Genomic DNA, 72,089 nt, shown 5'->3' on the forward strand with positions numbered 1-72,089 from the left:
GGATATATCTCCTGATTACTTACGTGTGAGGCGGGGAGAAGACCGGGGTAGTCGGCGGTGATGGCCACTTTCGTGCCGTCATAGCTCGCCTGGTAGAACACCCCACCCTCGAGCTCCACATATATGTCCGGATCCTCTTCGACTCCGGGGTCAAGGTCCTGGTTATGGTTCTCTGGCTGTGGGGCGGGGCAGTGTAGCCCCTTGGTGATTTTTCGCCATTCCTGTTACAAATGGACGGAGTAATGTTCATTAAAAGTGACTCAGGGAGTAGATTGAATGGAATAATGGGATTGGAGCTCACCCAGCTAGGAGGGTTGTACATGGAAAATCCATCCCGGCGCTTAATGCGAAGGAATTCCTCTTCCTCCCCTTTGAAAAGTTCGGCCAATATCTTGGCCAAAGCGGCGGGGGTGTCCAAACCTTTTCGACCGCAACGGGAGGCGTCATCTTCCCCATTGTAGTGCCACATAGGAAGCCCTATGTATTGGAGTGGCTGAACCCCTCGCACTATGGAAGTCGCCATTACCTCGACAATTGATAATCCGGACTGGGCAAGCGTCTTTATCTTGCCCATCAGTTGACAAACTTCCGTGCTATCTTCCTCCTCGAGGCTCCGAGGGCGCCAGCTGTGGCGTTTCTTCAACGGAACCCTTGTAAATTCGGGAAGACCCATTCGAACTGGGTCAGGAAGGGCGACGTCCTCGATATAGAACCATTCAGAAGGCCACTCTTCGGATGCCTTCTTCGGCGTGCCGGACAGGTATCCGGTCCCGGCGATGCGCCATACTTCGTCTCCGCCCACTTCAAATATTGATCCATCTTGGTTGCGGGGGACGAGGCAGAATAGCTCCGTCCACAAATCAAAATGGGCCTCACAGCCCAGAAATAGCTCGCAAAGAGCGACGTAATCAGCGATGTGCAGGATGGAGGCCGGAGTGAAGTTGTGCAGTTGGAGGCCATTATACTCCAGAAGCCCTCGGAGGAACGGATGAATTGGAAATCCGACGCCTCTTAGCAGGTAGGGAACGAAACACACTCGTTCCCCCCAGATGGATTGGGGAAATTCTCCGCATGGGCCCCGGCATTGAAGGTGCCCAACCCTGCCCGAACAGGGACCAGATCCGTAGGAGGAAGAAATCCCTGTATTTGCAGCTTCACCAGCTGACTATGGGATATGGAGCACCTCTCCCACTCGCCTTTTTCTGGGCCGCAGGGATGGGAGGAGGAGCTGGGAGCACTAGCCATGTTGGAGTGGTCTTTCCTGGCAATCTCTGAGGATTTTTCCCGCGTGGTGTCGAATGGATCTGAGATCTAATCTCTTTAAATAGACACTCTTTCTTACATGGCCGGGGTGTTATGTGCAAAAATACCGTGACCTCTCGCATTCGCTTGACACGTGGAAGCTGAAGTTGTTGATACACAGAAGCCGAGGGATACAACATTAAATGGAAGGCCGAATACAACACTTTGAAGTCGGGAGGAACCCGCCTTGCAATGCCGAAGACAATCTGCGCGCCGGACACCTTGTCATTGAAGCCTGGTTCGGGGGCTACTGAGGGAGCCCCGGACTAAGGGGTCCTCGGGTGTCCGACATGTTATGCATGGGCCGGACTGATGGGCCATGAAGATACGAAGACCGAAGACTTTCTCCCGTGTCCGGATGGGACTCTCCTTGGCGTGGAAGGCAAGCTTGGCGACCAAATATGAAGATTCCTTTCTTCGTAACCGACCTTATGTAACCCTAGGCCCCTCCGGTGTCTATATAAACCGGAGGGCTAGGTCCATAGAGGCCAATTTATCATAATCATAGTCATATAGGCTAGACTTCTAGGGTTTTAGCCATCACGATCTCGTGGTAGATCAACTCTTGTAACACTCTTATTCATCAAGATCAATCAAGCAGGAAGTAGGGTATTACCACCATAGAGAGTGCCCGAACCTGGTTAAACATTGTGTCCCCTGTCTCCTGTTACCATCGACCTTAGACGTACAGTTCGGGACCCCCTACCCGAGATCCGCCGGTTTTGACACCGACAGCTGCCGGCCTCCCGGGCAAGCTCCGCTTCCGCCGCCCTGGCGGCAATATAATCCAGCTTCTCCTTGGTGGTATCTCGGATGAGCGCTGGCTCGTCATGAACGTACCTCTACGACAAGCTGTCAAAAAAGTCCTGCACCTGCTCTGCTTCCGGCTCGACCCAGCTCGGGTCAAGGCCGTGTGCATTGAAGTCCGACATCATAGCAATGATGTCGGTCTAGCGAGAATTGTTGCTCAGCGGGAGCACTCCCGCCGGCAACCCAAACAAGGGCCCCTTGACGGGCTTGCCGGCCTTCGCGGCTTTGCCGGTCCTCTTGGCCCTGAACTCGCGGTTCATGTCGAGCTGGAAGAGCCTCCGGCAAAAGTGGGCATGCCCCATCACCGTGAAGTTGTGGTTCAAGCCATGACGGAGCCTCATGATGTCGGCCGCGGTTCCTGTAATCCCAGGCCGGCCTCCCCTTGTTATGCAATGGGGCGATCCGGCGGTGGATGAAATCAGCCCCAAACATTTCAAGGGTGAGCTCGGCCACGGTTAGGCGATGGATCCTGGTGGTGGCGACCGAGAGCTTCTTATCATTGGCATCAACGTCGCCCCAGTCAACTCTACGGACCGGCGGCGCCTGACGGACCCGACAGAACTCCTGCGGATCTTCCTCTTTAATCCAGCACCATCGGCCCCGCCACTCTTCCCACCTCTCCTTCTGGGCGCCCTCCGGATACGTACCCTTCTCCTGGCTCCTTGGGATCCAGGCGACATAGCCAGAGATAGCGCGTCCTTTCTGGATACGAGGGTAAAAATAGTGGTGGAAGAGCGTCGTGCTGGGATACACTCCGGCGAAGCCCTCAGAGAGATGGGCAAAAATGGCCATGCACGCCACCGCATTCGGGGTGAAATCCAGAAGGTGGAAGCCATAGGTGTGCATGATGTCATTGAAGAAATCAGAGAAAGGGGGGCAGAGACCACAGGAGAAGTAGTCGACAAAGAAAGGATACCGATTCGGGCCGGCCTCAGCAAAATCGGCGGGGATGATGTGCGTGGCCGGATGCCTCGTCGTCTTCACCCCCATAGAGGCTTGAAGTACTCCCTGAGATGGACGGCGTCGACCGTAGAGGGGAAGTAGGCGAGCTGCGTCCGAAGCGCCGCCAACTCGCTCTCCGGCGCCTCCCTCTCCCTGGCGTCCTTGGCCACTCCCTTGCCCCTGCTGGTTTTGGGCGCCATGCCAGCTGGAGGGGGGCGAAGAATCAAGAGCAATGGGGGCGGCGGCGGCGAGCAGAGCCAAGAGAGTTTTTCACTTTGGGGAAGGAGAGGGGGACAGCGGTTTCGAGATTGAAGAAGCGCAGAGGGTAAATGAGCAGCGCGCCTGCAGTTTTTCCTTTTTTATGGGGAAGGCGTGGGCCGCCTCTTTACCATTCACTGCGATGTGACACCTGAGGGCAGCAACCGCCCCACGCATGACCCCCACGTCACGCACGACCCCATGTCGCGCATTCAACGCGGGTCGTGGGGAAGCGCGACGGGCGAGGGAATTACCGTAGTAAAACTCCACCCCGCATGCCCGCGCACCGTTCTGGGCCCGGCCCAACAATGCGTTGCGCTTATGTGTGGCCCAGGCCCGGGGGCTCCTGTTGGTGTACAAAAGTGGGGGCTCCCCTTTCGTACCCCTCTACTTGTGCACGGGCAGTCAGAGCCGCACCTGCGGCCACACTTAGCAGGGCAGAGGAGGGAAGCCAAAGGCACAAGACGGGCAAAGCAACGCCAAGACTGAAACACAAGGAGCAGAAGGGCGAGGTGGACTTCCCCGGCAAGGCCTTTGCTGGGGTAGCCTCCGCAGCCCCAGCAGGAGCCTTGCCGGGGCAACTTGCCCAACACCAGCGGAGCATGCCACCCTTAAGCCCAAGGGTTCCAACACCATCAACCACATTGGAACCAAGGCTTGGGAGGCACCTCCATGGTGGCATGCAGATCTTTGTGAAGATCATAAGCACACAAGATCAGGTGAGGACCAGAAGACGATGATCCTCGGCAAGATCCTTGCCAAGGAAATCCACGAGGCCCCCGGCAAGATCCTTGCCGGGGACGACCGCGATGCCACGGCAAGACCCTTGCCGGGGCCCCGGCAGGACCCTTGCCGAGGGCACCTACGGGGCCATAGCCAAGCCCACGTCTGCCAAGACTCCACCGCTGTTCCCGTACAGCTGCCAGCCCAACCAGCTAGGCAGGCACCTGCGTGGCAACACGCGGCCCCCAGTCCAACTCAGCAAGCACCTACGTGGTGGCATGCAGATCTTCGTGAGGACCCTACCACCATGCCATCTCAGCAGCCAGCCAGCCTACGTGGTGCTGCACGCCTCGATGGCCTGGACGCGTGTCGGAGCGAGACGGAGCGGCGACGGACGGGACGGGCCTCATTCCGTCCCCAATAAAGCAACGGGACACCTAAGGGGCACATTTAATGTGCCTTGTCCCGTAATGACAGTTGATAAGCTTGTACACTGTATACCTTTCCACCTCCTGTGTGCCACTGTGGCGACCCCTTTCGTCCATAAAAGGAGGCCGAGGCATACTGGAGAGGGATTAAGATCTTTTGGACTACGCACGCACCGCAGCTAGTTCGAGAGCTCAAGAACACTCAAATATACACCAACGCGGGACTAGGGTATTATGCATCCTTGCGGCCCGAACCTGGGTAAACAATCTTTTTGCTGACTACCAGACCCGCACTTCGCACAATCCCGCGCCCACCAACCATAGAAGGGATCCCAGTGGTTCCATAGGTGTCGTTTCCCCCGACAACAAGGCCGGGAAGGAGAACGTCGGCGTCTGGCCAGCATGCCCCGATGGCAGCATGTGAGAAGTAGTTAGTGCATGTGTCGCCCGTAGTCTTAGAGCAAATTACCAGTAGTACTTTAAGTTTGTACTATCTAGTATTAACGCACAATGTCGGTAAGATCATCCTTTGAGGGCTTTGAGCGTTGATTAGCATGTGTTCACTGAAGTTTTTTAGCCGCACCCCAGCCCCAAATACTACCAAATGTCCGCTCGCAGCCATCGGAGGAGACTAGAGCTGGTCGCAGCTAGTTTTTAGTCCCACCTCGACGCGCGAATTGGCCGCACACCGGCTTAAATTGCCGCGTTAGCGGATGGCAGCAAGCTTCTCTCTTGTTGCATAGGATCAAATCAGACTACATGAGTGAGGCAGGTTGACACTTGATTGCATTTCATAAACCGAGGATTGCTCATCGGGTGTCACCTTGCCTTGTTCATGTACATTGAATAATCCTGATACGATGAAAGAGATTTTTGAAATTAGGTGCAGTTGGAGATGCTGATAGATATAAGAGTCATTAGAAGATCACAAAACACACGGTTTCTGTGGCGTACTCGTGTGCATTTTTTTGCGTTAATGATCCATAAGTCAGTTACCTGTGCGATGTTTCCTAATAAAGCAGGCATACAATTGACCAAAAAAATTAACTACACTGTACATTTTTTTGGAGATGGGATCTGCCAATTTTATCTTTTCTCGTGCACGAGTATTTTACGTGCTTTGTCTATGTTGTGTGTTTCCGCCACCCAAGTTTCAAGTTTCGCAGCGAAATTTTCATTAGGTGCGCGATTTCCGAATTTATTCCTGCAACCACATCCCCACCCATCAAATTTCCTCGGTATCTCACCCTCCCCCCGCCTCCCCCTACCGGCAGCTCAATCCGCCGCCGCCGCAACCATAGCTTTAACCACATCTATGTTCTGCTCAGATCCAGTCAGGTAACCCACCGATCTCAATCACAGCCCCGCCCTGATTGCTTAAATGGCGCCTGCGAAACATCCTCATGCCTCCAAATCCCCAATGCCCCTACTTCCAAAGCATCGACGCGCAAGCTCAACCACGTATCACGTGGAGGTCGAGGAGCTGATGGCGATCCATGGTGCGATGGCCGCTGTGCGTGTTGACCCAGAGGAACAGCTCGCCTCCGCCGTCGCCGACATGGTGCAGGCTCTGGCCCAGATGAAGTGCCCCAGCGACTACCCCCCCCCCCCCCCAGGACTTAATAGGTATGATCTGACCAGCTAAATCTTACCAATACCACTTGCAATGGCTATGTTTTGTACGGTTGATGTATTAAGCATGTTTGTGCCTTGTTTATTTCACTACTTCACACTGTGCGACGTTCAAGTATTAACTGTCCAGGTCAATTTCACCAATACCAGCAACAAACTTACAATACCTGACTCAGGATATCACTAGAGATGCTGCCCATTTGCTATTTTTGGTGGATGCTAACCATGTTGTACTTAACATGCCTGTCCATGTACTTACACAGGGTCATAACGGCCGATGCTGTTGTTTGCTGTCGAGGTTAGCTGCATCCCATGTCTTACAGTATTTCATATTATTTGTGCAATTGCAGTTTAACTTCTACCATTTAATGGTTGCATGTAGGTACACATGTCAGTGGCACTGATCCACGCTTTGACCCGGAGGAACAGCTCGCCTCCGCCGCGCTGACTTTGGGCGGGCTGTGACCAAGATGAAGTGACCCAGCAACTACCTCTCAGGACTTACCAAGTATGTACTCACCAGTTCAATCTTACCAATACCAGTTGCAATTAATGACTATGTTTTGTATGGTCGATGTATTAAGCATCTGGTAGTAAACATGCCTAACACGTTTTAGCTATTTCCCTACCTTTTTATAGACAACTGGGCCATTATCTGCTCTGGCAGCACCTGCCTTGTGATGTTTAACTCTGCTAATTGCATTTTTATCAGTACCGGTTTCAATGGCCATTAAGCCTATTGCAATTAACAGTTGTATCCATTTTTAAATAGTTGTATTTCAATGGGTACATACTTACAAAACATGACTTAGGATGCTGTTAAGCCTGTTGCAATTAACAGTTGTATCCATTTTTTAATCCGTCCCTTTGCTAAAGTGCTACTCTTTCCCAATGAAGATATCACTACAGATGCTGTCGTTTTATTACCATTTGCTACTTTTGGTGGATGTTAACCCTGTTGTAGTTAACATTGGCTTTCCATGTACTTACACAGGGCTACAATGGGTGATGCTATTGTTTGCCGTCAAGGTTAGCTGCATCCCATATCTTACAATATTTCACATCATTTGTGCAATTGCAGTTTAACTTCTACCATTTACTGGTTGCCTGTAGGTACACATGTCAGGTGCACTGATCCATGCTTCGACCCGGAGGAACAGCTCGCCTTCGCCACCGCTGACTTTGGGCAGGCTCTGGCCAAGATGAAGTGCCCCAGCAACTACCTCTCAGGACTTATCAAGTCTGAACTCACCAGATCGATCTTACCAATACCAGTTGCAATTAATGGCTATGTTTTGTACGGTCGATGTATTAAGCATCTTGTAGTAAATGTTGCCGTTTTATTGCCATTTGCTATTTTTGGTGGATGTCAACCCTGTTGTAGTTAACATTAGCTTTCCATGTACTTACATAGGGCTACAATGGGCGATGCTGTTGTTTGCCGTCGAGGTTAGCTGCATCCCATGTCTTATACACCATCTGTTCCTAAATATAAGTATTTTTAGAGATTCCAATATAGACTACATAAGGAGCAAAATGAGTGAATCTAGATTCTAATCTAAACTATATCTATAATTCTATATACATCTGTATGTAGTTCATATTGAAATCTCTAAAAATACTTGTACTTAGGAACGTAGGTAGTTGTATTTTACATCATTTGTGCAATCTCAATTTAGCTTATAACATTTACTGGTTGCTTGTAGGTACATATATGAGTGTACTGAAACACGCTTTGATCCATTTGGCGTACGGGGCAATGAGATATTCATGAACAAGTGTCAAGTGAGGAAACTAAGAAAGATTGTTAGGCGAACGAAATGGGTGATGGGAATTAAGCTCTTTATTTACACTTTGTCCAAGACAACAGTAAACTTTAGGATGATAAGTAATGTGTTGCCTTTTCCCCCTTCCCACAACAAGTTACTCTATTAGACCTCAGTATCTGATATTTTTCTCTTTTCAATGGTTTCCGAAGCTATTTACTGATGATTACCTTGCAAACTACATGACCGGAGCGGAGGCAACTAAGGTTAAAGTATATAATTCATGCTACCATGATAATGCTCTAGAAGTCTTCCTGAAGGCGGTGAAGGATGGGCGGGTGATCGTCACAAGGGGTTGGAAAAAAGTTTTTCGTGCCTATGGCATGCAGGAAGGCACATTATGGGCATTCCGCTTCTTCAACACCATCAACAGTCAAAGTGATTTACACTTGTCTCTTCACCTTTACCGCCTCTAAATATTGTGGTTCATCATAGTTAATTGTTGTCTAATCCTGTAATTACTGAACATATTGTACTGACAATTTTATTTATGGATTCTTTGTTGAACCATTGTGCTGAGAATTTGAATTGCACATTTCATATTTCAAAATTTCCAATTTGAATAATAAATTACAGGGAAAAATAAAAATATACAGTAGCAAATAAAATAATGTGCACACGGTTAGAAACAAAACAACGTGTGCGATGAAAAATAGAGAACACACGGTCCTTTGACGTGAAACATTTGCGATGCCCGATGGACGCACACATGGTTTCGTCTCATATGCGTGTGCGATTCATGGTAATACGGCAAACGTTTCAAACCAGTGTGCGTGTGTGATAGGAATACCGATCGCACACAGTTATGAAAATGGACACGTTGGCGTTAGTAGAGGCACCGCACACATTTTACATTCTTGAACCATGTGCGATAATGTACCTATCACAAACATATTGGTAGATTAAATGTTGATGTCCACCTTATTCACACGACTATAGCGGCGTACTCGTTTGGGATGTCTCTCTGATCAGAAATGTAACATCGAGATGGGGCGGCTTCTCATACGCTTATTCTATGGCGATTGTCAGTAGACGCTCGCCCATCCTTGACGGTTTCTGAGTCATGTGGGAAGGACCCCCCTATCTCCCACACTCACTTGGCGACGGTTTCAAATGCCATCGCGGAAAGGGGTTAAAAACCGTTTGTATAGCACCTTACAGTACCAGTGTAGGTCAAGAAGGTTCCCGTGGGCTCCACTACCCACCAAGGCGCGCTTGGGGCCCCTGGCTCGCCCTGGTGCCTAGTGGGCCCCATGGGCCTCCTCTCGTGTGCTCCTTTGGCTCCCAGGGTGTCTTCTAGCCAGAAAAAAATCTCCAAAAAGTTTCATGTCATTTGGACTTCATTTGGTATTGATATCCTACGAAGTAAAAAACAAGCAAAAAATAGCAACTAGCACTGGGCTCTATGTGAATAGGTTAGTCCCAAAAAATGATATAAAGTTGCTAGTAAATGTATATAAAACATCCAAGATTGATAACGTAACAACATGGAACAGTAAAAAATTATAGATATGTTGGAGACGTATCGGCATCCCCAAGCTTAATTCATGCTCGTCCTTGAGTAGGTAAATGATAAAAATAGAATTTTTGGTGTGGAGTGCTGCCTAACATGTTCATCACATATTCTTTTCTTTTGTAGCATGGACATTTGGACTTTAGATGATTCAGAGCAATAGTCTATATTTGACATGAAGACATCAATACTCAAGCATATCAACAAGCAACCATGTCTTTCAAATAGCAACACTAAAAAAAAGCTATCCCTAGCCCATTATGCTCAATCATTGATCCATTCATGAAACACACTCAAATATTAGTTATATCCAATGCACAAGTATGATAATAGTGTTCCCTAGTAGGTGCTTTATAAGAGAAGATGGATACTCAATAAAAATAAACATTGCATAAAAGTAAATAGATAGGCCCATCGCAGAGGGAAGCATTATTTGTAGAGGTGTGAGAGCTCAAAGCTTAAATTGAGAGATAAAATTATTTTGAGAGGCATGCTTTTCCTGTCAACGAAAACGAACGAGAATTCCCAATATTTTCCATGCTAGATAACTCATAGGCGGTTCCCAAACATAAAATAAAGTTTATTTCGTTTTCCACCATTCTTTCACAATCCATGGCTAGCCGTAACCATAGGTGCCTTCCATACCAACACTTTCCAAGGAATTTATTATGAACAACATAAGTAATTTTTTAATTTCAGGACTGGGCAACCCTAATACCTGCCACACTCTCGTGCAATGATAAGTGAATAAACACTCATCCTGAGAATAACATATCTAGCATGGAAAATATTGGACACCCCCTACAGCTTCATTAGCGGTATGGGCACACAAAAAGGAAATTCATTTTGAAAATTAGAGTTGGCACATACAAATTTACTTGGAACGACATGGAAATACCGCATATTGGTAGGTATATAGTGGACTCATTTGGCACAACTTTGGGTTTAAGGAGTTGGATGCACAAGCAGTATTCCCTCTTAGTACAAATGAAGGCTAGCAAAAAGATTGAGAAGCGACCAACCAAGAAACAAAAACGATCATAAACGAGCATTAAACATAACTAACATTGAGTAATGCACCACAAGTAGGATGTAACTTCATTTTATAACTATTGACTTTCATGCTTGCATAGGGAATCACAAACCTTAACACCAATATTATTACTAAATCATAATTACTCACCAACATGACTCACATATTACTATCTCCATATCTCAAAACTATTACAAGGAATCAAGTTTATAATAGGGCCATTTGCAGTTTTGTCCCTAACTCGAACCACCTACTCAGATTTGACCCTAATTGCGAAGCCTGCTCAAATATGCCCCTCTGCCGTTAGGTGCTCTTACAGAAATGCCCTTCTGCACCGTTACCGTCTGGTCAAAGGGTTTTGACCATCCTAAAAAAATAGCAAGAAAAATCTAAAAAATCTAAAATTTTGTGCGATCGAAGATACTCATGTGTGCAAGGTGCGTGCAAATTTTCGTGCTATTTGGACATTCCAGGAGTTCGTGGCGAGGAAAAACAGTTAATATGTATACTTGTGACTAGTAAATTTGAAATAAAATAGCAAGAAAATTCAAAATAATATGAATTTTTTTGGCATCAAAGAGCCCTGGGTGCACAAGGTGCTCGCAAGTTTTTGTGATCAAATGACATGCGAGGAGCTCAAGCACAAAAACAAAATAGTCATTTTTCCAAAGTTTTTTCCCGAGCCAAATTTTATTTTTTTCTCCACGAGCTCCTACAGTGTCCAAACACAACAAAAAATTGCACGCACCTTGCGGACCCGAACCTCTTTGACGCCAATTTTTTTTTCTTTTTTTGCTATTTTTTTGAATTTACTGTTCACAGGCGTACATATTTACTGTTTTTTCTTTGCCACGAGCGCCTGGAATGTCCAAACAGCACAAAAATTTGCACGCATCTTGCGAACGTGAGTATCTTTGATCCCACAAAATTTCAGAATTTTTGATTTTTTTTCTATTTTTTTCAGGACGGTCAAAGCCCTTTGACCGGACGGTAACGACACAGAAGGGCATTTCTATAAGTGCACATAATGGTAGAGGGGCAAATTTGAGCAGGCTTATTAGGGGCAAATATGAGTAGTGGGTTCCATTTAGGGACACAGAAGTAAAAGACCCTTTATAATATCCAATGATCTTCATGAAGTTTATATTATACCCCCCTTGAATATCTATCACTTTGGGACTAAATTCATATATTACCATTGCTACCAGCAAGCTCTCAAATAAATTTAAGTGAAGCACGAGAGCACATAAATTTCTTCGAAATTTACTAACTCTCAAAATAATCTAGGTGAAGCATGAGAGCATTTCTTCAAAAATTAAACCACCACCATGCTAAAAAAGATATATGTGAAGTACTAGAGCAATTCCAAGCTAAAAAAATTTAAGTGAAGCACATAGAGAAAGTCTAATAAATCATAGCATCATTATGACTCTCTCACATAGGTGTGTGCTACTTCTTGAGCTTGCGTTGATTTTTCCCTTGAAGAGAAAAGGGTGATGCAGCAAAGTAGAGATAAGTATTTCCCTGAGTTAAGAACCAAGGTATCAATCCAATAGGAGGCACAAGCAAGTCCCCAATATATGCACCTGCACAAACTAACAAACACTTGCACACAACGTGAAAAAGGGGTTGTCAATCCCTTCACGGCCACGAACAAGAGTCAGATCTAATAGAGATAGGTATAAAAGATAAATAAAAGAGCAAACTAAAGTAAATATAAATAAATTTTACCAAGGTATTTTTGGGTTTTTTGGTTTATAGATCTAAAAATATATGATGGAAAATAGACCCAGGGGCCATAGGTTTCACTAGAGGCTTCTCTCTTGAAGAAAACATACGGTGGGTAAACAAATTACTGTTGAGCAGTTGATAGAAAAGCACATAATTATGAAGAACTCTAAGGCAACGATCATGAATATAGGCATCACGTCTGTGACAAGTAGACCGAAACGATTTTGCATCTACTACTATTACTCCACACATCGACCGACTCCTGCCTACATCTAGAGTATTGAGTTCATAAGAACAGAGCAATGCTTTAAGTAAGATCACATGTTGTAGAGGGATAATAAAGCAATATGACATAAACCCCATCTTTTTATCCTTGATGGCAACAATACAATACGTGCCTCGCTAGGCCTTCTGTCACTAGGTGAGGACACCGCAAGATTGAACCCAAAACTAAGCACCTCCCCCATTGCAAGAAAAACCAATCTAGTTGGCCAAACCGAACCGATAGTTCGAAGAGAAATACAAAGATATCTTAATCATGCATAAAACAGTTGAGAGAAGACTCAAATAATATTCATAGATAATCTGACCATAAATCCACAATTCGTCGGATCTCAACAAATGCACCGCAAAAGAAGATTACAACGAATAGATCTCCAAAACATCGATGAGAACATTGTATTGAAGATCAAAGAGAGAGAAGAAGCCATCTAGCTACTAGCTATGGACCCGTAGGTCTATGGTAAACTACTCACACATCATCGGAAGGGCAGCAAGGTTGGTGTAGAGGTCCTTCGTGATCGAATCCCCCTCCGGCGGACTGCCAGAAAAGGCCCCAAGGTGGGATCTCACAGGAACAGAGGCTTGCGGCCGCGGATAAGTATTTTTGGTGTGCCCTCTGGTGTAGGGGGAATATTTGAGGATTTATAGTGCGAAGATTAGGGTTAGAAGGTCTACGGGGGGCCCACGCCCCCTAGGGCGCGCCCCTATGGCTTGTGGCCACCCCGTTGGGCTTCTGGCCTCCTCTCCAAGTCTCGTGGGTTTCTTCTGGTCCAAGAAAAATCACCGTGAAGTTCTATTCCGCTTGGACTCCGCTTGATATTCCTTTTATGTAAAATTCAAATACAAGGAAAAAAACAGAAACTGGCGCTGGGCTCTAGGTTAATAAGTTAGTCCCAAAAATAATGTAAAATAGCATATCAATGCATATAAAACATCCAAAGCAGATAATATAATAGCATGGAACAACCAAAAATTATAGATATGTTGGAGACGTATCAGTGTGTCCAGCAAGGATGATCGTGAAAAACTAAAAAGCAAAACAAGCAAGGACTCATATAATACAAGACGCTCCAAGCAAAACTCATGATATGTGATGAATAAAAATATAGCTCCAAGTAAAATTACCGATGGTCCTTAGAAGAAAGAGGGGATGCCTTCCCGGGCATCTCCAAGCTTAGTTGCTTTGTACTCCTTGAATATTACCTTGGGGTGCCATGGGCATCCCCAAGCTTAGGCTCTTTTCACTCCTTATTCCTTCATCCATCGTGATCTCACCCAAAACTTGAAAACTTCAATCACACAAAACTTAACAAAAGCTTCATGAGATCCGTTAGTATTAATAAAGCAAATCACCACTTTAAGTACTGTTGCAAACCCATTCATATTTTATTATTGCATTATACCTACTTTATTCTAACTTTACCATGGCTTATACCCCTGATACAATCCATAGATTCATCAAAATAAGCACACAATGCAATGAAAATATCTATCAAAAGCAAAACAGTCTGTAGTAATCTGTACTTTAACCACACTTCTGTAACTCCACAATTATGAAAAATTAGGACAACATAGGAAATTTGTATATCAATCTTGTGAAAAAATTTAGAATTGTTCGTCGCTTATGTGATTTTTAAAAATTCTTCTACTGGACATAAAAGTTTCTATTTTCCAACAAGATCAAATCAACTATCACCCAAACTATCCTAAAGGCATTACTTGGCACAAAAACTAATTAAAACATAAAAAACACAATCATAATAGAAACATAATTGCGTAAACACACAAGAACATAAATAAAAAGTGAAAAAGATTATTTTATTCATTGGGTTGCCTCCCAACAAGCGCTATTGTTTTACGCCCCTAGCTAGGCACAATGCATAGATTCAAGTATTGCCATCTTTAGTTCTTCCTCCATCGGTTACCCTCATGATTAACTCATATGATGGCTTAATTCTAGTTCTAGGGAAGTGTTCCATACCCTTTCTCAAAGGAAGCTGAAATTTAATATTTCCTTCTTTCATATCAATCACGGCACCTATAGTTCATAAAAACAGTCCACCAAGTATTATGGGACAAAACAGATTGCAATCAATATCAAGAACAATAAAGTCTATGGGCACATAATTTGGATTTGCAAGAATGATAACATCATTAATTCTTCCCAAAGGTTTTTTAGTGGTAGGATCTACCAAGTGCAAATTAACAGAACATTCTTCCAACTTGGTAAAACCTAGCACATCACATAGAGATTTTGGAATTGTGGAAACACTAGCATCCAAATCACATAAAGCATTGCACTCATAATTTTTGATCTGGACTTTAATGGTGGGTTCCCATTCATCACATAATTTTCTAGGAATTGAAATCTCTAACTCTAACTTTTCTTCTAAAGCTTTCATCATTGCTTCTACGATATGTTTAGTAAAAGCTTTATTTTGTTCATATGAATTTGGTGAATTTAGCATGGATTGCAACAAAGAAATACATTCAATAAAAGAACAACTATCATAATTAAAGTCTTTGTAATCCAAAAGAGTGGGCACATCACTAGTAAATTTTTTTACCTCTCCGAACACACTTTTATCAATTTTTTCTAGAAGAGGAGAGGATGATGTAGCACAGCAGAGGTAAGTATTTCCCTCAGTTATGAAACCATGGTTATCAATCCAGTAGGAGAACCAAACAACACTATGTAAACATCACCTGCACACAAACAGCAAATACTTGCAACCCAACGCGTAAGAGGGGTTGTCAATCCCTCCACGGTATTGAGATAGATTAAATTGTATAGGTTTTGGTAAATAGATCTAGCAAAAACACAAAATAAAATAAAGAAATAAAAATCGCAGCAAGGTATGTTTGGATTTAATATGATAGGAAAATAGACCCGGAGGCTATAATTTTCACTAGAGGCTTCTCTCAAGAAAATAGCATACGGTGGGTAAACAAATTACATTTGGGAAATTGATAGAAAAACGAATAATCATGACGATATCCAAGGCAATGATCATGTATATAGGCATCACGTCCAAGATTAGTAGACCAACTCCTGCCTGCATCCACTACTATTACTCCACACATCGAGCGCTATCCAGCATGCATCTAGTGTATTAAGTTCATGGAAAAATGGAGTAATGTAATAAGAACGATGATATGATGTAGACAAGATAAACCCACGTATGAATAAACCACATATTGTTACCCTTAATAGCAACGATACATGCATGTCATATGTCTTTTTGTCACTGAGATTGAGCACCGCAAGATCGAACCCATCACAAAGCACCTTTTCCCATGGCAAGAAAAATCAATCTAGTTAGCCAAACCAAACCAAAATTTCGGAGAAGAAATATGAGGCTATAAAAATCATGCATATAAGAGTTCAACAAAGACTCAAATAATATTCATGGATAGAACTAATCATAAACTCACAATTCATTGGATCCCAACAAACACACCACAAAAAGATTTACATCAAATAGATCTCCAAGAACATCGAGGAGAACATTGTATTGAAGATCAAAAAGAGAGAAGAAGCCATCTAGCTACTAGCTACGGACTTGCGGCAACGGAAATTGTATTTCCTCGACCCCCTAGGTTTTTGGGGATTTTAGAGTATTTATAGAGGTGGAGATAGGCCAAGAAGTTTCCCGTGGGCTCCACTACCCACCAGGGCACGCCTGGGGCCCCTGGCGAGCCCTGGTGCCTAGTGGGCCCCACAGACTTCCTCTAATGTGCTCCTTTGGCTCCCAGGGTGTCTTCTGGCCAGAAAAAATGATATAAAGTTGCTAGTAAATGTATATAAAACATCCAAGATTGATAATATAACATCATTGAACAATAAAAAAATTATAGATACGTTGGAGACGTATTAGCGTCACACTTCGGCCGCATGCTCCTCTATGGACCAACTTTTTCGGGCTTGTGCAGCGCTTATAAATGCCATGGCTAGATCCCAGCTTCAGAAGCGGTCAACATGTGGGAAGGTGCCTGGGAGGCGTTTGCTGCTGTGCAGACTTGGTGGCCGAGGCTAGCCATGGAGCCGATGTCACGAGACCGTCCAGAAGGAACGATACGAGAGGTTGTCGATTACTATGAGCGGGTCATGCCAGCAGCTCGGGTATCCGAATGGAAATGCAACTGTAGCGACCAGACCTCAAATGGCCTGTGCTGCTGTGCACCAGTGTCATCCCTGGATCAGTAATGCTGACACGCACAGTACAAATGGAGGATTTATAACAGAGTGGCAATCACACACTTATTACATCGAAAATCTCCAAAGAGATTAAGTATGATAAACATGGCTTAAGGCCATCTAATAACGATAACAGCGGAAGACTTGGAAGATAAGTGAGTCCATCAACTCCAGCGGCATCACTGAGTATAAGACCACGACCTAAGGCACCTTACTCGTCGTCTGAGAAGTCTGCAACATGAAACGTTGCAGCCCGAAACGGGTCAGCACATAGAATATGCTGGCAAAGTAACACATAGAGAGCAATGAACAATGATAAGGCTATACTATATGCATATGTGGCTGGTGGAAAGGCTCTATGGTTACATTTTTTGCGAAAAGCCAATTTTATCCTACTGCAAAGGAATAAATTTTATTTAACTATCATGGTGGTTGAAACATTGAGAAGGTACCTCCAACTCAATCCCAATTAAGTATCATCATTAACCCAACCAAATTAATTATAAGTATCACGGTGATGAGATTCAAATGATAATCCAGGTACTAGATACTCAAGTTGTCCATAACCGGGGACACGGCTAATCATGATCAGTTTGTACACTCTGCAGAGGTTTGTGCACTTTTCCCCACAAGACTCGATCGCCTCCGCTTGATTCTCGCACTGCCTGATGTTTGAGAAACGGATGACCGAGACACAGTCTTTCAGAAACAGTCACTCTCTACTCTGGATGGACCGGTACACCTACTTTCCCCTACATCTGCTAGTCCACCTCTTCAAGAGATCCTGTAACCTACTAAGCTATGCTAGAGCCCATAATAGCTTGCGGCTGCACACGGAAGTTTCTAGCATGAATAATCTTATGATCCCTTTGAGCCTGGGTGGCGGACCTTATACAAACAGACAACACTGGGTTCTCCAGGTGCCTCAATCCACCCAGATGTGAGTTTTTAGTTGCCACCTTAAGTTAAACCATTATTAACAATCTCACATCTGTCATGAATGTCTCTCAAACCCAATCCACGTCTACGAGCATAGCATGGCAATATAATAGCAACGTAGAAGTAACTCCCAAGGGTTTGATAAGAAAACAGGTAATAGGTACTACCTCAACTACTTCCCAATACCCACAGTTTATTAGATCCTAATCATGCAATGTGTTTGAGGGAGTAGATCTAATGCAATAAAACTGGGTATGAACGGGGTATGATCAAAGTGTTACTTGCCTTGCTGATGATCCGCAAAACCTAGCGAGTCGAAGTAACAAGCGCGCACACTCCGGGTACTCTATGGCAAACAAACAAGCATACAATCAGTACTCATCTAATGCACAGGTAAAACTCGAATGAAAGATCCAACCAGAAAGTTCAACTTAAGAACTCCGGTTTGCAAAAAGAATCAACTCGAAAGAAGCAACGAAAGTCAAACGGCGAAAGAAAGAAACTTCGTTTGCTAATCTGGATCTAGGTCAAATTTTACTGTAGCAGAAACTTGTTTGAGTAGGTTAAACGGAAAGATAATTTCGAGACGAAACTCTAGGCGCTTGAATCACCTGATTCCAATAAATGAGCGAGAAGTTAAACAGATTCGAAAATTCGATCGAAAATCGAATCTGAGAAAATAACGAGAAAATCCGACGAAAAAGAAAACGGACGAACGGTTAAATAACGGACGTTCGTTAACAGAGAGAAACCGACGAATGCGTTCGTTAAAACGAACGATTCGGTGAACGCTCGTGAAATAAGAAAACCGAAAAAAAACCGATCTAGGGTTTTTTTTAAACAAAAGGTTTTTTTTCAGAAAACCGGTCACAACGGACGGGCAGTACCTCGTCGGGCTTCTCCGGCGAGGGGCTCCGGCGGGGCTCCGGGCTCGGCGCGAGGGGCGGCGGGGTGCGGGCTCGGGGGGGGGGGGCGGGCGGCTCCGGCGGCGAGGGGGCGGGGCTCCGGCGGCGGCGGCGGCTCCTCTGGCGGCGATGGTGGCGAAAACGGAGGGGGGTATATATGGAGGGGGGGTGCTCCGGCTTGGGGAAGGGGGCACCGAGGCGGCGGCGGCTCCCGTGGCGCTCCCGGACTCCGGCGGCGTCGTGGGGAGGAAGGAGAGCGCGGGGCGGGCCGTCGGCTGGGCTCGGCCCAGTCGGCGCGGGCGCATATTTTTTTTAAATATGTTCCACGGAAAATATTGCGTAGAAAAATAAATAAAAATCAGAAAAATATGAAATAAATTTTCCCCGTCTAGTTAGAAAATCTAGAATAGGGTGAACATTTTTAAAATCAAAAATAAATATTTTGAAAACATGCATATATATTTTTTTAAATGCAATAAAATTGCAAATAAAATCCAAATAATTTCAAATAATGATTTTAACATTTTTCCTCCGGTATTTCAATTGTTTTGGAGAAGTCATATGTTCTCCTCTCGTTTATTAAAATGAAATATTTTTCTGGAGAGAAAAATAATTAAGATCCCAATCCTCGTTTGAAAAATCAAATAAGAAAATTCGAGAAAATCCCCAACTCTCTCCGAGGGTCCTTGAGTTGCTTAGGATTTATCGAGGATTTGTCACAATGCAATAAAACATGATATGCAAATGATGATCTATGTATAACATTCCAAATTGAAAATTTGGGATGTTACAGCAACAAATTGATTCTTGAAGATCTTTAGCTTTTGTATGTGTATTCATACCAAATTGTAATTGTGAAATGAAATTTAATCATTTATAGCTTGTATGTTTTCATTTTGACTCAACTGTTACTCCTTGAAGCTGTAGTTGGCCCGTCGTCGGCTTGTACCCCTTCATAGAATATACTTAGTTTGTTTCATTCTTGGTTTCAACTTTAAACCAACGTCTCAGCGCCCAGGGGTAGTTGTGTTCGGAGAAACAAGGCAATCAGACTATAAGGCTAAACCATACACTTAGTTACAGGAGCTTTTGGAGTGGGGTCAATTTAATAGCCCCTGGTATATGTTGAGTCCTCGGAACATCCGAGCTCGAACCACCCACAAGTTGGCCTTCTTATAATAAGAAAACCCTTCATTTTATACGTACAACCTCTATCGGCTGTAGGTAGTTTAACACCGTCGTCGGTTCGCCGACCAGTTTACGCTTGTTGTGACAGTCAGATTTCGGCTTTGTCCAACTAAGGCACTTGACCGGTTAAACCAGAAGTAGCAATCGCAGTGGTTTTCCCTTTACCACCTAGCCGAATAAAACGGGAATGTAAGAGGTAAGCACAGAAGCTGGGCAACCCAACTATTGACCAAAGACACAACTCCAAACCGATGCGCATAATGCGAAGTATCGAAGACGCATGGACGAGGACTGCTCTAGGGCACCTCAGAAGTTGTGGGGCATCGGCTTGGTTCTACAGCCCCCCATGAGATTCTATGGTGCCTTAAGGGCATGCGTCACTTGAATCTCCTATAATCATGCTTTAACAGAAGGACTAAAAGGAATTAGCATTGTGCCCCTTGTTTATTAAAAAAGGAATTGACACTTGTTTGAATTACAGCGTGGGATACAAATGATAACAAACTAAATAAATGGAACATGGCTAACCATTGTAGGGAGGGCGTGACATCCTTTAATATCCTAAGGGTGCACATCCTTCGTGCCATCGAATAGCATTGCCTCATCGAATCCGAGGCAGATCTTCTCCACTTGTAGAGGGGCCCATCGGCTGGTAAGTTCATGCGATATGAACATCGCTTTTTAAAAACCGAAGCTGCTATGGAGGTTTATCAGACTAGGCTGCAAAGGGCATGTTCCAATAGCCCTCCGACCAACTACCCTATGCCTGCATAGCAGGGCTCAAGCTGGCCATCGAGTGTTCGTTATGCACTTGTCAGCTTACCTGAACCGTGATTCAGTATGGTCAGCTCCACTGACGCCCATGGAATTTTTAATGTGAAGTTATGCATCCGAGGAACGAAATCCTCGGGCATGAGGATGCGGTGGTGCAGTGCGTATCCCTATTTAGGGTTATCGCTTGCGCGATCTGATGTCAAGTTTTTGCTTCTTGAATGCTTTGTATGGCTCGGGCCGCTTGACATCGCTCGTGCTCTTAACGCCTCCTCGGCCGCCTGCAGCTCAGTTGTGAAAGCTGTCGTCTACTCCTCGATCCCGAGGGAGCGTTCCATGTTCCCATTTACCGTGATGACACCATTCGGCCCTGATATGTTAAGCTTCAAATAGGCATAGTGGGGGACGATATGGAATTGGGCGAAGGCGGTTCTCCGAGGAGTGCCTGGTAGCCGCTATGAAAGGGTATGATGTTGAAGATTAACTCTTCGCTACGGAAGTTATCTAGAGTACCATAGACCATGTCCATGGTGACGTTACACGAGCATTGTGTCTCAAGCCCCAATATATATCCATTAAAGGTCGTAGTACTGGCTTGATTCTGGCTGGATCCATATGCATTTTCTTGATGGTGTTGGTGTATATCAAGTTGAGACTGCTACCCCGTCCATAAGGACTCGTGTTAGGTGAAAGTCGTCCACTATGGGGTCAAGTACCAAGGCCATGGTGCCTCCATGACAGATGCTCGTCGAGTGGTCGCTTCGGTCAAAGGTGATTAGAATTTCCGACCATGGGCTGTTGGTTGGCACTGCTGGCTCTACGGCGTAAACATCTCGGAGCGTGCGTTTCCTTTCCTTCCTTATGATGTGCATGGCGTAGATCATATTCAGGTCCTTGACCTCGGAAGGGAACTTTTTCTAGCCTCTATTATTTGGCCTGGGCTGGCTACCGTCTTCATTATGCGGCTGATCCGTGGCATTGTATTCGACCTCTATCTTCTCGGCCCGCTTGATCACCCAGCAGTTTCGATTTGAATGTGTAGCAAGCTTATCTGGGGTGACATGAATGGCACATGGTTTGTCCAATATTTTTTCCAGCATTAACAGGTCGTCCTTATTACCTTGAAAGGGTTTCCGCTGTTACTACCGCGCTGGCCGATGAATCCAGCATTCACTGCCCCTTCAACGTCACTACTATGTCCTCTATTGCAGCTTTTTTTATTTTTGTGACGTCGAGGTTTACCATTCCCGCCGGGTACCACGGAGATACTCGGGTCACCGTTTTGATTACTACTGTGGGCGAGCCAACTATCCTCATCTGTGCAAAAGTGAGTCATTAATTGTGTGAGGGCGGTCATTGTTACGATATCTAACACAATGATCATGAATCACTACAAAAAAAGACACATCCGTGACATTTTGGGCCGAACGAAATTTTTTTTGTCATACATATGACACTTCTATGACGACAATTGTGACAAAACCCAGTATCATCATAGATGTGGTGGGCTCCTACTTCTATGACAAAAAATCATGACAGAAAATGGGCTTTTCATCCTGGGCGGGCCGGAGACGCAGCTGCATGACATTCTTTGGGCCGTCCATGACGGAAAAAACCGTGGTAGAAGCGAGGGCGAGGAAAATTTCGGGGAGTTCCCGGTTACGGTGGGAGGTCGGGGGCCGAGCGATGCGCGTTTCTCTCATACACGTACGCGCGTGTGTGCGAGGCGCTGGCTCTAACTGAACCCGAGCGAGGCGTTGGGCTCTAACTGAACCCGAGCGATTGCACTGCAGGCTACGCGTTAATGAACCCGAGCGATCGATCGATGGCTGTTAATTGAACCCGATCGAGCGATTCCTTCGCTACTGCTGCTAACTGAAGCCGATCAATGTTGCCTCTGGATGAACAGTGAGTGTTGCTGGGGGGTTCTGATGAACAGTTCCCGGTGGGGGTGGATGAACAGGACCCCGTGGTGTTGCCTCTGGATGAACAGGACCCCGATCGATCAAGCCGGTTGGGGCTAGATGAACAGGACCCCGTGGAGGGGAGGATGAACAGGACCACCCCGTGGAGGGCAGGATGAACAGGACCACCCCGTGGAGGGCTGGATGAACAGTAGCCCGTGGAGGGGTGGTTGAACAGGAGCCCGTGGAGAGGGCTGGTTGAACAGTAGCCGGTGGAGTAGCGCGTGGTGGAGGCTGGATGAACAGGAGCCCGTGGATGAACAGTCGCAGGTGGAGGCTGGAGGAGGTCGACAGTGGATGAACAGTAGCCCGTGGAGGCGGGAGGGGGTCAACGGTGGAGATGAACAGTGTCCCGTGGAGTCCCGTTTTGCGGTATGCCACACCCCTCCCGATGAACAGGACCCCCGCTTCGACCGTAGCGCTCCAACACAAGTCTGTTTCCTCCGTTTTGCGGTACGCCACACCCCTCCGGATCAACAGGACCCCTGTTTCGACCATAGGAGGTCCGTTTTTTGCGGTACGCCAGACCCCTCCCGATGAACAGGATCCCGTTTCAAACGTGGCCGGTCGAACACAAGGCCGTTTCCTCCGTTCTGCGGTACGCCAGGCAATGTTTCCATCGGCTGTTCCGTCCAAGCCATCCCGATGAACATGACGATGCATTCCGTTCCGACCCAGCCGGTTGGCTCCCCATGAACACGACAACGATGCTGTTTCTCCGTTCTGACCCAGCCATGTACACGAGCCCTGGCCGTACGTATGCGCGAGTAGGCGTTTGAGACCTTGCCCGTATGTATGTACGTGGCCGTATTTTCTTTCTTGCACACTGGCCGCTGTACGTACGTGTACATGCTACGTGCGCGCATCTAACTACGACATGTGCGCGCCTCTACATCGACCAGTATGTACGTACACGTTCGCGACCAGAATGACAATGCTACGTACGCTTCGACCAGGTGGGTCCCGACTGTCAGGCACTTCCTTACCTGCGAAGATGTAGCTGGTGGGTCCCAGCAGTCAGGGGGGCCAATCATTTTTTTGCCCGGACGCACTTCCTTGCGTGCGAAGATGTAGCTGGTGGGTCCCAACAGTCAGGGGAAACGTTTTTTTCGCGAAATACAGTGGCCCGTCCGGTGGGTCCCAGCTGTCAGGTGGAGGAATCATGATTTTCCGCGTAATAAGGAGGCACTTCCTTGCTGTGGCCGTGGACCTAGCTGTCAGCCTCTCCACGTACAGTCCACGTTCGATGTAAGTCATTAATTGACCACGTTGACCACGCCGCGTCGAGAGCACCAGGGCGGTGGACGACGGCGAGGCCTAGGAAGGGGACGACGGGGAGCCGGGGAAGACGCGGCAGTGGAAGCCCGCGCGGAGAGGAGTACGAGGGTTCACTGGTTCGGCTGCGGTGTGAGGCTGCCGTCGCCGCAGGACCTGGCCAGTGGTGGGAATAGTAGGGGCGGTGAGGCCTCCGCGGCAGCACAGCCGGCCACGGGAGGCAGGAGCAGGCGGCACGACCGGCGCTGCTTTGGGCGGCTGGAGCAAGAAGACCAGAGGTTGAAGAAGCACTATGGCCGTTGGATGGACATCGTACGGTCACTGGAGCTAGAATCGTTCATATTGACTAAAGTTGACAAAGGCCCCCGTCCCAGTCAACTTAGTAGGCCCACAAGTCAGCCTCCCACCATGGTGGGTCCCAGCTAGCAGGGGGAGTATTCATTTTTTTTGTGCGTAATAAGGAGGCACTTCCTTGCTTGCGAAGATATAGCTGGTGGGTCCGAGCTGTCAGCGGCGGTAACTTTTTTTTCGCGAAATACAGAGGCCCTTTCGGTGGGTCCCTGATGTCAGGTGGAGGAATCATTATTTTTCGCGTAATAAGGAGGCATTTCCTTGCGTGCGGCCGTGGACCCAGCTGTCGGCCTCTCCACGTACAGTCCACTTCATATGCATGTCGGTCGTTGAGCACATTGACCAGGCCGCGCCGAGAGCACCAGGGCGGTGGACGACGGCGAGGCCTAGGAAGGGAACGACACGGAGGCAGGGAAGACTCGGCAGTTGTTTCCCACGCGGAGGGGAGTACGACTGTACGAGGGTTTACTGGTTCGTCTGCCGTCGCCGGAGAATAACAGCAGGTGTGGGTGAGTAGAGGGATGGCTAGGCCAGCGATGGGAGTACGGTGGGGCGGTGAGGCCTGCGCGGCAGCACAGCCGGCCGCGGGGAGGAGGGAGCAGGCAGTCCCGTCGACGCTTGTTTGAGCGGCTGGAGCAGGAAGAGCAGAGATTGAAGAAGCACGACGGCCGTTCGATGGACATCCAACAGTCAGCGCTTGTGCGTCAACCTTTTTTTAGGAAAGCCTCTAATCTGTGGAAAACAGCATACAGCCCATCTGCCATTATTTCTAATAATTTACAACCCATTTGCTAATTCTTAAGGTTTTTTGGAGCCCATATTATTTTTGTTAGCATTACAGCCCTTATTGTGGCCACGGTTAAAAAATTATACGAAATTTTGCATATTTCGGTGCGGTCTGAACTGTTTTTAATCCTGAAATTTCGACTCACATTCAAACTGATTTTAAAAATAAATGTATATCAATATAAAATCCAACAAATTCTCCACGCATAAAAATTAATGTAATTTAAAATCTTGAAATGAAAAAAAAAAGATATTTAAAACTAATTGCCGGTTTGATGTGTTTTAAAAATCTACAGCCCATTTCTCATTACTGATGGGCCATTTTCTCGGCCAGCCAATGAAAGCTCTCCTCGTCTTGAAAGATTTGCAGCCCAACAGGCCTGACAAAGCGACTTACTTGGCAAATCACAAAAAAACTGGGTTGTGGCCGTGGACCCAACTGTCAGCCTCTCCACGTACAGTACTCTTCCGATGGAAGTCGTTCCTTGACCACGTTGACCACGCCGCGCGGAGAGCACCACGGCGGTGGACGACGGCAAGGCCTAGGAAGGGGACGACGCGGAGCCGGGGAAGACGCGACAGTGGAAGCCCGCGCGGAGAGGAGTACGAGGGTTCACTGGTTCGGCTGCGGTGTGAGGCTGCCGTCGCCGCAGGGCCTGGCCAGCGGTGGGAATAGTAGGGGGCGGTGAGGCCTCTGCGGCAGCACAGCCGGCCACGGGAGGCAGGAGCATGCGGCACGACCGGCGCTGCTTTGTGCGGCTGGAGCAAGAAGACCAGAGGTTGAAGAAGCAAAACGGCCGTTGGATAGACATCATATGGTCACTGGAGCTAAAATCGTTCATATTGACTAAGTTGACAAAGCCCTTCATCCCCGTCAACTTAGTAGGCCCACAAGTCAGCCTCCCACCAAGGTGGGTCCCAGCTAGCCGGGGGAGTATTCATTTTTTTGTGCGTAATAAGGAGGCACTTCCGGTGGGTCCGACCTGACAGCGGGGGGAACGTTTTTTCGCAAAATACGGTGGCCCGTCCGGTGGGTCCCAGCAGTCAGGGGAAACGATTTTTTTCGCAAAATACTGGTGGCCCGTCCGGTGGGTCCCCGCTGTCAGGTGGAGGAATAATTATTTTCCGCGTAATAAGGAGGCACTTCCTTGCGGCTGCCGTGGACCCAGCTGTCAGCCTCTCCACGTACAGTCCACGTCCGATGGAAGTCGTTCCTTGACCACGTTGACCACGCCGCGCCGAGAGCACCAGGGCGGTGGACGACAGCGAGGCCTAGGAAGGGGACGACGCGGAGCCGGGGAAGACGCGGCAGTGGATGCACATGCGAAGAGGAGTACGAGGGTTCACTGGTTCGGCTGCGCTGCCGTCGCCGCAGAATAACTAGGGGTGTGGGTGAGTGGAGGGATGGCCTGGCCAGCGGTGGGAGTAGTAGGGGCGGTGAGGCCTCCGCGGCAGCACAGCCGGCCACGGGAGGCAGGAGCAGGCGGCACGACCGGCGCTGCTTTGGGCGGCTGGAGCAAGAAGACCAGAGGTTGAAGAAGCACGACGGCCGTTGGATGGACATCGTACGGTCACTGCAGCTAGAATCATTTATATTGACTAAGTTGACAAAGCCCTTGGTACGTCAACTTAGTAGGCCCACATGTCAGCTTCCGAAAAGGTGTGCCCCAGATGTCAAGGGGAGGAATCATTTTTTGGGCGGGTGAAGCTAGAATATCCGAGATTGAAGAAGAAGCACGGCATCCGTTGGATGGACATCCAACGGCCACTGCTGCTAGAACCGTGTGTTGACTATAAGTTGACAAAGCCTTGCATACGCGTCAACTCTGTTTTTTTAGGGGACGCATCAACTTAGTAAGGCCAGAAGTGTGTGGTAGAGAACTTATAGCCCATTTGATATTTGTAAGAATGTGTAGCCCATTTTTGAATCCTAATGGAATTTACTGCAGCCCATTTACAGTTTGTTAAAAGTACAGCCCATTTCAACCAACCGTTCAAAACAGAATTCAATAAATTTTCCCACATTTTGATGGGATCCGAAATATTTTTATCCCAAAATTTCTAGTCAGATTAAATACAATTTCAATATAAATTTATATTACGTAAAAATTCAACGAAACATTGCGCTCGCAACAATTAATGAAATTAAAATTTTCAATATCAAAAAATAATATGTTATAAAGTAATCACGTGTTTGGTGCATTTTTTACTGTTACTGCCCAGTTTTTATAATTATATCCCATTTATTATTTCTTAAAGCCCATTTTCTTGTTAAGCCTAATGCATCCCTCCTAGGAAAGATTTGCAGCCCAGCGTGGCAGAGAATAACAACTTGACCTTGCCTGGGTATTCTAAAAAAAAGTATAGCTGGGGTAGCCATTTTCAGCTTTAAAAAAATTAATATCTGGGCTGGATATCTGGCCTGGGCTAGACGGGCCACAGCCCACCCAGTTAATACCTGCAGCGATGTTTTCGTTGTTGTTCAGAGGAGAAAAATCAATATCTAGGCTAAACATCGAAAAACTCTGCAGTGCTCACACCTCAAAAACACAAATACTGCTCGAGCTGCTTGGTCCCAGCTGTCGGCCGCTTCTTGTGCAATTCTCTCGTTTATTGACTACTACATAGGTTGACAATGGTGTGGGACCGTGATGTCAGGAAACCAGGAGAAAGCAAAATAAATTATAGTTATATATATATAATAAGGAGGCACTTGCGTACGTGAGGCTATGGACCTGGTGGGTCCCCATTGTCATCCTCTCCAAGTAAAGTCATCTCCTCGCTCGCGCGCACTTTCCGCCGAAACAGTCAGCGCCGCCCGCCCCGCTTCCCGGTGCAGGCGATTGCTCCGCCTTCAAACGACACAAGTGTCGTCCGTCTGTCCATCTGCCGCCCACATTAATGATACGCGGTTGCCGAGGCGGCTACTCCGGCGCCACACGTCCGTCCCTCCGCCCGCCCACCATTGCTATATAAACTGCAGCGCCAGCCATAGCCGCAGTCATCCGCATCCGTTCCCTTTCTCCTGTCCACACCACTACTGCCCACCATGGCTTCCTCGCGCTCCAGCACTCTTCGGGACGGGCGGACGATGGACCACAAGGAGATGGCAGCCATTGCTGTCGACCGGCTGGCCGGCAGGCAGCCGGAGGACGACGACGTCCCAATGGAGAACATGGTAGTGGACGATCCGGCGCCAACCTCCTCCTCCGCGCCATCCTTGCCGGTGCATTGCACCATGACCATCGGCGAGGCCCGTGCCCAATATATGGACAGGGTGAGGCAGATGCGTGAGGAGCAGTTCCGGGAGGTGCAGGCTGACGCCGCCTACAACCACCATCTCCTCCAGGAGCACCTGCAGGCGGAGGAGCAGATCGCCGCGGAGCGGGCGGAGCAGGAGGCGCTGCTCGACTCGTTCCGCTCCGCCCACAAGGGCCGCCTCGAGCACTGGCGATACCGCATGCAGGTGACGGAGGCTGCGGCCGCCTACAAAGAGGCTAGCAAAGAGGGCGATGAAGCGGGTGAGGCGCTGTTTGGCGAGACCGAGGACGAGGCAGAGGACAATGCCGGCTCCGATGAGTCCCCGCTTCGCTGGCGTCGACGAGGCCCTGCTCCGCCGAGGCCCCGCGGCGCCAACAACGAGGCAGAGGACACCGCCGGCTCCGCCGAGGCCCCGCCCCGCCAACAAGGAGGCAGAGGACATCGCCGGCTCAGCCAAGGCCCCACCCTGCCGGCAACGTGGGGGAGGATTTCCACCGCTCCGCTGAGGCGCCGCCCGCCGGCAACGAGACAGAGGACATCGCCGGCTCCGCCGAGGCCCCGCCCCGCTGCCAACGAGGCCGCGCCACACAGAAAACGAGGAAGAGTAGAACACGGTAGGTCGCCGCCGCTCGGGTCCAAGTAAGGCCACCGCTGCTACCCTCCGGTTGAAGCCAAGCTAGGCGGGTTGACCATTGACGGCCGGTTAGCTTCTTGGCGGCGACGTGGAGTCGGAGAGCTGCGCTGGAGAATAACACTGCTTCTACTTAACTGCTGGTGCAGTTGGCTGACTGACACATGGGCCCAACAAGCCACATGTCAGTTACGCAACTGCTCCTGCAGTTAAGTCACTGAAGAATGTATGAAATGTAATGAAATCCGGCATGTTTATAAGAAATCCGACCGTGTATGAATGAATTTATTTCGATTAGTTCGAATTCCTGTATCACTGGCATTGGATGAACATGAAAAACAATACGTACTAGCATTATTCCCAGGGTGATCACCTCGTTTGCAGCAGTTTCACATGTACTCCCTCCGGCCATTTCTAGTCTGCATACAAGTTTTGTCTGCAGTCAAAGTATCTCTACTTTGACCAATCTTATACAAAAAAGTATGTACTTTCACAATGTGCGAAGTAAAAAGGAACAGAAGGAGTACAAAGAGTTTGAGCATCTTTTTAGCGTTTCTGTACATTGTAATCAAACACACAGGCCTGGCAATTCATAGAGAACATTCAAAACAATCGATGATTATGCATCTCAGCGACTCACATGTCAGAGGCAATATTTACTTCACAACTAAAGAATAAAGAAAAAATTGATCGACGCTGCTGACAGCAAAGGGCGTCCCATTCGAAAATATCAAACGCATGTCTTGCTAAAATCAATGAGCAAAATTTGACAAGGTTGTCCCATTCCAAAATATCAAATGCCTACGATTGTGGAATGGGCAGGGTTTGCCATCAGTTCGGACATTGACATGGCACCTCGTGCTAAATAAACCAGTTGTTCTTTTTGTGCAGTTCCACCAAAATCAACCAAATTCGCGCGTAGCTTGTATGATTTCGCCCTCATATGTTGCAACGCCTTGAACTTATCGGCACCTCCTTTCTTGTGGTGGAAATGAATGATTCAATGTATTCATGAACATTTTGTGCAGTTCTCATTGAAATCAAGCTGAGCACCCCTGTTTGCACAAATACAAAAAAGTGATTAGTATAAAGCAAACTGTACTATGAATTGACAGTTTCAACAGGCACATACATGGTCCATGTAGAGCACACTTTTAGAAAAATGGAACTCACCAGAAAGAATCCTAGAACAACATTGTACTCGCGCATCACAACAAAAAAATGGAGATTTGTTAGTCCTTCTGAGCTAAAGTTAGTTTGGTCTTGTGGGGAGTAATGTAACCATCCTTCAACTGCTCCTTCTGATGAGAAGATAGACATGGCTTCTTCATCCTGGCATAATCGGAACTAGTCACTTCACGTACTCCATATTCTTCTTCAGAGGAAGATGATCCTGTTGTGCAAAGACAAGAGGACTACTAAATGCTAGCATCCCTGTTTGCTCAAAAAATAGGAAAGGACATATTTAAAACAGCACAGATGAAGCACTTCTCAAGGACAATACCACTTTTTCATGACAGTATCTAAACAGTAGCACAACACCAATAGAGATGACAAAGCTCAATCATATGGATGAAATCAGTGGGCGAGTACCAACCTTTGTCAGGAGGCTTATTGTGTAGAGCATACAGATGGAGCACTTCTCCGGAACCATCTGTTGCTATCTACGGTGGTGGCCATGCTTACTATATACTCCTCTATTAGTTTAATGTTTCCAACATCTTCTTGTGCAGTTCCACTAAAATATATGGTATCTTCAAAGAAGATCCCTGTTTGCACAAGTAGAGATAATTACATATTACATTAAGAGTGGCATCAAATCAGTGGCAAAACAATTGCTCGTTCCAGCCATAGCAATAAATTAACATGCAAAACTATATCATTACTTGTGTCATCACAGTTCCAGTGCTTCATTACAGCACCGGGAGTTGATTTTTGTTTTTCTTCCGCTTGTTCTTCCCCTTCATCACTTGGTTCAATAACAGACAAGCTTCGCCTTCAATGTAAGATTTGGCATGTCAATTAGGGAGCACAAGTTTAGTACTAAACTTAATTTTCTGATGAAAGTGGCAAAATACAGGCCAGCAGTTGTGAAATATCCTTATCTTACCTCAATGGGATATTACGGTGCACATATAGATTGGAAGTCTTGTCTCCATTTCTGCAGTTCACTAAAATCAAGCAACATTATCGTACAAGTAGCACAACATATGAAAGCACACTGCAGAATCATGTGAAAGAAGGCTAGTACTGACCTCTCATGATGCGAAATTCAAACAACTCACAAGAAGAAGACCTGAACCAAATTTGCCTTAACGGATAGGAAGTAAGATCTCCTCTTGTGCAGTTCCACTAAGATCAAGCAATCAAGCAACATTGTCGGTGTGACATTTTGGTTGAACTGCACAAAACACTCTTAAAACAAAAGTGTTTTGTGCAGTGCAACAAAAGGTCACAATGGCATCGAGGTGAAGTAGATAACCCTGTTTACACAGAGGTGCAAAGGAAACAATTAGTGGTCAATAACGGTGGATGACACGGAAGCCAACAAAAAGAAGCATCTACCTTATCTAAATGGGAAAGAAAGCAAGACAGTAGCATTTCTCAAACGGTGGCATTGATTAATATTAACATAGAGATTATATTAACAATAAAATTCATTAAACATGTAATTTGCTTTTAACTGTGGCATTGCATCAATTCTCCAGCGGCATTATTAGGGGGTGTTTGTTTACAGGGACATTTTGGTGTAGGGACTAGAAAAACTCCATGTCAGTCCCATCTAAACCAAACAGGAGGGACTTTTAGGGACTAAAAGTGGGCATTTGGGACTAAAGAAAGAAGACCCCGAGGGAGTCTTTTTGGGACTTTTTCCAACAGTTGCCCCTGCCACGCATCGCACCCTGTCTCTATTAGTTCATTACTAGGGGTAACATGGTCTTTTAGCATGTCATTTATTAACCTCTAGTCCATGTTTAGTCCCTGGAACCAAGCAGGTAGGGACTAGGGAGTTTTTAACCAAACAGGGCCTTAGATTACAACAGCTAATGAGTTGCACGGGACAGTGGACGCACCAGCACCATGTGCATCTACCAATGTACTGTGGTCATGCACAGTCTGTTGCAACAAAGAACAAACAACCAAGGAGCATATTTGTGTTGGTCCCAGTTTTGTTATCTTTAGACACCTTTCCCTATGTGAGTGCAGCAAATCTAGTCCTGCTCAAACTCTACAGCCTTGTCCCTTCCTTTCCTTTTTGAACTAGTACTTTCGCCCCTTCCTTTCCTCTTTGAACCACGTCCAAGATTTATGCGATACAACTTTCCCCACTACTTCCCCCCATTCCTTTCCTCTTTGAACCACGTCCTAGATTCATGCTATACAACTTTCCCCCTTCATTTCCTCTTTGAACCACGTCCTAGATTCATGCTATATACAACTTTTCCCACTAATTTCCCCCACTCCTTTCCTCTTTGAACCACGTCCTAGATTCATGGTATACATGCCGCTAGAGAAATTCATGTGGAGTAAGTAAATTATACCTTAAGGTTCTTGGGGTGTGGTTCGGTGGGCGACGGGACGACGGCGAAGAAGAAGGGGTCGGAGGCCCTCCCGCGCCGCCGCTGGGTGGAAAGTGAACAGCTGCGCCGGTAGTCCCTCACAGAGAGAAATTGTGTAGTGTAGTACTCTGATTTTAGCCGCGAGAGTCGGTGCATCCTCTCGTTTCCGGGCGTGTCCGGTAGGGACATGTGGACAGCTGCCACGCCCGCTCCTGACCAGCCTGGCCCACCCAAAGCCCCTCCATCGCCCGCACGCGCTTCCCGCCCGAAACGGTCAGCGCCGCTCCAAAGAATCGGTGCCGCATTCATGCCCGGGCAGAGCGGACGCGACCTCTCACTGGCGCAAGAGTGATGGTTGCTTCGTCTTACTGCTGGGTCTATGTGATTTGACGGCTCATTGGTCTTTATTACTGAGGTGGTAGGACTGCTGGATGTCCCACGCTTTCGGCGAAAGGAGGTACTACTACTAGATTACAATATTCTCCATTCTTACAGCGGAGGCGTGCAAGAGCAGTGAAAACACACAGGCTCAGTGATTACATGGCCCACCTCACACTATCACCGTGCCACACCTAACTCTTTACATTGTACTCCCTTCATTCCTAAATATTACTAGATGAGTCCCCGCGCGTTGCCGCAGAACAGCGGTATATCTCTCTGCGCAAAATTATCGATTTCATAGAACTAAAAAAACTCTATAACCGCATGACAAATGTGGTAGCCAAACTAAATAAACTCCCATCATCATTTAGATCATCCCACATAAGGAAAAAAGATCAGCCAACTCCTACTGCATAATGGGATTATATTTTTCTTTTTGACATGTTAATGGGACTTAAAAGCTCACTTACATGCATGCTACCGGTGCATGCTTGCATGCAGACATGTTGATGTGATTTAAAACCCACTCACATGCACGTGCCACGGTATTTCTGCATGCTTGCATGTGGCTTAGTGCGGAGCCTCTCAACGTCTAGATCAGACGGCTATTATGGACTGATTTACTTCATCTAACAGCTACATCAATTTTGATGATGTGGCTCAAGGAGAGGATAGAGAATTCCTAGTAGTGGGGGCTAGCTATTACAAGTAGATAAGTCTTTGTAGAGATTCCACTACATACGGAACAAAATGAATGAATCTACACTTAAAATGCATCTATATACATCCACATGTGGTTCATGGTGAAATCTCTACAAAGACTTATATTTAGGAACGGAGGAAGTACTAGTATAGTACGTACTGTAATTTATCAGCGAGATAAATTTGTACAATACTATGAAGCTTCCAGCTTCTGTTACATGTATCTTGCGTCCAAGGTTGCCCGTTGCAACATTTCATCAAATACAAAGGAGACTAACATGCATGCTATTACATCTCAATGATTGACAGATCATAGCAAATATGTACTCCCTCCGTTCCAAAATAAGTGTCTCAACTTTGTGCAAACTTTAGTACAAAGTTGTACTACTACTAAAGTTGACACTTATTTTGGAACAGAGGCAGCTAAAGAAAAAAACGATCCATGCAGTCCCTAGCCCTTGAACCGTGAACCCTGACCAGGCTTCAATTTGCTGGCAACGTTCGAGCTTCCTAATAAATGAAGTTTGCAACCTTTTGACCATCTGATCATTTTGTGTAGTTTCACCAAAATTGAGATGAGCATCCCTGTGGCAAAGAAGTTGAAGAAGCATGATTAGAATAAGATTACTGGGACTAGTTGATGAGACATAAACTCATCACAAATACAGTACATAGAAGCCAGTAGAGGTATGTGCGGGGCAAAGAAGTAGAGAAATATCCACAGGGAGTGATGTGGGCAGCTGGAGCAGTGGTGCAAGCCGGCTGTAAAGGGAGTTGTACCTGAGGGACGTAGCTCAACCTTGAGGAGGGCGGCGGGAGGCGGCAACTGCCCACGTCGCGGCAGTGAGCAAGGGACGAAGGCAACCTCACCGGCTTTGTGAGAGAGAACGGCGGGGACCCCTGACCGGGATGTGCTGACAGTGGGTTTTCGCCGTCGGCGACGGCCACCGCATCTACACTAAGCATCCACCCCTTCCCCAAGCGGACGTGATCCGCCGGGATGTTAGAGATGTGGCCACAGTCGTTTTGTGCGAGAGAGTGTGAAGAGAGCAACCCCAGCAAGCAACCGTGTAGGCTGGCCCGTCCTGACTATGTATATAGTGGAGCGGTTTCCTTTTCTCTCCATATGAACCTATCATATTGCGTACGTGCCACTGAAGAAAAAAAACTTTATTTATAAATGACGCGGCACCTACTACTCGTTCTCCTATAACCTTGCGCTTGGCATCTCCAAAGTATTAACCTTGCGATTGGCTCTTCGCCTCTTCGGGAAGTCGAGCAATAATGGTAGTGCAGTATATATCGTTCTTGTCTATATGAGACCGAATGAATTGCTGCACGTCCACCACGTGGGCGAGAGTCGAGGGGCGAGGGAGAGTGCTACATACGGAGCAAAATGAGTGAATCTACACTCTAAAATACGTCTATATACATCAGTGTTTGGAGTATGTACTAGTAGTTCATATTGAAATCTACTAAAGGACATATATATTCCAAACAATATGATATAATCTCTATAACCAAGGTAGTAGGGACGAGGAGTAAACGGAGGGAGTAGTAAATTTTTCTCCTCGTCCTGCGAGCCACCGCGAGCATGGGCGAGGGAGCGGGCGTAAGGCGGAGCAAGCTTCACCTCATCCTGCGAGCCACCGCACCCGTGGGCGGGGGAGACGGCGTACTAAGCAAGCTTCTCCTCATTCTGCGAGTTGACGGGACACATCAAAAGTACTCCAGTGTATAGAGCCTTGCCTCTAAGGTAGGCCCCACATGGTTTGCCTCTTTTTTTTAACATAACACGTCAAGTCGCAATTTGTTTGTTCACCCGTGGTAGACGATCCTCCCTCCACCAAGTGGACAACCAGTACACGTGCCAAATTACCACGTGGGCAGCCTTTTTCGTACAGAAATGAGCTCCACCGTGTACCCGCGCGGGTGTGGTTGGGAAAGAGACGGGAGTACGTGCGCCGTGCATGCACCTCTTCTCTTTGTGCACGTCCCCCACCTACGTGGGTGTGTGTGAGAGATACAAACCGCGTTCGTGAGTGTTTTGTTTTGGGGTGGGGGTTGATTTCGTGAATTATTTGTGGGAATATGTGTCGATGACATCTCAAACAAATTTTTGCATGCAATGTGTGTGAAATGGAGGCCTATCCATATCATACATAGAGGGTCGGGCAATCCACGAGAAGAGAGGGAGGGGTCATAGCTACCGATAGAGTCGAAGAGAGGATCAAGTGGGTGGGTGCGAGATCGATGAAGAGAGCCATCAAAATTGTGTGTATGTGCAAGTCAAAGATATAGGGCGACTGGCCTACCGGAACGTTAGAGGGCACATGTCAAGTTTGTGTGTGGCAGGGAGACATGACTAGAGCGCTCGATGTATCAGTGTGTGGGGGGGAAGGGGGGTGGGGGGAGGGGTAGGCATAGGCCTAACTATAGAGGTAGAACGACTCGTATATGTGTTGAGAAGGAGAGACCCATCTATGTCTTGAGGGAGATCGGTCGACATCCATACATAACTGAAGGACGGGAAATATGATGGAACAGAGAGAGAGGAGAGAGAGAGGGAGGGAGAGGGAGGGAGAGGGGTAGAGTGCTGGATGGGTGATGGAGTTGCTTCTCGAAGATGGTGGGAGAGACCTACTAGACAAACTGAGGGTGGAACTGCAATGTTATCAATAAGAGTGGGGATGTGTTTCTGTGTGTGCATGTGCGTGATTGATCTGTCGGGACGCATCCATGGATGATGAAGGGGAACCATGTGTTTGGTAAGCAAACCTAACTAGATCGGTAGATCAATTATTGTTTGTCGGAGGAAGGGAGAGACACAACTAATGAGGTAGATCGATTGACATGTGGGTACAAACGAGTTATAAGGACCTAGCTAGCTATATGTATAGCGAGAGATCGGTCGGTGTACGTCCATTTGTTAGAGGCAAATAAGGCCTAGCGAGACGGATAGACAGAGAGAATGGAGCTAGGAGGTGGTGCGAGAGGCCCAACTACTAGCTAGATAGGGGGAGGAGTGTGCAGTTGTGAGATCGATGAAAAGAGCGGCGAGAGTTTACACGTGTGTCTGACCGTATGAGAGACACGAGGCAAGGACACATAAAGGAGGAGATTGAAGGTGTGTGTGTGTGTTGTAGGCAGGCATCGCTAGAGAGGTTTATCGATCGGTGTGTGTCGGAAAGGAGTTGTGGAGACTCTGGGAGAACGACCTAAAGAAAAAAATGAATGTGCCCGGTGGATAGAATGCCGAGGGAGGGGGAGGGCGAGGAGGGTGTGTGCATGCACGAGAGAAAGTTAGTGGTAGCTACAAAGGTTAGAGGATTGTGTGGGTGTAAGAGACTAACAAAGATCATAATTTGATATGAAAGCGGATTCATATATTTGAATAGGAGATCATAGTGTTTTAAACATTGCATGCATGAATATAGCAGTGATACACATGTTGTGCACATGTTATACCATAATGTGATAATGCATGGCGTTTGCAACTCACAGCTAAATGCCGAACAACCTAAACCATACTATACATCAAACAATCTCACATTTTATTTGAATTTGTGATAATGTGTGGCATTTGCAGCTTACAACTAAATACCGAACAATCTAAACAATACTATATATTGAACATTCTCACATTTTATTTGAATTTGTGGTAATGTGTCGTGTTTGCAACTCACATCTAAATACTTGTAGGCGTAGGGGGCGGGGCACCATACATAATGTGATAAACACATTATACATATGAGACATGGTTTATATTGTGAAGATCTAGCTAGAGCTAGAAATGTAATGTGATTTGAAATCAAAATAAAGTGGATTCAAAAAATCTAGTTCGAGTTCATATAGTACACATAGTTCATATGTAACTCGAGACTAATCATGTGGTGTGCTGTGAAGATAATACACAAACGATGGTCTAACTTGACAATAATGATGATTGTAGATCTTATTAAAACAGATAAATGAATTCAAATGCTTTGACTTCACAACAATCATTACTGTAGATCTTATTCAAATAGAGAAACGAATTCAAATTTAGTTCATATTGAAGCGGTAGTATATACGTTTGGAATGCACTAAAACGTTCATTTGAGTAGTAGGTCGCATGCATTATACACGTAGCAAAATATTTTAATTGAACATAACATGAATTCAAAGTTTTGAATGACATTTGTAGTGCGCATTGATTTGGTACAATACACGTTAGGCTCGTCCGGAAATTTCAACCCGCGCCTTGTTAGCCCGAAATATTTAAGATATATCTTTGTCTCGTTGTGCTCCGACAACTCCCTCCATCTCAACCCGTGCCTTGCTATTCCGAAATTACAACGCGCGCGAAAACTCCCACCTCCTGTGAAATCCCGACACGCGAAATGCCCGTGGTACCCCTGAACCGAAAGAACCGCCTCAAATCGGTGGGGTACTTTCGTAACTTACCCCACATTTCGGACAAGCGCGTCTTTAAGCCATGGTTCCCCACTGCCATCCCATCCGCCCACCCATTCGTACACCGAGGCCGCGAAAACCCGCGACGAAACCCCACACCCTGCTCCGTCCGCCACCCAGCCGGAGCCTCTTCCCCGACGACGTCGTCCACAGCAACACCTCGACGTCCCTCATCCACCGTACCGGATGAGGATCCGTCGTCGATCTCATCGTCCCGCCAGTTCAGCCACCCCGTCCTCCACCTCCAAGGAGCTGCCCCGACGTTCCCCTCGTCTTTCGTGCCACCTCCATTCCCACATCGCCATCTTCACCTGCACCACCGGAAGAGCATCATAATCACCGTTTCCTCGAATGAAGCTGCAGCCTAATCGGCGCCACCAAAGAGGTTGTACACTAATCGCCGCATTGTCTTCTTGATTCGATCTCACGGTGCTGCCGGCGCTCGGTCCTGAGCCGACACGGCGCGGCTCCATCCACGGCGGCGTCGCCGGCCACTTCCTCCACGGCATCGCTCCCTCAGCGGCGACGTCCACATCAGTAGGAGATGCTGCTGCTTTAGCTCTCGCTCGCGCTGCTGCTCTGCTCTTGCTCTCGGTCCCCTGCCTGGTCTGCTCTTGCTATTGCTCTTGCTCGCACTGCTGCTCTCGCTCTTGCTCTTGCTCTTGCTTGCGATGCTGCTCCGATTTAGCTACACTTCAGTCGACTAAATCAACTTTTGGGTCAGTCGATTTTCAGGGGGTGGGGGGGCTCGCCGGGGTGAAGGAAGAACCAGCCGCAGCGGGGGGGGGGGGCTCGCCGGAGAGGTACCCCACTATCTATCTTAGGGTTCAGGATGGGGGCGGTGGTCGCCGGCGGTGGAGGGGCGTTGGCGTGGGGATCGCCGGAGAAAAAGCTCGGCACGGGGGGCCTAGAGGGATGGCCGGGGCGGCGGCGGGCCGGCGGTGGGGAGTGTTTTCGGGGCGGGCAGGGCGGCGCACCGCGGACCGCGGGCGGCGGGGGGCTGCTGTTTGGCCAGTGGTGGCTGGCGGCTCAGGGGGTGGAGGTTAAAGATGAACCGCAGGCCCTTGATTTCGTATCCAACGGCTGCAAAATCGACTGACCAGAGATGAAAAAGTCAGTCGATCGACGTGTAGCCTCACCTTGCTAGTGCGTCCAGTTTCGACAGCAAAATTCAGTTTCGACAGTTAAGTTCAGTTTCGATAGTTAAGTTCAGAGATGAGCGGCTGATGTATTTTACATCTAGCACTTTGTGGTTATGTATTTTACGTCATGTATTGGAGATGCTATTAGAATTCCACTCAGGTTAACATTGTTCATTGTCTCTCTTGTCCTGCTTCAGCCTCGGCGTCGTACAACTCACCGGAGCTGCTCCAACGACGAAACCCTCCATCACAGCGGAGCAGTACCTCGGGCTCCATCTCCAGACGCCTAAGATCTTCTTCCCGTCCTCCGACAGCAAAGTCAGCCGGAGCATCCTCACCGGCCAACCCAATCACGCTGAGATCGACATGGCTTCGCCAAAGAGGTTGTACACTTGTTGCATCTCTTTTTTACTCTACATGTTATATATATTGTCCACTGAGCACACGGATTTGTTCCTTTAGTGTCTCCTTGAAAGAAAAAACGTAGGAATTTTAATTTTCACTTGTCCTCCTTTTCAAATTCCTCTTCATGAAGCACAAGACTAAGAGATAGTAGCATAATAGCATTATAACCGTACATTTTCTTGTGGTTTGACTTAATCTCACCATGCTTCTTTGCATCCTGTGATCTTCCAATTGTTGTGAATCAAACACCCAGATTGGCAGAAATCCTGTGTTTTTAAATTCTCTATTTTGCACGTGCATTCCTATCCTATTCCTGTCTATTTCCTATCCCTGCATTGTTGGAATCCTCTGATTCAAACGAGCCCTTACAGAATTACTTCTCTTACAGATAGTTGTCAAAGAAAACCTTGTGTGGTTTGTCCCGCTCCTGTTGCGCCGTCGTCCACCCCAGCTCAGCTGCTCCAACGACAGAAGGGTCCAGCACAGCAAGGACCCGGCCTCCAGACTGTCTTTCGCCGCCTCAGATCTTCTTCCCCGCCGCTGGCAGCCATGAAAACTGCATTACCATCATCAACCGAGCAGATGACCTCGAGGACTACACGGGTCCGCAAGAGAGGTCGCACTCTTTTGTGTCTGCTTACGTTATGCATCGCTTAATATTACATGCTACTTTATCGTCCTGTTCACCGATTAGACTCTGAGTCAGCTCCAAACTAATGGTCAAACTTGAGTTTTTAAATGGTTGTGGGGTACATATCGGGGCCGCTATCAATAGTATCTATCTACTATTTGGTTAATCTCCGGTGTCTACTATGAGTTTCATGTTGGGTGGGAAACAAACAGTAAAGAAGCCATTATCTGTATTTTTTAACTGAAGCCATTATCTGCCTGCTATTATTGGTTTTGGGTCTATCCATAGGTTGCTACCATCACTCTGGATTTCTGCACGCACTCCTTACATAATCTCACTATGTTTTATTCCTATGCATGACAGTTATTGTAAACAATGGAACTGAACATGTAGAGAAAAAGAGGCGAGCCTTGTGTGGCAATAAAATTCCATGCAGACGTTGCTCCATGGTAGGCGCAAAGGCAACCCCCCTCCACGCATTTCGGATTGTAATCGAGAGGAAGATATCTGTTCTGAGGGGGATTCAGAAGGAGAAGACAACTCCTATTTACCCCCTGAGGTCTTCGCTCTAACTTGGCATGCTAATGTTGGTTATATCATGCATATGGTGTCTTGCATTGCTTACTTTATACATCAAATATGTCATCTGCTTAGTTTAGACATCCTTTGTGCGAATGCCATCTATTTAGTTTATTCATCGTTTATGTGAATTATGCAACGCCATCTTGTTTAGCCAGACATCATATATGTGAATTTTGCAATGCCATCCTGCTTAGCCAGTCATCTTATATGTAAATTATATCATGCCATCCTTTTTTTGTTACATATTACATTTGTCAACAATGTTAGTACATTCAACTGCTCTTCGTGTGCATCAGCCATTTGACACGGTGATGGCAAATTCTGGAGTGAAAACAAGGTCTTCAGAGCAGACTATGCTATCTGACGAAGCGCATATCTCGCTGGTTACGGATAGCTCCTCAGAGGAGGATTCAGAGATAGATGACCAGTCCTATCCCCCCCCCCCGAGGTGTATGCTCTAACTTGGCAGGGTTATGTTGCTCATATCGTGCGTATGGTGTCTCGCATTGCTATGTCATTTGATTAGTTTAGACATGCTTTGTGTGAATGCCACCTGTTCAGTGTCTAATTACCATATATGTGAATTATGCATTGCCATCTTGTTGCAAGACATTATATATGTGAATTATACAATGCTATCTTGTTGCAAAGGCATTATATATGTGAATTATGCAATGCCATGCTGTTTAGCCAATCATCATGTATGTGAATTATATCATGCTATCATTTTTTTGTATTACATGTTCCATTTGTCGACAATGTTTGTATATTCAACTACTCTTCCTGTGCATCATCCATTTGAAGCGGTGATGGAAGTATCTAGAGTGAAAACAAGGTATTCAGAGCAGACAATGCTACCTGCTGAAGCAGACATCTTGCTGGTTACAGAGAGCTCCTCAGAGGAGGATTCAGAGACTGATGACCAGTCCTATTTCCCCCCTGAGGTCTATGCTCAGACTTGGCAGGGTTATATTACCCATGTCATGCATGTTGTCTTGCATTGCTTAGTTTTTACATCATATATGGATTGCCATCTGCTTACTTGCTTACTATATAAATCATATATTTGAATTATATCATGCCATCATGTTTACATAGTACATACACATCATCTATCTGAATTATGGCATGGCAACCCATTTAATAAAGACATCATATAGTTATATCATCTCATCTTGTTTAGTGTTTACAGTCATCATATTTTGAATTATGGCATTCTATCCGTGAATGTATGTGAATTATGGCATGCCAACCTATTTAATAAACACATTATATAGTTATGTCATGTCATCCTGTTTACATAGTCTCATATTTTGAACTATGTCTTTCCATCTTTTTTAGTTAGCCATCATAATGTGAAATTGTGTCATGCTATCCTGTTTAGGTAGCCATCATATATGTGAAATTGTGTCATGTTATCCTGTTTGGTTAGACAACATAAATATGAATTATTTCATGCCCACTATCCATTGCACCTGTCTATCATACAATGTCTATACTTTCAATTACTTTTCTTGTTTATCAGCCATTTGAATTGGAGAGCGTGATGGCAGAATCTAAGGGAGTAACAACACGGTCTTCAGAAAAGATAGTGCTACCAGTTGATGCAGATAGAACAACGGTTGTACTTGCCCAAGGACCAGATCCACCACACATAACCCAGACTCTCGCAGATTGTACCCCTACCCAGTTGGACAGAGAACCAGCTACACCCCTTCTAACCCCAACCTCGGCAGATAGTAACCCAGTTCCAGTTGACACAGCACCATCTCCACCACAGAGCACCCAAACACGAGCAGTTAGTAAGGGAACTGCAGTGCCCAAAGCACGAGGACCACCACTCCGAATCCCAACTCAACGCTTAAAGGAGAAGAAGATTTGTTCTCAGGTCAGGTTCTGTAGCTATGGTTCATACTCCTTTGCTCTTGCATTACTGTATTTACTCATACCAACTATTTTCAAATTTGAAGGATGGAATTGAAACTCCAATGGCGCAACAGGTATGTTTTAAACCTGTTTCTTTAACTGGTTTGCTGTTGTAACCTGCTCTATGTTGATTTCAGTTTCAATTGAATAAACAGTTATGTTCTCATGTCATGCACATTACAAGTGTTGTTATTGCTCTATAGTTACCCACACTTATATTCTGTCTATTCTGCTTTGTCTTGAACAAATATTATTTGAACTGTGTCTCTATCTTGATTTGGCAACAAAAACTAGAATGATATAGACCATAAAGTGACCATGGTACATAGATATATGTTTGTTTCATGCTGTTATCCTGTCCACTTTACTACTGAACTCATTTACCAAAATGAGTTTCATATACAACATGGTAAACATGTGATGTGTCTGCTTGTTTCTCTTTTAGAATGCGGACAAAATATTGGAGAACAGTACCGCGTTATCCAATGGTAAAGGAAGTAATGCAGATAAGGTTCAAGATAGTGAGACATCCCTGTTGGTCTCCAAGAAAGCTGATAAAAACTATCTTGACGACAGTGAGGGAACCCAAAAGTCCTGTCTTGATGTAGTGTTCGAGTTACTGGCCACTACTGCTGGCACAAGCTCTTCGAACTCGCTGCCTGAATCAGTTCGTCTTCTTGAGTCTCAACTTCAAGTTGAAAGACATCGATCAGATGTGCTGCGACAGGAAGCTGAAGGACTGAGGAAGTCCCTGCAGAATTCAGATGCATATTTTCTGGTGCAACAACAAGCGCTGGAGGATTTAAGCGCCAAACAAGAGAAAGTTAATAAGCTTGCTAAGCATCTTTCCAGCATTATGGGTACCCAGGATATTGTTTCTTGAGATCTTCTGAAGTGGTTTCAGTTCTGGATTTGTTTTGCTGCTGCGTTCATTTGTGCTGGTCGCCAACTTTGACAACCAGTGTATATGATATGCTGCTTTGTTCCCTATATTTGCACTGGTGGCGAACTTTGATGCCCAGTGGATGTAATATGTGTAATAGCCGCGATAGCCTAGCGTTAGTTTCTTGCTTATTTATTTCCTTGTTGTCTTGTTTATTTGTTTGCTTGTAGTAATTCCAGTTCTTTTTCCGTGGTTAGCTAGTGGCTGCAATAACCTATTTTTTAAAACTAGGCCACAATAACCATGGGCTAATATTTACTGTAGTGACACTGGGCCTCCTACTGGCCGTAGAAACAGTGGGCCTTCTATGGGCCGTAGAAACAATGGGCCTTCTACGGGCCGTAGAAACAATGGGCCTTCTGCGGGCCGTATCATCAATGGGCCTTATACGGGTCGTATGATTGATTCGCCAAACATGGGCCAAACAGACCGCATTATGGTCGTAAACGGGCTAGAGTTGGAATCGTCCGTTCATGGGCCGACCATAATGGGCCATCGTTAATAGGCCGTATTTGATGATGCTATGAAAACGGCCCAACGTATTAACGGACCACAAACGGGCCGACTGTAACCACGGGCTGAATTTGGCCCACAAGCAGAAAATGACAGTAACGGGGCGTAAGTAAACGAATGCTGGAAATGAGCCCAAGAATAAATGGGCTCTGAGAAGGCCGAAATATAACATGGGCTGGGAACGGCCCAACGAAATAACGGGCCGTTAATGGGTATAAAGTGATACACTGTTCATTACGGGCCAGTTTCACCACGGGCCATTAATGGGTGTAAAGTGATACACTGTTCATTACGGGCCAGTTTCACCATGGGCCGTTAATAGGCCAAGAGTTACATAGGGCCTCATATGGGCCGAAAGACGTCATGGACCATACATGGGCCAGAAGTGAAAACGGGCTGGAATCATATTGGATGGCCCAGATGAAGCTACTGGGCCTAATTCGGATAGGGCGTAACGGGCCTTGGGTTAGCGGGCTGTAAATGGGCTATATGCGAACAGGCCGTTAACAGGCTTTCCATGGGCCGGCCCGCCACCTTTTGACCAAGTCAAACGGGCCGGCCTTTTAACAGGAATGGGCCTCTGTTGGGCCATGCCACATGTCGACGTATCATAGGCGCCTTCTGTCCAATGAGTGGATGGCATCTGTCCCAACGATGAGCCGACACGTGTTTCCTCCAGCCAATGATGATTTTACACGTGGAAATCCCCATTGGTCGGGGCTGTTAACGGGTTATCGGATCCAAAACCCGACCCGATAGCTTAACGGCGTTCCGTTACGGTGGATGCCACATGTCGGTCACCCTTGACGAAAGCACTTCTGTGACGCGTGATTTATCGTCATGGAAGTGGACACTTCCATGATGATAATTTTGGTAATGTCATGGAACATTTCTACGACAGCACATGTATGACTATCTTGATTCTGTCATAAATTTGTCATGGATGTACATGCATGACAAAAAACGCGGCCTACTGTGATAAACACGTATCATCACGGAAGTGTAATTTTTTGTAGTGAATATAGGCATCACATCCATGACAATTAGACCGACTCCTGCCTGCATCTACTACTATTACTCCACACATCGACCGCTATCCAACATGCATCTAGTGTATTAAGTTAACAAGAACGGAGTAACGCCTTAAGCAAGATCACATTATAAAGAGGGATAGATCCAATCAATATGAATAAACCCCACCATTTTATCCTTAATGGAAACAATACAAATACGTGCCTCGCTACCCTTTCTGTCACTGGGTGAGGACACCGCAAGATTGAATCCATTACAAAACCACCTCTCCCATTTCAAGAAAAATCAATCTAATTGGCCAAACCAAATCAATAGACCGGAGAGAAATACAAAGCTATTTTAATCATGCATAAAAGAGTTCAGAGAAGACTCAAATAATATTAATAGATAATCTGATCATAAATCCACAATTCATCGGATCCCAACAAACGCACCGCAAAAGAAGATTACACCGAATAGATCTCCAAGAACAACGAGGAGAACATTGTATTGAAGATGAAAGAGAGAGAACAAGCCATATAGCTACTAGCTATGGACCTGTGGGTCTGTGGTAAACTACTCACACATCATCAAAAGGGCAGCAAGGTTGATGTAGAGGCCCTCTGTGATCGAATCCCCCTCGGCGGAGTACCGGAATAGATCTCCAGTTGAGATCTCACGAGGACAGAAACTTGCGGCCTCTCTGACCCCCTCTCGAAGGTTCCTGGGTGTCTTCTGGGTCGAAGAAAAATCCCCAAAAAGTTTTGTTCCGTTTGGACTCCGTATGGTATTGATTTTCTGTAAAAGACAAAAACAAGGGAAAAGCAGCAACTGGCACTTGGCACTAGGTTAATAGGTTAGTCCCAAAAATTATATAAAATAGCATAATAATGCATATAAAACATCCAAGATGGATATTAAATAGCATGGAACAATCAAAAATTATATATACGTTGGAGACGTATCAAGCATCCCCAAGCTTAATTCCTACTTGTCCTCAAGTAGGTGTCGGTGTACAAAAGTAGGGGCCTTCTGTACCCTTTACTTGTGCACGGGCAGTCGTAGTCGCACCTACGGCCGGGCCTGGCAGGGCAGAGGAAGGGAAGGTACACGGCTGCCGAGGCAGCACTCAAGCCAGAAGCATGAACAGCCAAGGGGGCAAGGTGGATTCCCCCGACGAGACCCTTGCCGGGGCGGCCTACACAGTCCCGGCAAGATCCTTGCCGGGACGACTTGCCAAACACCAGCAAGGCTGCCACCCTTGAGCCTGAGAGTTCTGACGCCATCGACAACGTCAGGACAAAGGCTCGGGGGGCGCCTGCATGGTGGCATGTAGATCTTTGTGAAGACCAAAGGCCTGCAAATCTAGATGGGAACCAGAAGATGAAGACCCCTGGCGACATCCTTGCCGGGGATAGACGAAGGCCCCCGGCAAGATCCTTGCCGGAGCGGCCATGAGACCCCCGGCAAGATCCTTGCCGGGGACGCCCACAAGAGCCCGGCAAGACCATTGCCGACCCCGGCAAGACCCTTGCTGGGGACATCTGCAGGGCCGCAACCAGGCCCGCACCTACCAAGGGTTCCCTGTCCCACGGCCGTTCTGACACGGCAACCAGCCCACCAACTAGGCGAGCGCATGCGTGGCAGCAAGCAACCTCTAGGACAACCAGCCAAGCACTTGCGTGTTGGCATGCAGATCTTCCTGAAGACCCTGCCACCGCACCAGCACAGCAGCCAGCCAGCGTGGCGCTGCATGCCTCGTCAGCTTGGACGCGCGTCGAAGCGAGGCGAAGCAGCGACGGACGGGATGAGCCTCGTCGCCGTCCCCGATAAAGCAAGAAGGCAAGTCGGCAGCGCATTAAATGTGTTTGTCCTACGGTGCCAGGCGATAGGCTTGTGCACTGTACATACTTTCCACCTCCTGTGTGCCACTGTGGCGACCCCTTTGACATATAAAAGGAGGCCCGAGGTGTACTGAAGAAGGATTTAGACTTTTTGGACTGGGCATGGACCGCAGCTAGTTCAAGAGCTCAAGAACACCAAATATACACCTAAGGAGGACTAGGCTATTACACATCGTTTGTGGCCCGAACCTGGGTAAAAATTCCCCCGTGTTGATCTTCTAGACCCGCCGTTTGCACAGCCCCGCGCCCCGCCAACCGTAGTAGGGATTCTCTGTGATCCAATAGGTGTCGTTCCTATTCCCCGACATCTTTGGCGCGCCAGGTAGGGGACGCAAGCTGTGCAAATCGGGTTTTGAAGCCAACGCATCGTCTCCCTCATCGGGATGGCTCGAGAGAAGAAGGCGACGTCGATCAGCCACACTCTGGTGCCGTCCGTAGCCGCAACAGTCATCCGTGTGGCGGCAAAGAGCTAAGTCACGCAAAACCTTGAGCAATTTCTTTCTTTTTATAAGGTTATTCTCCTCAAAAGATCTTGCTCCTTGTATGGAAAACCTGCACGCAAAGGAACCCTTCCACTATTGGCAACACCCTTGTTCTGTTTCGAGTCCGCTCAAAAGTTCGAGCGGCCGCGCTGAGAACAGCAAGGTGGCTTGCCCGGCAACAAGCGCCCCCCGGCAGGCTGCTAAGGATCCGTCCTCAAAGCGCCACAGCATGAGTTTACGCGCCGGCAAACCTATCCAACTAGGCGTAGGGTGTCTACATACAAGGAAAGATCGAACAGGAAGATATCATGCTTCATTTCAAAATATTGCAGAGTTATATTACATCAATAGTTGTTGTGGTTCTAACTTAAGATAAAATCGTCTTGGTCATGAACTCACAGCGGCGATGAGAAATGGGGTGCCTAGTCCCGACGTTGGCCCTCCACCCTCTTGACTCCGTCGATGCAGCTGCTGATGGGCTCGATACGCTATTCGAGTGCCGTGAGGTCCGCATCCTCCGGCAAGCTTTCCAGCACGTCGGCGAAGTCAATGTTGGGGTTCCAGAATGCCACCTTGGTGAGCACTTTGGTCAGGGTGCCCCGTCAGAGCTTCCGAGCCTTGTTGGCCAGATAAGCTACTCGATTGGAGCGGAGCTGCTCTAGAGCGTCGAGGATGCGCTCGAAAAATAAGGTCAGCCTGGCGTTGGGGCTTACATTCGTCTCCTGGGAGAACCTGACGTCCGGCATGCCCATAACGGCTAGCTGGGTGGTGAGCTTCTCCACGATGACGACGAGGCGGCCGATCCAAAGGTTTAAGCTCTTCACGTAATCCTTGTGGGCGGCGACGTCATCGCTCCGCAGCTGCCTCTCATCCTCCAGGGCCTTGTTCAGGGTCTCCTCACGGGCCCTGGCCTCCGAAAGCGCCCCCTCCAAGCCGTCCAGTTTCAGCTTCAGATCACTGATGGAGTCGTTGGCCTCGGAGAGTAGTTTGGCCTTGTCAGAGATGGCGACCTACGAATCCTCCAGAGTGCAGTTGGCCGCGTCCCTCTCCTCCGTCAGCTCCAAGATCTCCTTTTTCAGCCCATCCCGCTCCAGCTCTAGCTTCTCCACCTTGCCGGCGTGGTCCGGGGCCAGAGCATCAAGTGCGTCCTTGTGCTTCTGCTCCAGCTCCTGGGCTCACTGCGCGACGATCTTCCCGATTTCCTCGTCCTTGCCACGGAGCATGGCGGCAAGCGCCTGCTCGCGGCAACGAGGTCTTCCTCCTGGGTGTTGAGCAGAGCTTGCTGCTGCAACCGGGCGGCTTCCTCCTTGGCGGCCTGTTCCTTCGCCATCTCCTGGGCCTTCTCAATGCCGGCTTGCTTCAGGATGAGCTCTCGCTTGCGCTCATCCAGCTCACCCTGGGCAGTCCTCAGTTCATCCCGGGCCTCGCCAAACCAAACCTGCGTCTAAGCGACGCGCTCCTCAAAATCCGCCTCCGCCTTGTCCACCGCTGCCATCCTGGATTTCACTTTCTCTTAGCGGGCACGGTGGAGCGCCTGGAGCTTCTGGAAGTTGGCGCTCATGGCTCGGAGAAGCTGCTCCTCTTGGGAACCGTCGCTACCGGCGCTCGGTTCATCAACAACCTGGAGCCCGGCGGTGGCGAGCGCTTCGTCATCAAACACCTCCCCTTCGGCTGGCGCTCTGGTGCTCGCCGTCCCTGGGAGGCGGACGAACAGGTCATCGCCCACCGGCAGGTACTAACCCGGGGTGGGAGCTGCAGGGGAGGAAGGTTGGTCGTTGGCCACCTCCTCCTCGGTGGGCTCCTTGGCGGCCTCCTCGGTAGTAGCCTTGCCGGACTCCCCGGCAGGCCCCTTGTCGGGCTCCCCGGCAAGCCCCTTGGCGGCTTCCCCAGCCGCGATCTTGGCGGCCTCGGCTTCGGCATCCTTGGCGACCTCCTCGATGACGATGTTGATATCTTCCTGGTCCGTCGAGGGAGGGTCTGGAAACCAGAAAGGAGAATGAAACGAGGCCACAACCAAGGTTCAGAAGAATAGAAAAAATACAGGGACGGGAGGCAGGCTGCTTACCCGTGCCAAGCTGGGAAGAAGTGGTTCCCTCCCCGCCAACGTTCATGGCCGGGACGGAGCCACCAGCACCCAAGCCCGCCTCCTCTTCCTCCGTGCGCGTGGGCTCGGTGGTGGATGCCCTTGCCGGGGACGCCCCTCTGGGTGGCATGGTTGATGGGGGCGGCGTGTCGGGGGCGGCCCTCAGCGGCTCCTCCTATTGCCGCTCTCCTCCTGCAAACCCGGCAAGGTCAACACCAAGGATTCATGCCCCAATGCCCATCAATGAGGAGTGAGTAATGAACTCACGCTGGGGGCTGAAGCAGGGGCTGCGTCGAGGGATGTTGTTCGGGCTGATCTCCACCACCACTGGCATGCGCGGAGTGCTCGCCGGGGGCTTGTCGCCCGTCAAAGCCTTGGCCCTCTTCGCTGCCCTCTGGGCCAGCGTCTCCGTGTCCCTGGGAAAACAAGATCAAGTTAGGGAATGATAATGTGGGAGATGGGGAACCTGAAGATGATAAAGGGCAAGGTGCTTACTCATCCTCCTCCTTTGGCCTCCTCTTCCTCTTCGGGCTGACGGACCCGAAGTCAAATTCAGCCTTCGGGGTGCCATCCGAAGGAGGAGGAGAAGGGGATGGGGTCCTGCGCCGCTTGGATGAGGAAGAGGCGGCAGCCGCTACCTTCTTCTTCACCGCCGCAACCCTCGTCTGGCGCACGGGCTGCGCCTGGGCCTGTTGCCGCTACGTGGTCCTGTCGGGCCGGAATGGCTCGCCAGAGCTAGCCCACTGCAGGACGTGTTTCCTCCCCGGGGCCGAGGAGTCATCCGCCTCGGTCTCCTCTTCGGCCGACTCCTCGGCCACGTCTTTGACAAGGGGGGCACAGCGCCGCTGGCTTCCCCGGCAGACCCCGCCCACCCAGCGAGCTCCTTCTCTTCTGCGACCATGTCGGCCTCGTCCTCCATGGCGCTGACGCTGCCGGCCTCCTTAGCAAGTGCCGCCTCCTCCGCCCTGGTGGCAATGTACGCCAGCTCTTCCTGGGTGGTGTCGCGGACGAGCTGTGGCTCGTCACGAACATACCTCTCCGACAAGTTGTCGAAGAACGCCTGCACCCGCTCCGCCTCCGGCTCGGCCCAGGTTGGATCAAGGTCATGCGCGTTGAAGTCCGGCATCATGGCGATGATGGCGGTCTGGCAAGAGTTGTTGCTCAACGGGACCACTCCCGCTAGCAACCCAAACAGAGACCCGCCGGCCTTGACATCCTTGCCGGCCTTCTCGGCCTTGCAGGTCCTCTCGACCCCGCCAGCCTCATCGACCTTGAGCTGAAAAAGCCTCTGGTAGAGGTGGGCGTGCTGCAGCACCGTGAAGTTGTGGTTCAGACCGGGGCGAAGCCTCATGACGTCGGCCGCGTTCCTGAAGTCCCAGGCCGGCCTCCCCTTATTGTGCAGCGGGGCAATCCGGCGGCGGATGAAGTCAGCACCAATCATCTCTAGAGTGAGCCCGACCGAGGTGAGGCGGTGGATCCTGGTGGTGGCGACCGTGAGCTTCTTGTCGTTGGCGTCGACATCGGTCCAGTCATTGCCGCGAATCGGCGGCTTCCGACGGACCCCGCAGAACTCCTGCGGATCCGCCTCCATAATCCAGCACCACCGGCCCCGCCACTCTTCCCACCTCTCCTTCTGGGCACCCTCCGAGTATGTGCCCCTGCTCTGGTTCCTCGGGATCCAGGTGATGCAGCCAGAGATGGCGCCCCCTAGCTGGATGCGAGGGGTGAAGTAATGCCAGAAGAGCGTCGTGCTGGGATGCACTCCGGCGAATCCCTCACAAAGATGGGCGAAGAATGCCATGCACGCCACAGCGTTCAGCGTGAAATCCAGAAGGTGGAAGCCGTAGGTGTGCATGACGTCATTGAAGAAATCTAAGAAAGGGGGGCAAAGCCCGCAGGAGAAATAGTCGACGAAGAAGGGGTACCGATTTGGACCGGCCTCGGCGAAGGAGGCGGGGATGATGCGCGTGGCAGTGTGCCCCGACATCTCCCTTCCCCACAGGGGCCTGAACATGTCCCTGAGGGTGAGCGCATCGACCGTCGAGGTGAAGAGGGCATGCTGCATCCGAAGCTCCACTAACTCGCTCTCCGGTGCCACCTTCCCTCCGTCGTCTTTGGCCTCTCCCTTGCCCTTGCTTGTCTTGGGCGCCATGGTGAATAGGAAGGGATGAAGGACTGATGGTAATGGGGACGCGGCGGCGGCGAGTAGAGGCGAGAGCTTCGATTTGCGCTTGAGGAAGAAGAAGGGAACATAGGTTCCAAGATTGGAAAGGGCACAGAAGGTAAATGAGCAGCGCCCCTGCGATTTCCTCTTTTTTATGGGGAAGACACGGGCCGCCTCTTTACTATTCACCGTGAGGTGATGCAAGCACGCTGCGACCACTCCACGCACGACCCCCACGTCGCGCACTCAATGCGGGTCATGGGGAAGCGCAACTGGCGAGAGAGTTACCACAGTTAAAACTCTGCCACGCATGCCCGCGCACCGTTGTAAGCCTGTCCCAACAACGCCTTGCGCTTGTGTGTGGCCCAGGCCCGGGGCTCCTGTCATTGTACAAAAGTAGGGTTGTACCCCTTTACTTGTGCACGGGCAGTCGTAGCCGCACCTACGGCCGGGCTTGGCAGGGCAGAGGAAGGGAAGGTACACGGCTGGCGAGGCAGCACTCAAGCCAGAAGCATGAAGAGCCAAGGGGCAAGGTGGATTCCCCCGGCGAGACCCTTGCTGGGGCGGCCTACACAGCCCCGGCAAGATCCTTGCCGGGGCGACTTGCCAAACACCATCAAGGCCGCCACCCTTGAGCCTGAGAGTTCTGACACCATCGACAATGTCAGGACCAAGGCTCGGGGGCGCCTACATGGTGGCATGCAGATCTTTGTGAAGACCAAAGGCCTGCAAATCTAGATGGGAACCAGAAGACGAAGACCCCCAGCGAGATCCTTGCCAGGGACGCCCACAAGACCCCGGCAAGACCCTTGCTGGGGACATCTGCGGGGCCGCAACCAGGCCCGCACCTACCAAGGGTTCGCTATCCCACGGCCGTTCCGACACGGCAACCAGCCCGCCAACTAGGCGAGCGCCTGCGTGGCAGCAAGCAACCTCTATGCCAACCAGCCAAGCACCTGCGCGGTGGCATGCAGATCTTCGTGAAGACCCTGCCATTGCACTAGTGTAGCAGCCAGCAGGCCAGCGTGGCGCTGCATGCCTCATCAGCTTGGACGCGCGTCGGAACGAGGTGAAGCGGCGAGGGACGGGACGAGTCTCGTCGTCGTCCCCGATAAAGCAAGAAGGCACGTCGGCAGCGCATTAAATGCGTTTGTCCTACGGTGCCAGGCGATAGGCTTGTACACTATACATACTTTCTACCTCCTGTGTGCCACTGTGGCGACCCCTTTGACATAAAAAAGGAGGCCCGAGGCGTACTGAGGAAGGATTTGGACTTTTTGGACTGGGCATGCACCGCAGCTAGTTCAAGAGCTCAAGAACACCAAATATACACCAAAGCAGGACTAGGGTATTACGCATCGTTGCGGCCCGAACCAGGGTAAAAATTCCCCCGCGTTGATCTTCTAGACCCGCTCTTTGCACAGACCCGCGCCCCACCAACCGTAGTAGGGATTCTCTGTGATCCCATAGGTGTCGTTCCTATTCCCCGGCAGTAGGTAAATGATAAAACAAATTTTTTTGATGTGGAATGCTACCTAGCATGTTTATCATGTAATCTTTCTTATTGTGGCATGAATATTAAGATCCATAAGATTCAAAACAAAAGTTTAATATTGACATCAAAACAATAATACTTCAAGCATACTAAATAAAGCAATCACGTCTTCTCAAAATATCATGGCTAAGGAAAGTTATCCCTACAAAATCATATAATCTTCTCATGATCTATATTCTCAACACAAAGTATTTGTCATGCACAACCCCCATGACAAGCTAAGAAATTGGTTCATACTTTTTAACGCGCTTCAGCTTTTTCAACTCTCACACAATACATGATGGTGGAGGTTGTGTGGAGAAGACAAAAAAGGAGAAAGTCTCACATCGACGAGGCTAATCAATGGACTATGGAGATGCCCATCAATTGATGTCAATGCAAGGAGTAGGGATTGCTATGCAACGGATACACTAGAGCTATAAGTGTATGAAAGCTAAAAAGAAAACTAAGTGGGTGTGCATCGAACTTGCTTGCTCACGAAGACCAAGGGCATTTGAGGAAGCCCATCATTGGAATATACATGCCAAGTTCTACAATGAAAAATTCCCACTAGTAATATATGGAAGTGACAAAATAGGAGACTCTCTATTATGAAGAACAGGGTGCTACTTTGAACCACAAGTATGGAAAAGGATAGTAACATTGTCCCTTCTCTCTTTTTCTCTCATTCCCTTTTTATTTTCATTTTTTCATTTTTTTTATTTTGGGCTCTTTGGCCTCTCTTTTTTAGTCCGGAGTCTCATCCCGACTTGTGGGGGGATCATAGTCTCCACCATCCTTTCCTCACATGGGACAATGCTCTAATAGTGATGATCATCACACTTTTATTTACTTACAACTCAAGAATTACAACTCAATACTAGAACAAAAATATGACTCCATATGAATACCTCCGACAGTGTGCCGGGATGTGCAATGATCTAGCGTGACATGTATAAAATTATATGAATGGTGGCCAAGCCACAAATAGTATGTCAACTATATGATCATGCAAAGCAATATGACAATAATGGTATGTGTCATAATAAAACGGAACGGTGGAAGTTGCATGGCAATATATCTCGGAATGGCTATGGAAATGCCATAATAGGTAGGTATGGTGTCTGTTTTGAGGAAGATATAAGGTGGCTTATGTGTGAAAGAGTGTATCATATCACGGGGTTTGGATGCACCAGCAAAGTTTGCACCACAACTCAAGGTGAGTAAGGGCAATGCACGGTACCAAAGAGACTAGCAAAATGCGAAAGGGTGAGAGTGCGTATAATCCATGGACTCAACATTAGTCATACATAACTCACATACTTATTGCAAACGTTTATCAGCCCTTGAAGCAAAGTACTACTATGCATTCTCCTAGGGGGTTAGATTGGTAGGAAAAGACCATCGCTCATACCCGACCGCCACTCATAAGGAAGACAATAAAAAATAAATCATGCTCCAACTTCATCGCATAATGAGCGACCATACGTGCATGCTTCGGGAATCACAAACCTTAACACAAAAATTCTTACTAAACTACAATTACTCACTAGCATGACTCTAATATCACCATCTTTATATCTCAAAACAAATGTAAGGAATCAAACTTCTCATATATTCAATGATCTTCATGAAAGTTTTTATTATATCCCTCTTGAATACCCATCATATTAGGACTAAATTCATAACCTAAGCAAATTGCCATACTATTTATAAGACTCTCAAAATAATATAAGTGAAGCATGAGAGCTCATCAATTTCTTCAAAATATAACCACCACCATGCTCTAAAAGATACTAGAAAATACCCCGTGCGTTGCTGCGGAAATTTGAGGGTAAAGAGTTTCATGAAGTAGTAAGAAAAACCTAAGTAGATTATACATGTTAGGCAAAATAATGTTACAGAAAACCATTATATTCATTCACAAATGTAACGCTTATAAATGACTAACCTTTAAATCTAGTTTAATGGAAAAATCTCCGCTTTCTGGATGAACCTGGAAAGGACCAGATTGTAGTTCCACATGGGTGGCCAAATATCCGTTGTCATCATGGTTACCTAACTGGCAAACAATTAAGAAGTAACTGAATGCAAGGTTAGCTACATGCAAAGTTGGTATGTGAAGAACATATCTCTGATGCGATCAACACTTGCTCAGTTATAGTGAATTTATATAGTTGGGATATTCTAGCGAGTGAAGCTTATCTAAATGGCTTAAAAGAAATAACTAATATTTGATCATCTCAAACAGCAAGGTAAACATACTAACATAGGCATTGGAGTGACTACATATTGTTTCCAAATAAAGAACTCAGTTCATGAAGCTTCAGATTAAACTATTACAATGCTTTCCACCTAGTACGATTCTAAACTGAGGTTATATAAAGAAAAATCAAGCCTACAAACCTGAAGGTTCCCCAGGGGTAATCCACCTCAAGGTTGCCTGCAAAATCTGAAATAGAATGATAAGTTTGCAAATTGAATGGTACAAATACACAAGAGCTGCACCCCTCTCATACCAAAAATAGCTTCTGAGAACAACTGATTCCATGTTCCGTATCTCCAATTCGTTGTAACACTGCAACAAAGGAATGCTATGAAATTGTACACATGAGAGTAATAAAGATAAGTTATCGCTAGTCACCTGAAATCTTTCTCGGGCTTCCACTCTTCTTATGGTTCCTCTGCATCTAGTGATAGACTATTTACCCAGAATAGATGTTTCAAGAATCTGCATGATTGGATAGAATATTGTAATGATGAAACTTCTAGACATCACACATATACACTAGTAAAAAAGACACATCCATGACATTTTGGGCCGAACGAATTTTTTTTTGTCATACATATGACACTTCTATGACGATAATTGTGACAAAACACGGTATCATCATAGATGTGGTGGGCTCCTACTTCTATGACAAAAAATCATGACAGAAAATGGGCTTTTCGTCCTGGGCGGGCCAGAGACGCAGCTGCATGACATTCTGTGGGCCGTCCATGACGGAAAAAACCGTGGTAGAAGCGAGGGGGAGGAAAATTTCAGGGAGTTCCTGGTTACGGTGGGAGGTCGGGGGCCGAGCGATGCGCGTTTCTCTCGTACACGTACGCGCGTGTGTGTGAGGCGTTGGCTCTAACTGAACCCGAGCGAGGCGTTGGGCTCTAACTGAACCCGAGCGATTGCACTGCAGGCTACACGTTACTGAACCCGAGCGATCGATCGATGGTTGTTAACTGAACCCGATCGAGCGATTCCTTCGCTACTGCTGCTAACTGAAGCCGATCGATTGGATGAACAGTGAGCGTTGGGGGGGGGGGTTGGATGAACAGTGAGCGGTGGCGTTGCCTCTGGATGAACAGGACCCCGTGGTGTGGAGGGCTGGATGAACAGTAGACGGTGGAGGGGTGCCCGTGGAGGGGTGGTTGAACAGGACCCCGTGGTATGGAGGGCTGGATGAACAGTAGACGGTGGAGGGGTGCCCGTGGAGGGGTGGTTGAATAGTAGCCGGTGGAGTAGCGCGCGGTGGAGGCTGGATGAACAGGAGCCCGTGGAGGCTGGAGGAGGTCGACGGTAGCCCGTGGAGGCTGGAGGAGGTCGACGGTGGAGATGAACAGTATCCCGTGGAGTCCCGTTTTGCGGTACGCCACACCCCTCCCGATGAACAGGACCCCCGTTTCGACCGTAGGAGGTCCGTTTCGTCCGTTTTGCGGTACGCCACACCCCTCCCGGTCAACAGGACCCCCGTTTCGACCGTAGGAGGTCCGTTTCGTCCGTTTTGCGGTACGCCACACCCCTACCGATCAACAGGACCCCCGTTTCGACCGTAGGAGGTCCGTTTCCTCCGTTTTGCGGCACGCCACACCCCACCCGATCAACAGGACCCCCGTTTCGACCATAGGAGGTCCGTTTCCTCCGTTTTGCGGTACGCCACACCCCTCCCGATCAACAGGACCCCGTTCCGAACGTAGGAGGTCCGTTTCCTCCGTTGTGCGGTACGCCAGGCCTCTTTCCATCGCCTGTTCCGTCCAAGCCCTCCCGATGAACATGACCACGCATTCCGTTCCGACCCAGCCGGTTGGCTCCCACGCGTTCCGTTGCCTCCCGATGAACACGACGCATTCCGTTGCCTCCCCATGAACACGACGCATTCTGTTGCCTCCCCATGAACACGACGATGACGCTGTTTCTTCGTTCCGACCCAGCCATGTACACGAGCCCTGGCCATACGTATGCGCGAGTAGGCGTTCGAGACCCCGCCCGTATGTACACATACGTGGCCGTATTTTCTTTCTTGCACCCTGGCCGCTGTACGTACGTGTACATGCTACGTGCGCGCCTCTACTAGGACACGTGTGCGCCTCTACATCAACCAGTATGTACGTACACGTTCGCGACCAGAATGACAACGCTACGTACGCTTCGACCAGGTGGGTCCCGACTGTCAGGCACTTCCTTGCCTGCGAAGATGTAGCTGGTGGGTCCCAGCAGTCAGGGGGGCAACTAATTTTTTTGCCCGAACGCACTTCCTTGCCTGCGAAGATGTAGCTGGTGGGTCCCAGCAGTCAGGGGGGCGAATCGTTTTGGTTTATTTTTGCCCGGACGCACTTCCTTGCGTGCGAAGATGTAGCTGGTGGGTCCCAGCAGTCAGGGGGGCGAATCGTTTTTTCTTGCCCGGACGCACTTCCTTGCGTGCGAAGGTGTAGCTGGTGGGTCCCAGTAGTCAGGGGGGAAATGTTTTTTCGTGAAATATGGTGGCCCGTCTGGTGGGTCCCTGCTGTCAGGTGGAGGAATCATTATTTTCCGCGTAATAAGGAGGCACTTCCTTGCTGCCGCCGTGGGCCCAGCTGTCAGCCTCTCCACGTACAGTCCACGTCCGATGGAAGTCGTTCCTTGACCACATTGACCACGCCGCGCCGAGAGCACCAGGGCGGTGGACGACGGCGAGGCCTAGGAAGGGGACGACGCGGAGCCGGTGAAGACACGGCAGTGGATGCCCACGCGGAGAGGAGTATGAGGGTTCACTCGTTCGGCTGTGGTGTGAGGCTGCCGTCGCCGTAGGGCCTTGCCAGCGGTGGGAATAGTAGGGGGCGGTGAGGCCTCCGCGGCAGCACAGCCGGCCACCGGAGGCAGGAGCAGGCGGCACGACCGGCGCTGCTTTGGGCGGCTGGAGCAGGAAGACCAGAGGTTGAAGAAGCACTACGGCCGTTGGATGGACATCGTACGGTCACTGGAGCTAGAATCGTTCATATTGACTAAGTTGACAAAGCCCTCCGTCCCCGTCAAGTTAGTAGGCCCACAAGTCAGCCTCCCACCAAGGTGGGTCCCAGCTAGCAGGGGGAGTATTCATTTTTTTGTGCGTAATAAGGAGGCACTTCCGGTGGGTCCGAGCTGACAGCGGGGGGACATTTTTTCGCAAAATACGGTGGCCCGTCCGGTGGGTCCCAGCAGTCGGGGGGAACTTTTTTTTCGTGAAATAAGGTGGCCCATCCGGTGGGTCCCCGCTGTTAGGTGGAGGAATAATTATTTTGCGCGTAATAAGGAGGCACTTCCTTGCGGCCGCCGTGGACCCAGCTGTCAGCCTCTCCACATACAGTACTCTTCCGATGGAAGTCGATCGTTGACCACGCCGCGCCGAGAGCACCAGGGCGGTGGACGACGGCGAGGCCTAGGAAGGGGACGACGGGGAGCCGGGGAAGACGCAGCAGTGGAAGCCCGCGCGGAGAGGAGTACGAGGGTTCACTGGTTCGGCTGCGGTGTGAGGCTGCCGTCACCGCAGAATAACAGGGGGTGTGGGTGAGTGGAGGGATGTCCTGGCCAGCGGTGGGAGTAGTATGGGGGCGGTGAGGCCTCCGCAGTAGCACTGCCGGCCACGGGAGGCAGGAGCAGGCGGCACGACCTGCGCTGCTTTGGGCGGCTGGACCAAGAAGAACAGAGGTTGAAGAAGCACTACGGCCGTTGGATGGACATCACACGGTCACTGAAGCTAGAATCGTTTATATTGACTAAGTTGACAAAGACCTTGGTACGCTCCAACTTAGTAGGCCCACAGGTCAGTCTCCGAAATGGTGCGCCCCAGATGTCTGGGGGAGGAATCATTTTTTGGGCGGCCGAAGCTAAGAATATCCGAGATTGAAGAAGAAGCACGACATCCGTTGGATAGACATCCAACGGCCACTACTGCTAGAACCGTGTGTTGACTATAATAAGTTGACAAAGCCTTGCATACGCGTCAACTTATTTTTTTAGGGGACGCGTCACTTAGTAGGCCCACAAGTGTGTGGCAGAGAACTTATAGCCCATTTGCGTTTTGTAAGAATTTACAGCCCATTTTTGAATTCTAATGGAATTTACAACAGCCCATTTACAGTTTGTTAAAAGTACAGCCCATTTTCTAACTAGGACAACGATTAATAATTTCAACCAACCGTTGAAGACAGAATTCAATAAAATTTCCCACATTTGATGGCATCCGAAATATTTTATCCCGAAATTTCTAGTCAGATTAAATATAAATTTGTATTACGTAAAAATCCAACGAAACATTGCGCGTGCAACAATGAAAATTTAAGATTTTCAAAATCCATAAATAATATTTTATAAACTAATTTCGTGTTTGGTGCATTTTTTATAGTTACTGCCCAGTTTTTATAATTACATCACATTTATTATTTTTTAAAGCCCATTTTCCTGTTAAGCCTAATGCATCCCTCCTAGGAAAGATTTGCAGCCCAGCGGGGCGGAGAATAACAAGTTGACCTTGCCTGGGTATTCCTCGAAAAGACGTATAGCTGGGCTAGCCATTTTCATCTTGAAAAAATTAGTATCTGGGCTGGATATCTAGCTTGGGCTAGACGGGCCACAGCCCGCCCAGTTAATACCCTGCTCTCCGCTGAACAACAACGAAATCATCGCCAAGAAAAACTCTGCAGTGCTCACGCCTCAAAAACACAAATACTGCTCGAGCTGCTTGGTCCCAGCTGTCGGCCGCACCTTGTGCAATTCTCTCGTTTATATTGACTACATAGGTTGACAATGGTGTGGGACCGTGATGTCAGGAAACCAGGAGAAAGCAAAAAATATATAGTTGTATATAATAAGGAGGCACTTGCGTACGTACGACTATGGCCCTAGTGGGTCCCTAGTGTCATCCAGTCAAAATAAAGTCATCTCCTGAATCCTCATGTTCGTTGATGATGTTATCAATGCTCGGCACCACGGCGAGCGCAACAACTCGAAGGACAACGGAGAGGGCCTCGCGGGCCCTACGGATGGTCTAATACAGCGCCCGTTGCTCATTCAGGAAGCCAGGATCATCGGACACCTATGAGCACCTTCGAGAAACTGAGACGGCATGAAATGGTAAGGCCGCGCTTGGGAGCTCTGGTTTATTTCAAACCTGTATTAACATACAAGTGTAATTTACTCGTCATCGGAAACAACGCGTAAAATACAGGCGTAATGAAACCGAGGGCCCGAGGTCTGTAAGTAAAACCGGCGGGTTACGCGTGTAATTTGAGAGACCAGTGTATATTTTACGAGCACTGCTATATGGACGGCATTACCAGACGATACATGCACGACGTGCGTATCATGCCATCCATGGGCAAGGCTGAAACAGCAGCTAACGGCTGGATTAGCAATCGTCCGAGTGTCGTTCAGCGTTTTTATCGTGTGTGAAGTACTTCCGATATTTTACTAGTCGAAATCGACCAACCAAGCGCCTTCGCCCGAGACCATCTACTTTAATTTACAAGTGTCAGTTTTACAAGCGGTTTTGGTTGGAAAACGACGATCCAATCACGGCCTAATATCATGAGTTGGTCGGAAGATCGTATGGTTTCACGTCTAACCTACCCGACTTGTCGTATAGGCTATGAATGAAACATCAGACGATGAACTTCTTAAGCACGGAAACAACAGAAGAGGATGATCTTCTTAACAAGCAAATCACTGGCATTAGATCGACATGCAAAACCATATGAAGCATTATTCTCAGGAGGCACGGTGAACAGCTCGTGATGCCGCATGCCACAACATTCCAAGCTCAACTTTGCAATCAAACACAAGGCCTGGCATTACATAGACAATATTCAGAACAAACTCTTAACACAGGAATATCTCAGCAGAGTAACTATTTACTTCTAAACTGAACACATGAATAGGAAAAACACTCGACGCTGCTCACAGCAAGGGCGTCCCACTCAAAAATATCAAATGCATGTCTCCTGGCTAACATCAATGAGCAAATTTTGACAAGGTTTTCCAATTCCAATATATTAAACTAACGTCTTCTTGCTAACATTAATGATTAAACTTTGACAAGCTTTTCCCATTCAAAATATGTAATGCCTATGATCATGGAGTCCTGTCGTAGCTTCTTGTACTTGATTGGGCACTTTTTGCCCAGGGCACTCCACGTGTTGTTAAATTGCCAATGGTCTCTGCAGACTAGTCATGTCACCGGTGTCTAATAATACTCTGTAAAGCTTCTCGGTCATTCCTTCTGTAATATAGCGCAAACAGTGACTGCTTCTTTATGCAAAGTGGAACGACCAACTAGACCCAGTAATGCAGCAGTTTGCCTTGGACACATTGGCTCCTTTTGTGCAGTTCAACTAAAATCGAAGTCGGAATAAAACCGAGCTTTAATTTTGATATCCCTGTAAGCAACAATAGGTATAAGGGAAACAATTACTGAGAAATAACGGTTGATGACTTGTACTCCCAGAAGAAAAGCATCTACTGATCTACTTTATCTTAACGGGAAACAAAGCAGGAGAGTAGCAATTCTCCATCAGTGTGATTCATTCATATTGACTGAGACATTATCTTAACAATGCCTTGTTTCAACATGTATAAAGAACGACAAAGCAGAAAAGTACCATTCCTAAAACAATGCAACTGATTCATTTTAACAGAGACATTATCTTAACAATACCTTGGCTAAGCATGTAGAAAGAACTACAAAGCAGGATAGTACCATTCCTAACAAGTGTTGCAGTTTTGAACTAAGATTCAGTAGTTAATTAATTCTGAGAGTGGCATTGCTTAATTTTACCAGCGGCATTAGATTAACGAAAAGCATAAAGAGTTCCAGGGGAGAGTGGGCGCAACAACAGTATGTGCTTCCATCTACTTATAAAGGGGGTGATGCAGAGTTTGTTGTAACAAAGCAAGAAGCATCATGTCTGGGTTGGTCCCATTTTTGTTCACTACTTAATGCGAAAGACAGCAATACAATAGCTTCAATTCAACATTTATTTAAAACAGTACCAATACAAGTAGCACAACATCTCAAAGCACACTGCACAATCATGTGGATGAAGGCCTGTACTGACCTTTCATGAGACGGACAAAGATAAAATACGAATCTGCCAACACGAATAGGAAATCCAATCTTGTTTTGTGCAGTTGCACTGAAATCAAGCAAAGTGTTTCGCATAGCAAAGCAAAATGTCGCAATAGCAACAAGTTGAATAGATATCCCTGTTTAAACAGAGGCAAAAAAGGAATCAATTACTGGCTAATAAAGGAGGATGAAACATGCGGCCACAAAAATGGTAATCCCGCCAATCCCTAACAAGTGTTGCAGTTTTGGAATAAGATTCAGTAGTTAATTCTGAGAGTGGCATCAATTACTGGCTTATAAAGGGGGTGATGCTGAATTTGTTGTAACAAAGCAACAAGCATCATGTCTGGGTTGGTCCCATTTTTGTTCACTACTTAATGGGAAAAGACAGCAATACAATAGCATCAATTCAACATTTATTTAAAATAGTACCAAAACAAGTAGCACAACATCTCAAAGCACACTACACATCATGTGGTTGAGACCAAGATTTGAAACAACTCGCCACGAAGACTGGAAACAAATCTCGATCTCCTTTTGTGCAGTTCCACCAAAATTAAGCAAAGTCACCGGTGTGACATTCAAGTTGAACTGCACAAAACACTCTTAAAACATAAGTGTTTCGAGTAGCGAAGCAAAATGTCGCAATAGCAACAAGTTGAATCGATAGCCCTGTTTTAACAGAGGCAAAAAAGGAAACAATTACTTGCCGATAAAGGAGGATGAAACAAACGGTGACAGAAAGAAGCATCTAACTTATCTTGGATGGAAAACAAAGTAGGACAGTAGCATTTCTAAAACGGTTGCATTGATTCATATTAACAGAGACATTCTCTTGAAACAACATTCGTTAAAAATGTAATTTACTTTTAACAGTGGCATTGCTTCAATTTTCCGGCGGCATTCTTAGATTAACAACAGCAAAATAGCTGTATGGGACATGCCAGCACCATGTGCGTCCACACGTATAAATGGGTGATGCAGAGTATGTAGCCAAGCAGCATATATGCGCTGGTCCCATATTTGTTCTCTTTGAATCTTCTTCCTATGTGAGGGCAGCAAATCTAGTCCTGCACAAACTACCCGACCCCCCAGTTTCTTTCCCTTTTCAACAAAGAGATCGGTTCCTTACAGATGTGTGTACTGGGTTACCCCCTTTTTCCCTTTTCGACCTACAACGCGGCTGGATAGCCAGTCTATACTACTTTTTGCCCCTCCTTTCCTCATTGAACCACGTCCTAGATTCTTGCTCCAGCCCACCGCACCCTTCTTTCCTCTTTGAACCAAGACCTAGATTCGACTACAGATCGAAAAAGATCCACATGCAGCTAGAGCAACGACGGTTTCAAAGAAACTTATACCTTAGGGTCGTCGGGATGTGGCAAGGCGTGCGGCGAGAGGCCGGATCTGCCCACACTACGTATGGCAGCGAGGAAGAAGGGGTCGGTTGCCCTCCCGCACAGGCGCTGGGTGAAAGAGAACAGCGCAGCCGGCAGTGGATTGCCTCCCTCGCCGAAGGCGATAGAGTGAACGCTGCACCTCCTCCCCTTCCCGGTGCGACGGGATACAGACGCCTCCTTCACCAGCTGTGAGGGGGGAGATTGAGACAAGATGCCAACGCAATCTTGTTTAGATCTGGTGAAGAGCGGGTGAGAGACTGTGAATATAGCAAACCCTAGCAAATGAACGCTGAGCCTCCAGCGTGTAACATATATGGAGAGGGTGAGAGAGCGAGACGCGAGAAACTCTATCAAACAAGAGGCTATAATGGAGTAAAAAAATCTCTCCATAGCACTGGTTTAAAATAAAATACGCGCGTTCCCGGAAAAAAGAAACGAAAACTGGCGGACAATTTTTAAGGGTCTGTCTAGGACACATCTAGATGTGACATAATTATGTCACATCTAAGTTGATGTCCACTCTGTTTGTGGTCTATTTTTTTCCTAGTTTTTTTTGGTTTCTTGTTGCTACATTATATACTTGTGGGAGCTTAGATGTGATATCCTTAAATAACATCTAGATGTGAATTAGACAAACTGATTTTCTAACGTACCAAGAAAGAAAACTCGATCAAAAACACGCCCCCGCTTCCAGGTCGCGAGAGTCGTCGCGCACACACACATAGACATAGACATGCATATCCGTGTTTACGTAAAATTCCATTTCCATCTCCATCTCCAATCATATTTTTCCAACTGGCACATTATTTACGTTGTTAATTATATACACAGCAATATTAACGTACAACATCTCTTGTTTGCGCACGTCCGGACCGCTGCCACGGCCGGTCCTGACCAACCCGAACCCTCTTCATCACCCGCGCGTGCTTCCCGCGCGAAACGGTCAGTGCCGCATTCATGCCCGGCCAGAGCGGACGCGACCTCTCACTGGCGCCGGCATTGAAGCGGCGCGCCGGCCGAGAGAGCGTCGCCCGCGCCGCTTCCGGGTGCATGCGGCTGCTCCACGTTCAAAGGTCGCAATAGCCGGCTACAACATGCATGTAAAAAGTTGTTGGGAGTCCGTGCTACAGCTAGCTGTCCTCCCCCAACTCGTCAATCTCTTCCAGTAGTGCTAGTACTCCATGGCGCGATCCATCGACAAGCAGGCGGGAAAGTTATCGTATACTCGGTTTGCGGTGAGTGGCATGCCGAGCGACCGTGTGGGGTCGAGCCGTGGAGGAGGGTGAGACACGAACATGACAGACGTGATTTAAACGTTGGTTTTGCTTGATGGCGCGATCCAACGAACGAAACGTTGGTTTCTCTCCGTTTCCATTTTTTCTCCGGAAAAACGGAAACTTTCCATTCCATTTTCATTCCTATTCCAAGGTTGCCCCGTTACAACATTCCATCAAATACAAAGGAAAACTAACACGCATGCTGATGCATCTCAATGATTCGTAGATCATAGCCAATATTTACTTCACAACTAAATAAAAAAGTTGTGAGAGCGTGTACGAAAGAAAAACTACTAATGGGGTCACTACGACTTAAACCCTAAACCCTAAACATGATTTAATTTCCTGGCCAGGTAGAACCTGTCGAAGGAAAGACGGCTGGCACCCTCGGATCATACGATGCTTTTGTGCAGTTCCACTAAAATCGACGTGGGCATCCCTGATGGCAAAGATATTGAAGAAGTGTGATTAGAATAATAGTATTGGCACTAGTTCATGAGACATAAACTCATCACAAGTAGAAGCCGGTAGAAGTAGAGAAAGATCTACATGGAGATGGAGCTACGACAGTGGAGCAAGCCGGCTCCAAAAGGAAGATGGACTACCTGGGACGTCGGGCTGTAGCTAGAAGGGCGGTTGGGACACGGCATCGGCCCATACCGCGGTGACCCCCGATTGGGGCGCACCGACTGTGGGTTTTCTCCCTCGCCGATGTCGACCGCGTCTACGCAGAACATTGCTCCCTTCCCCCAGCTGCGGGATCAGGCCCGTCGTTCTATGCTTGTGAAGAGAGCAACCTAAGCAAGTAGGCTTATAGCTTAGGCTCCTGCTAGTGTATATATAGTGGTTTTCTTTTTCTCTCCATATCAACCATTTTATATTGCGTACGTGTCATTCAAGAGTGAAATGATGGTTGCTTCTTCCGACTAACTTACTGTGTGATTTGACTGCTCCTTAGTGCCCCTACACGTACTCCCCCTACGTGTATGCAACAGTCCCACGTACACATGGACGCAAAAACGCGCGCGACGCCCTAATGCATGCATGTCCGAGCACACGACGGAACACACACGGTCACGCTCAAGTGCTCAACCTACACGTGCATGCACACACATACTCAGTCAGGGTGAGCTAGTGACCGTATAAACACCGGAAAATATATATATTGGGCGCAATGAGCGTATTATGAAGTCCACTGACCTTATTTTTACAAATATACAGTGACAGACAGTGTATTTATCGTTTGAAATTAACCCATATTAACCGGAGAGGAGGCAGTATGGACTAGCATTACTTTGTTGTGTCCCGTCAACTTGCCAAACGAGGAGAAGGTTGCAGGATGGGAGAAGCTTGCGCGCGGTGGCTCGTAGGACAAGGAGAAACTTTTGACTAATGCAAGCTCTCCCTCGCTTAGGCGGTGGACGTGCAACAGTTAATTCGGTGTCAGATTGCCAGAAGCATACACTATACTACTAGTGCTATTATTGTTCGACTTCCCGAATAGGCGAACAGCCAAGCGCAAAGTTTACTAGTACTACTACTATAGTCTATAAAGGTACGTACTATACTAGTACTAGGAACCAGATGGAGGAGCGTCTGCACTCTTATTATAATTTTAAAATGTGATAAAGCAATCTTCAACACATTTGGTTCTCTTCGAGGGTTCTCGCATGTGATAATGGAAGTTGATTGCATGGAACTCTCGCCACAATTCTCGATTAATTCTGGCTCATATCCTGTTACAAATAGTAGCGCTCGGTAATATTTCCTCTTTTTTTGTTATTCAGCATGTAAACAGGTCAGCAAACCATGCGGCGCATCTTCGTGCGAACCATGCTTGCTGCACTTTGAATGTGGCCGAGAGCTGGCTTGATGAAACACCTCGCTTCCTACTTCTTTTTTTGCCGGGTACCTCGCTTCCTAGTGACCAGTGTCTTGGCTGATCGTCCTAAGAATGCTTATATATGAATAAAGCTCTCTCATTTACCCGCAAAAAAGATTAAGCCATATTAACCGGAAAGGAGGGAGTATGGACTAGCACTACTTTTTGGTGTGTCCCGTCAACTCACAGAACGAGGAGAAGCTTGCAGGACAAGGTGAAGCTCGCTTGCGTCTTTTGACTAATGCAACCTACCCTCGGTGGACATGCATCAGTCCATTCGGTGTCAGATTGTCAGAGGCATACACTGTAGTACCCAACATGCGGAGTACCATTATTGTTCGACTTCACGAAGAGGCGAAGAGCCAAGCACAGTAGTACGAGTAGTACTACTACTAGAACCGCATGGTGGAGCGTCTGTACTCTTATTTTTTTATCTCTGATAAAGTACACGTTTATTCCGGAGAAGGGCGGAAAACGGCTGCCCAACATGTAATGAATGATATCGATCAACCAACCATGCTCGAATATATCTTGGCCTCCGTGCGAGCCCGTCTGTGTGTTCTCGCTCCTCGTCTCTCTCAAGGAACGGCGGGTTGGCTCTTTGCCGTCAATTGAGATCGGTTTGCTCACACTCCTGTCCCACATGTCAGTGATATGCCAAGAGGAGGTGCGTTGACCGACTGGCCATACGCGTACTTGGTTTTGCACCTTCATACTACTCCTCCCTCCGTCACAGTTTACAGGGCGCGCTTCATTATGATGCATTTCTCTCAATGCATTTCCTCCACCAGAGAGACTTTAGACGCGTTTGGTTTAATGCTCAATTAATTAGGGCGTGGTAACCGCAATCAAGTCCACAATTTTCTCTCCATGTACTGTACTACTACGGAGTGGAGTAAGTGCATGCATGTGTGTACCCGGGGTGGAAGCACTGCATGCATGTGTGTACGCATTATTCCCTCTAGTAATAGATGCCATGCTATAACTACCAATGCTATTTTTCAGGCTGATCGCTAATCGCCTTGGTCCCACAGATTTTTTTTCTTTTTTCTGAAGCGCGTTGTATAAACAGTGACGGATGGAGTAGTATGAGCGGATTCGAAGAAGAGCATATTGATGGTTGCTTCTTCAGAGCAACTTACAGTGGGAAAGGTGGGGCTTATGATTTGACTGCTCATTACTCACTATTAATGTGGCGCAACGACCGGGCTGAGTCTCCCATGTGGTTGTGCACTACCCCCTCGGTTCTTATATATACTCCGGAGTATTTGTCTTTCTAGAGATTTCAACGAGTGACTACTCAAATATTTGTCTTTTTAGAGATTTCAAATGGACTGGCACATACGGATGTATATAGACATATTTTAGAGTGTAGATTCATTCATTTTGCTCCGTATGTAGTCACTTGTTGAAATCTCTAGAAAGACGAATAGAATATTTAGGAAGGGAGGGAGTACACATACGATGCAAAATGAGTGAATCTACACTCTAAAATATGCGCGTTTGAAAGTTGTAAAAAGAAAAATATTTAGGAACGAAGGAGTATAATTTTGTGCATGGCACATGGACCCGGATGATGAAGAGGCTTCTGGCAATGCTATAAAGCTTCCATCATTTGTTTACATAATTGACGTACTATACACATAATTTTCCAGCGACATGAAATTGTACAATGGTGTGAGCTTTCAGCTTTTGTTTCGCGTGTCTTGCCATCGATGCTCTTTTGGAAACAATAAAAAACTAACTTCCTTGCTAATGCATGTCAATTATTAGCATATCAGAGCTAATAATTACATCACAATTGAAGACAGAGTTGTGAGAAGGTGTTAAATTAAAATTGATCCATGCTTTCATTGGCAGCAACGTCCCCCCATCTCTGTCTAAATCAACAAGGCATGTTGGGAAAAAAAAAGTAGCTGTCTGGAGCATGCAACATTCCGATCATTTTGTGCAGTTCCACTAAAATAGTGCTGAGCGTCCCTGTTCCAAAGATATTAAGTGTGATTACGATAATAGAAGACTGCTGATGAAACAATAAACACACAAATAGAAGCCGGTCACCTTTGCAGTCTCTCTTAAGACTAACTAGTTGGAGAAGATTAGGCTCGGAGTTGGATGAGGAGGATAGAGCAAAACCAATCTCCCTTTGTGCAGTCGCACTGAAATGTAGAGACGTTTCCCGTGTGACATTTTAGTACAACTGCACAAAACACTCTTAAGAAAAAAGTGATTTGTGCAGTTCACCAAAAGGTCGCAATAGCAACAAGTAGAAAGGAAACAATTACTGGCCAATAACAGTTGATGACACATGCGACGACAAAAAAGAAGCATATTCCTTGTCCTAAGGGAAGATAACAACACGGTTGTGTTTGTCTAAAACGGTGTGAGGACGAGAATGCAATATGGAAAGTACGCCGGACGAGCTATGTTTTGGGCAAAGAACTATGGAAGATCCACATGCAGCGACGTGGGAAGACGGGCAGTGGAGCAAGGCCGGAGGGGATACCTGGAGGTCGTCGGGATGTAACTAGGTGAGCGGCTACGGGCGGAATCTGCGAGCAGGTGGCGTAGGCCCTGCCGCGCTGGAGCTTGGTCAGAGAGAACGGCGTGTACCACAGATTGGGACGTGCTGCCTCGGCGCCGTCAAACAGAGAAACGATGCACTTCCTCCCTTTCCCCCGGCGGACGGGATGCGGCCGGATCAGTGACCAACGGTGAGAGAGAGAGAGAGGCCACCGCACTCCCTTTCCCCCGGCGGACGGGATGCGGCCGGATCAGTGACCAACGGTGAGAGAGAGAGAGGCCACCACAGCCTTGTGTGAGATACTCTGAAGAGCGACAAACCAGGCAGGCAAGCTCCATTGTATATAGTGAGCGGACTACCTTTTTCTCCACAAAAATCGTTTTATATTCTGTGTACGTGCCATTGAGCGCTATAACTTTATTTAAAAATAACGCGGCAACGCGTCAAGGCGAACTTTGTTTCGTGCACGCGTGGTACACGACCTCCCTAGGTAAACAACCGCTATAGGCATTCAAATTAGCACGTGGGCTGCCATTTCGTAAAGAAATGAGCTCCACCGTGTACCCGCACTGGTGTGGCTGGGCACGAAGCGTGAGTACGTGCACGGTGCACCTATTCTCTTCTTGTATATGTACACCACCTACGTGGGGTTGTGTGAGAGAGATACAAACCTAGAGAGATATAGTGTGTGGGTTCTTGAGAGTTTTTGGGGGGGTCAATCAAAAAATGTAACATATGCAATGTGTGTGAAATAGAGTCCTGGATATAACATATATATAGAGGGGGCAATCCACGAGAAGAGAGTGGAGGTATCATCGGCTTCAGGTGTCCATAGAATCGAAGAGAGGGATGATGTGTGTGTGCGCGCGCGCGCGATCGATAAAGAGTGCCATCAAATTTGTGTGTGCCCACGTCAAAGATATAGAGTGGCTGGCCTACTGGAACGTGAGATGGGACATGTGCAGTTTCTCTCTGTGGCATGGATACCTACCTGCAGTGCTCGACTATCGGTGTGTGGTGGGGGAAGAGGGAGGCCCAATTAACTATAGAGGTACGATGGCTGGTATATTTTTGGAGGAGGAGAGAGGCCTACCTCATGTATTAAGGAGATCGATCTGCCTCATGTATTAAGGGAGATCGATCGGCATCCATGCATATGTGTAGGAGAGGAATAAGGTTGGGAGAGAGATAGAGCTAGAGTGTTGGAGGGGGTGGTAGTGGAGTTGCTTCTAACAAATGGTGGGATAGGCTTGCTAGACAAACAGAGGGCACGCCCGCAATATCAATAAGAGAGGAGATGGATGCTTGTTGTCTGTGCACGTGTGTGTGAGAGACGGGTCAGGAGGCATGCACGAATGATGAGGGGGGACGATGTGGCTGTGGTAAGCAGACGTAACTACATAGGAAGATCAATCGCCCTTTGTTAGAGAAAGGAAAGACATAACTTGTGAGGTACGTCGATCGATGGGGGGGTAGTTAAAGTCGATCTAGGTATATGTTGGGAGATCGATCGGTATACATGCATGTGTGTGTTAGAAGCAAATGAGGCACGAGGAGAAGGATAGAGAGAGAGGGATGCATGTAGGAGGTGGTACGAGAGGCATACTATATCGAGGGGGGAGGAGTGTGCGAGTACGAGAACGATGAAAAGAGTGGTGGGAGTGAGGCATGGATGGTGACAAGAGAAGAGGGGAAGCTTGTGTTTGTGCTAGGCACACCTGGCTAGAGAGGCATATCGATCGGTGTGTGCCGTAAAGAAGGAGCTGGGGGGCCTACACACACCGTGGTTGAACGACCTAAAGTGAAAAGACGAATTTGCGCGATGGAGCTAGAGAATGCTGAGGGAGGGTGAGAGGGATGCGGGCGTGTGCATGCACAAGAGAAAGTTAGCGCTAGCTACAAAGATAAGAGGGTTGTGTGGGTGTAAAAGACAAATAGAGATCATATATACTTCATTATAAAAATCGAATTCGGATATTTGAAGAATTTATCATAGTGTTTCAAACCGACGCATGTGTGAATACATATAACGGTGATACACATGGTGTGGTTATGAACATGTTATACTACATTTAATATATTTTATCTCTACTCTTATAAAAACGGAGTTGTTGATGATGGTGTGCCTGCCATCTTGCATTATAGGCCGTCCGATTTATACCTGGCGGATAGCAAGGAAACTATGATGGTTGAAGTTGGCAACAATCATGATTGTAGATTCTTATTGAAATAGAGAAACGAATTCAAATTTAGTTCGAATTGCAGCGGTAGTATAGACATTTGGAATGCACTAAAATGTTGGCATGAGTAGGTTACATGCATTATACAGCAAGCGAAAAAATTTAATCGGACATAGCATGGATTCATACTCCCTCCTTCCATCTATATAGGACGTAATGAGATTTTTAAGACCGCCTTTGACTATTGACAAGATTAATAGTACATGACATGCACAATGTGAAAATTATATCATTGAAAGAACCTTTCAC

This window comes from Aegilops tauschii, chromosome 1 (genome assembly GCF_002575655.3).
Source record: "Aegilops tauschii subsp. strangulata cultivar AL8/78 chromosome 1, Aet v6.0, whole genome shotgun sequence".
In the NCBI taxonomy this organism is placed as follows: domain Eukaryota; kingdom Viridiplantae; phylum Streptophyta; class Magnoliopsida; order Poales; family Poaceae; genus Aegilops; species Aegilops tauschii.